The sequence below is a fragment of the Helianthus annuus genome, chromosome 7 (genome assembly GCF_002127325.2).
Source record: "Helianthus annuus cultivar XRQ/B chromosome 7, HanXRQr2.0-SUNRISE, whole genome shotgun sequence".
NCBI lineage: Eukaryota > Viridiplantae > Streptophyta > Magnoliopsida > Asterales > Asteraceae > Helianthus > Helianthus annuus.
In genome coordinates, this window is record NC_035439.2 from 104,756,680 (window position 1) to 104,828,768 (window position 72,089).

General features: G+C 37.9%; 1 pseudogene; it reads left to right on the forward strand.

Moving 5' to 3' along the window:
• The first annotated feature begins 14,132 nt into the window (after positions 1–14,132).
• LOC110869048 lies at positions 14,133–53,315 on the forward strand (annotated as a pseudogene).
• Positions 53,316–72,089: the final 18,774 nt, after the last annotated feature.

Here is a 72,089-nt window from a genome sequence, read left to right on the forward strand (position 1 = left end):
GCCTACACGACAAACATATAAGTTACAACGGTAATTACTATTACCACTAAATCGCCAAAACGTAACTTACGCTTTATACGGAAATATTCATAAATGCGTATTTTGTCAACGTATTATTTTGGAAAGTATTATGCGAAGAGAAAATATAATATTTTTGAGAAAAATAATTATATTTTGGAATGAGAAGTAAAATATATTAAGTGAGACTTAATATTATAAACGCGCATGTATTAATTCCCCCATCCTTGGGAAGGAGATTAACTACCAAATATATACAAGGAACAGTTGTCTAACTGTTTCCCGAAAATTAAACTATAAAGCTAAAGCACGGCCATCCGTCTAATAGAATTAGCACATGTAGGTCGTTGCACAGCTTTCGGACATTTGGAGTGCTTGATTTAGCGACGCACTGACTGTGAGTTCATGTCCCCCTTTTCTCTTAACTCTTTTCAGTTTTATAAACTGCGGGGGTGAAATACATGTTACTATGATTATGAAATACTTGATACATGGTATGGTTAGCGTAAGGAGGGTTATTACTTAGATCATGTGAGTGGGTAGGCGGGAACTAGAGGCCATTAATCCTCATTGTAGGACCGAGGGACGTAAGCGGTAGATCTATCTGGGTGTAGCGACCCCAACTCCAGGTCCAGCATAACGGGCCTCGGGGTGACTTTGTGCCCGACGCAAAATCCGCTAGGTTTGAGTCTTCCTACTTGCACTTCACACATATCAATGGACTTGCAACCCATTGGTGATCTCTTTTTCCTTATTTGCTACATACCAGGGTTTTGATAAATACAAAGGTTTATTTACTCACTTTCGCATGAACTCGCTCAACATTATTATTGATTTTTCAACTTACATGTATTTCAGGAAATTAACGATCTGGCGCGGTATGGCTTGTGTTCCGCTGCATTAGGCACCAAGGTCATCCAGGGTTCGGAGAATGTGACTCTTACCTGGACAAGTCACAATCCTTGAATTCGTGTTTATGTTTGAATTTGTAATGTTTAGACAAGTTTATGGTTGTTGGGTGTTAACCCGTTAAGACAATGTTTTGATTTTTATTTTAATGGATGATCTTGCATATTTTTAATTCATATAGCTTGTTATGATTAAGCTATGGTATTAAGAAGTCACACCAAATCAACCACGCTTCCGCAAAGCCAGGGTGTGACAGCTTGGTATCAGAGCTCTGATCATAGCGAACTAGGATTCCTTCTTGAGTCTAGACTATGATCACTAGGGCTCTCACGAAAACATTTTTACTGCATACCACTTAAGTCCAGATCCAAAACGTTTTTATAAACAAATGTTGAGCATATTTTATTTATTATTTTTAGGCTCAGTCTGGGAGGCTGAGGCTCGGTCTGGGAGACTGAGGCTCGGTCTGGGAGGCCGAGGCTCGATCTAATGGATCGAGGTAGTTGTCTAGTGGGACTAGGGAGTCAGGCTGGGAGGCTGGGAGAATTTGCTAGTGGGACTAGGGAGTCAGTCTGGGAGGCTGGGAAAGTTGGCTAGTGGGACTAGGAAGGACAGTCTGGGAGGCTGGGAGGCTAGTGGGACTAGGAGGATTATGTGATTATTACTTGGTAACTTGTGTGATTACCTGATTTACTGATTTTTGTGCATGTTTGTGTTTATGTTACAGACCCATGGACTCACCAGCCACGGGTGATTCAGATACCACCGGACCTTTACCCATAGTATCGGACGACATTATGTCTTCAGAGCACGAGGTGCATACCTCCGACTTCACCAGCACCGATGATGATGACTTCCAGCCCTTCGCTCTGCCCGATGGCGCTGATGAGCATATCGATGACCCACCTGCTGAGTATCTTCCCTTGGTAGCGATTCCAGCTCCCATACCCCTTGCTTCATATCCAGCATACGACTTGCTACCCGACGCCGAGGCTGACGGCGATGTTGATCTCTTTGAGGACGAGCCTTTCGAGGATGAGATTCCTGATGCAGCCCCTCTTCCCGCTGGCGATCTTTTGATGATCGCTGGTGCTCCTGTTGAGGACTCGCCCGCCCATTCACCCGTCCCAGACTCCTTTGAGTCTGTGGCATCTGCACCGTCTCACGAGGTGAGCACTCAGCATTTTGTACACGACTCGGACCCCGATCAGGCATCTTCTGCCGCACCCATTCCGAGCTTTGTGTTCGAGCACGACGACATTGAGGATTCTGATCCCGTTTTTCCTCCAGGATTTGATCCTGACCACGATATTGAGTATATTCCTATGGACCAGCATATGGAGGACCCTGTTGATCCCGTTGATCCTGTTGATCCCTTTGATCCAGAGTTTGATTTTGATATGGCTTTTGATGACCCAGAGCCTGCCTTGGCCCCAGAGCAGGCAGTTGCTCTAGATCCTGTGCATGAGCATGACTTGGTACATGCTGACGTTCCTGTTGAGCCCATTTTGGCTGACCCACCTATTGGTGATGTTCCTTTGATTGCTGATGATCATGCTATTGCCGATGATCCTGTTGTTGATCCACCTTTTGTTGATCCCCCTTTGATTGCTGATATCCCTGTTGACCACCCAGTTGAGCATGTTGCACCAGTTGACCCTGTCATTGCTCCATTTGATCCTGTTCCCCTCGAGCCTGAGCACGCTCTGTTTGCTGATCACCTGGATCCACCCGATGAGGACACTCAGCACGGTTGGATACCTGCTGACGAGGATGTTCCACCGTTTCCCCCACATCACACTGATGCACATCATGCCGATTTCTCGTTTCAGATCCCTGTGACACGATCCGATGATTTCACCTTTCCGATCCCTCAGATTATACCTCCAGCGAGGCCTGGAGAGGGCTCTTCAGCCCACCCTTTTGGGCACATACCGATGTCTATTCCTTTCGTGCCCCAGATGACATCTGTTCTATCTTCTGTTTCACCTGTTCATGCAGCATCATTCGATTCCACCAGCACGCCACTGCTTTGGTCATCTTCCTCTCCGATGCCACCCACTGATCCATATCATCCATTCCATATGGGACACACCATAGAGGACGTCTTGATGTCCTTTGTCCATCAGCATGAGTCCCATACGCAGCGACTCCAGGAGCTCGAGAGAGCTCAGCTATCACTAGGTCCATGTCATGGTCAGACATCCTCACCTTTTCAGTCGTTTCGATCATTACCCCCGGACTTCGCTGCCTGACTTCTGACTTTGGAGCAGCAGATCGCTTCTATTATTCACACTCAGCAGGCGATGGAGGAGGACTGGCTTCATCTACGCCGTTTACTCTACACTCACTTTCCCCCTCCTCCACCCCCATCCGCATAGAGCTCATCGGTGCTATAGAGGTAGACGTTGGTGAGACGACAGCGATAGTGCCTGCACAGCCTTTTGGAGACCACCTGATGTTACTGACTTTTGTTGATACTTATTTGATGTACCTGATGTATGTGATACTGATATGATATAGTTTTGTACAGGGGTGATGTACTTGATTTCTTATTTATATTTTTGTGACATGGGATGTTGGGACATGGGATGTTGTGAATATTTATATTTTTATAAATGAATTCCCGAGTTGTTGATGTTTAAAATAAATATACATAATTATATTCATTTTATAAAAAAATTCCCGAGTTTTTGATGTTTGACATAAATATAAATAATTATATTTATTTTGTGAAAGAATTCCGCGTTATCGACGTTCGAAGCGATTATAATAACTATATTTATTTTATATAAGTATTCGAGTTATCGACGTTTGAAACAATTATAAACGATTATGTTTAGTTTATAAAAGGATTTGTGTTATCGACGCTTGAAACAAATATAAACAATTATATAAAAGCATTCGAGTTATCGACTCGTTTTTTAAGAGTTATAATGTTTGTCAAAATAAATATACATTTGTATTTGTTTTTATAAAAATTACTTGAATCCAATTGTTTTCGTTTTATAATAAAATACGTTTTGTTTTACGGATTTTTACGAAAAAACAGGCTGAGTTTCCTCTGTTCTTGGACGATCCCGACAACACAAGTTGTCGATTATAATTTGCAAAACGCATCAATCAATGAAGCAGCACATATATATATATATATATATATATATATATATATATATATATATATATATATATATATATATATATATATATATATATATATATATATATATATATATATATATAAGTTATATAAACATGATTAATGAGTTGACGCTAACCCGTGTGTTGTGGCGGGATATTGTTTATGAATGTTTTATAACCAATAAAAAAAAACGCTAAGACACGCATGCACCTTGCGGTACGTTTCCAGAACTTAACAAAAAGATAAATCAATAGTCATAAAATAATAAAATAGACTGTAATGTTGATAATACAATTTAATAAATCAAATGGTCAAAAGTTATTTGGTGGTAAATGTCATTTCTGTAGACTGTCTAATACTTTTGCAGACTTTTCATAATTTACAATGCTTTTTCTCATAGTTTTCAATGCACCCACTTTAAAATTCAATAGCCTAAATTAAAAAATCATCTTCTCCCAAAAAATTTTAATAGATACGCTCAAAAAAATTTTCAATGTTTAGTGTAAAAAGTTAAAAAAAATAGGTGAGTGAGTCCCAATGGTCCATCAAATACCACCACACATAATAATGTAATATTATAATATGCACAATCTAGATGCAACCATTATTATTCAACATATACATAGACCATGGTAGAGAATAGTGTTCCCTGCCATTAGTCGAAATGGACGGCCGATACTTGTCCATTGGATCAAACAGTTTATTATTTTATATTCTCTTTAAAATTATGGTTTTGCCCCCAGTTTAAAATTACGCTTTTCTCCCAACTTAAAAATATAATAACCCTTTTGCCAGCAGCTCAAAATTACTATTTTGCCATCAGTAAAAAATTACGATTTTACCCTTAGCTTTTTATTTTACACCCGCTTTAAAATTAGGTTTTGCCCCCAATTTAAAATTACGTCTTCGCCCCAGTTCAAAATAAAATTATGCTTTTGCCCCCAGCTCAAAATTACGATTTTTCCCTCGGTTCAAAATTACGATTTCACCCTCAGCATAAAATTACTTTTTTGCCCCCAGCTAAAAATAAAATTATGGTTTTCCCCTACCTCAAAATTATAATTTTACCCTTGGTTTAAAAATATGATTTTCCCCCAGTTAAAAATAAAAATATTACTTTACACCCAGTTAAACCGAAAATACGATTTCGCCCTCGGTAAAGAAATTACTCTTTTACCCTCAGCCAAAATTATGTTTTCGCCCCGGTTCAAAATAAAATTTTGTTTTCCCCCCGGCTCAAAATTACGATTTTACACAAGTTTATTATTTTATACCCACTTTAAAATTACGGTTTTGCCCCCAGTTTAAAATTACGTCTTTGCCCCCAGTTCAAAATAAAATTATGCTTTTGCCCCCAGCTAAAATTTACGATTTTCGCCTCGTTTCAAAATTACGATGTCACCCTTAATTCAAAATCACGTTTTTTTGCCCCTAGTGCAAAATAAAAATATGGTTTTCCCCTAGCTAAAAATTAGAATTTTACCCTAGGGAAAAAAATTTGATTTTTCCCCCAAGTAAAAATATAAATATGACTTTGCCCTAGCTAAAAATCGTGTCAATAAGCTGCCTAACACTCTTTTTACTTTTTCTTTCTAGCAAAACTATGATACTGTTCTTTTAATTGGTTAAGAATTATTTGGCCATCGCCCCGCAACGCGGGCGGGGCAACACCTAGTTACAAAACAAAGTTCACATCACTGTTCAAAATCCTCTTGACAGTTTTTTTTCTACACACCTAACACACACAACAAATGGATCCAAGAGTCGGTGAAGAAGCCAACAGTGCACCACGTCGTCACTATCACAACGCCGTAGCCGCAGCAGCACATTACCACCACCAAACCTCCGTCTCAACAACACCACTTCCAAACCACCGTCACCACAGCACCGCCAGAGATTCACCGCTACCACCACTGTTCAATTTTGTAAATCCTAAACTCTTCAAAATCCATCTCCACCAAAACCGTTGGCCCCGACGATCTCTCTTTGATTTCTCCATAACCGCCATGGCCAGAAATTTTTGGTGATGGCGAGGGTTATATAGGAAGTGAAAGAGTAGCTAACAACAGGGAACAGTGGTTGTAGGGAATATGTGAACGGTGCGTCGTTTGGTTATCAACTTTAGTCATGACGGCTTTTGAATGTTGTTGACTTGGTGTCGGTTTCATAAACACCGGTAGGGTTTGAGAACAAAAGCATATATATTTCACATTGTTGTTGGTTTGTTCTGATACGTCAGGTTGTGTTTAGGAAGTTTGTATCGACGGTTTAATTTTAATGGTCGCGTCTGATTGTGGACGGATGTGTCCGATATTGATAAGTGCAGTTATATATAAGATATGAATGAAACAGTGTGTATTTTGAATGATTCGGTGCCTTTTGAACGAAGTGATGCAACGGTGGGGTTGAGGCATCTAAGAGTATAATGTACAAGTCCGAGTAATTTATGTATAACGATTTCATTAATCAATTCAGTTTGAGCTCGGTTTCGCGTAGATATTAATTATTCAAAATATTATAAACGTAGTAGCGTCGTTAAACTTTTACCCATCCTCGTGTCGTTTCGTTGACTGAGTTGACCGGTTGACCGGGTTGGACCGAGTTGACTCTGTTTAACCTTGTTGACCGAGATTGACCGTGTTGACCTGAACACAAAATCTGACCCGGCTGACACGTAGTTGACCCGAACCGTACCGAACAAAATCTGACCCGGGTTGACTGGATTTGATCCGAACCCGAACCGAAATGCCAAAACTTAACAGAAACATGACCCGAGTTCACCTGATCCGTCTGCCTACATCACTACCGCCACCGGCCGGCCTAGAGCCGCCGGCAGCGGCGTCGCTCCACCACCACCAATGTATGTCATCTTCATTGGCTACACTCCTTCACCAACAACAATCCCACCTCGCGGGAATCTGACGTCTTCAACCGTCGATTTCAAGTGTTTCAGGCCATTGATTTGACGGCTCCACTGTCCATCCTCACCATCTTTCTCTCTCGTCATGTCTCTCTCTCTCTTCATTGCCTCGCTCTCTCTCTTGTTCTCTCTCTCTAGATAGGATATATATGTGTTTATAACATGGTAAAATGGAGAGGAGGTTGTGTGTGTGAGTGTTGCTGGAAAAATGGCCGGAAAAGCGGCTCCGGCAGCCGTATAAGTGTGAGAGGGAGGAGGGGAAAAGTGATAAGGTGTTACAAGGAAGCGTGTAGGGTATGCGCGTGTGGCTGGCTGGGAAAACCGGCGCCGGAATGCCGTCTACAACCGATCTCCGGCGATCGAAGATACGACAGAGACAGAGTGGGTGCGGCTGTGTTGGGAGAGAAATAGTTAGGGTTTTCAAAAAAATGAAGATGAAAGGGTTAAGTGGTTTATATATAGTTAGGGTTTTCAAGTGGGCTTGGGCCTACGGCCCACACGCCCACTTCTAGTGTTTCAAGGGGCCTAACTGTACCTACGAGGCCCGTTTCCGCACCCGCACATCATAAAATGTCGTAGGATTTAATTTTAGGATCAAAAATATGTAAATGGTGTCGGTAGTAGTTGTTTGACACGTTCGTTCGTCGGTTGTGTTAAAATCACGTAAAATGCTTCGTTTGTCGTTTTTAATCCGTTTTTCGATCCGGTTTCGACTGCGGTTATTAATACACGTGTCTGATGCTTTTGTTTCGTTGCTTTTGTTTCGTTGCCAGTGCGTTCCTACAGTCGCGTTTTTCGTTCACGTTTGCATTTTGTGACGTTCGAAAGCATGATAAATTCGCAAAACAAAATTCATGTGTTAATATTTTATACGTATAAAATTCGTGTTTGTCAGCGTTGTCAGTATTTCATCCGATGTCAGCTCGTTATCGTTTAACGTTCACCAGTTTTCCCACAAATCACCATTCGCGCACTATAAATCCGGACAGACGTTCCTAGACACTCCAAAGGCCTAATTAAGCTAGTTTTTATCTTAAAACACCACTTATAATCGTCTTAACGTTTGTTATTCATGTAATTAAGAGCCGGAAATTACCGGTTTTCATATTCTCCACCTGTTAAGAAAATTTCATCTTCAAAATTTAGACTATGTTATCTCCTTAAAGTTGTGTTGTACATAGGTAGGTACGAATAAGACCAAGGTGAATGACCACATAATTGAATCAAACCTTGTTCAAGTTATAAGAATTCAAGGACATATTACAACAAGAAAAACCCAACGGTTTAAAATGAATGTATTTCAGAAATGGACGTCAAGTGAATGAGACGTACTAAGGCGGTCCCAAAACAAGAGAATTCACTACCAACAGGAACTTACGTTGGTGGTTGTATTAATGGAACTTATAATCAACAGGCTCAAATGAAATAGATACACGAAAATGATTTGTCAAATTGTTGGACCACAACGTGAGGGAGAATCAATTAACACTATTGAATGATAAGGATACACCGAAATACAACAGAATTTAGTGTATCATTGTCATAACACATAGTTGCATTAAGACTATTTAAATGATGAGTCAAACGAAAAGCATACATAGTTTTACATGAAAAGCTTGCTCATAATTAGCCCAAGCTACAAGTTTATACCGACACCACAAGGTGTCGTTGTGATTGAAATAATACAACAACAGCGGTGACTGAACAAATTCACCGTGTTTGCAATCTGATGAAAGGATCAATGAAGTGAATCTGAATATTTGTTCTAAATGAATCTCATAGGATTTTCAATTGAAGACAAAAGAACATATAAATAATATTTTTCGTTCGAAGATGAAGGAGCAATGAATATCGCAAAATGTTTGATCGATGATGAAAGAATCGTTAAAAGTACACTGGAATATAACATGAATTTGCGTACCATTATCTTAACACAGGATTTTATTAAGACTGTTTTGATATAATAACCCAATGTAACACCTTGAAAATTTGCGTCCTATAATGTATTGACACGTGTCATAAGCTTGAACGTGTTAATAAATACGATAGAGGAACTAAAGTTGACAAACATAGAAAGTATGAGAATTCAAGGGTTCAAAATGTCAACAATGGATAAATATGCCCTATAATATCCCTACATGATGTTTATACCCTTAAACGAATGATTCATGGATCATACGAAGCTCATTGTGAAAGAAAGTGAGAAATTACAAACTACAGGGGTTAAATGTGTCAACATGTTAAGTTATACCTCTGAGTGACCTTTTAGAAAACCCGAAGCTTTGTAAAGGTAAATTATGCTCACTAGAATAAGTGATTAAAATTTCACAAGGTTTCGATAAAGAATGAGGAAGTTATGACAATATTCGTATTCTAGGGGTTAAAAGCGTCAACGTCAAAAGTTAAGACTTTTTCGGGTAATAACAAGGTAATCAAGGACTTAGCATGATAGGTAAAAGTCTAGGGGCCCTTGTAGGTAATTTGGAAGGGGTCAAAGTGCAAGAGATAAGTTAAGTTGACCTTTCGAAGAACGAGAAGCCAACATGCAATTAATGAAAAGATTTGGAATCAAATCTGAAGGCTCATGCGGCCCGCATAAACATTGTGAAGGCCTTTGCGGGCCGCCTGACATGACCAGATGCAGAAAATCATTTTTGTTGCCTGTTCAGCCCATGTAAACAACTTATGTTGCCTTTAAACACTTCCAAGAGCTGCCTAAACATCCCCTAGACATTTAGGGACACTTGTTAGTGATCAAACATCAATGGTAGACCTTGTTGTCAACAATCTATGAAGTTATGAACACTATATAAAGCCCATTGTTGCACACTTTGATCATTCATTCATTCCTCCTTCTACTGATCATTGCTGGAGCTCAAGACCTCCTTCTAAGCTTCCCTAGTCGTGCATAGGACCTTTGTAAGTATGCTTGACCTTTCCTTATTGAGTTTTCGCTTAGTTTTAGCTTAGAAGTCAAACCGTCGTAAGTAACGGTTGACTTAATGATTTATCACTATTAGTCCAGCGATTGATCGAATCGAAGGTGGTTATAAGTTGGTAATCATGTGGGCTTTAAACCCTTAAAAGGGCACCCTCTGGTTCCCATTCTAACTAGGTCAAATGTTGGGTCAAAGTTGTTTATAAAAAGTCAACAGAAGCTTAATTTTCGATTTAGCACATAAGTAGCAATGTAGAAGGCGTATAACCTGTTTTAACACTCATATAACATGATAATAAGTATATTAACTAGTCTAAGCTTGTTGATCCGACCATTTACTATTTTGACCCGGTTTGGAACCGAAAGTCGCAAAGCTTTGACTTTTGCTTTGACTTAGTTCTGACCCGTTGTGGTATGATTTAGATATGCCTTAGGACTCTCTTAGGACCAGGTTACATGATGGTGCAACCCTCTGTGACCGGTTCGTTGTTTGTCCGAGTCTTTTACACATTTCCGTTAAACGCCTAAAAGTTGACCATAACGCCCTTTTTACTTTAAAACAAGAATTTTGGACATGTGAAAGGACAATAACCTTAGTTACTGAATTCTAAGCATGTCCCTAAAATTTCATGTCAATCCGAGGTCTAGAATAGGAGTTATGCTAGATAGCGCAATTACTGAAACTTTAGTAATTAATCGGCGCAATTAGCATAAAGCCTATCTAAACCCAAATTTCGACACCAAACCTTTTACACACTGATGTAAAATAATATTTTGAGATTTTCAAAGATTTTTAATTATTTTTAACCTGCACATAACCTGCGGTTATGGCATCGATTTGGTAAATACCGAATATACCCTTTTCGGACATAACTTGAGTTCTACATGGTATTTTGACCCGATTCCAGTTGCTACTGATTTTAAATAATAAATAAAGTATTTTGGACTTTATAAACTGTTCGGAAAACTAAGATTTCCTGTAGAACTCGGAAATCTCTTTTATAATCTTTAAAAAGACCGAAATACCCCTTCGGGGCATATTTTGGATTTAAACTCATTACGGGCATTATGGAAGGTATCCTACTGATACCACAACCTCTTTAGAGTATATTAACTTAGGAAACTTGTGTAGGACTCTTACGGTTACCCGTTACGCCTTTTGCGCGCACGGTTCGGTTTATGTAACTAGCTTACATAAACTAGCCGAAACGGGTCAAACCTTATCATTTTTACTTCAAAATCCAGAGTGTGGTTATTATACCCATATAAAACAATTCTTCAAACTTTTTGGGTCCAAACCACATTCCATTCCCGGTTTTCGCCTTTCACGCGATTAAACCGTATTTATCCTTTGAAATTGACCGGTCTAAGCTAAGGCTACATTAAAGTCCCGTTAGGAATCTAATAGGTTCATAAAACCTTCGTTCCAGATTGAGAGCCCCAGTAGAGGTACTTGCGCTTGCTGATTAAGAATATACGTCTGAGTTTAAATTGCTTTTGCTAGCTCAGGTAAATACTTTTAACTTATTTTCCCTATACGGGCTTGGGATACGATATTATAATAATGCCGCTTGGTCGGGTATTGAATGTTTAGTCGGATTGTGATTAAATTATTGAGGTAACCCGCTTTAATCTGTATTGTTTGAAATAAAAGCCTTTAGGGGTTAATGACCATGTCCCGGATATCCCTGACATCATTGTATTATAAAATGGCCACGCCTTATGCACGAGGTGTAGGCATACCCCTGACAGTGCATAAGGGAAACGGTATCTCACTCTCTTGTGGGCCTATACTTGTGGCGTGTCTGTTAATCTTGACTCGATTTCTACATCGGGCCCTGAACGTACAACGAACATATAAATCTGTATGCAAGATTATAAAGATAATTGTCCCAAGTTATAAAAGATATGTTGTGCCTCGTGCATTCAAATCAATTTTATTAAACCTTTTCAAATGAGTCGGTTAATTGTATTTACCAGTGTAAACTGACATATTTTCCAAAAAGGGTTAAGTGACAGGTACTGAACGTAATTGGCTGGAAGCTCAGGGCGTTATTAAGGAATCTTGCAAGTTCTAGATGCCTAAAGTCTGTTGAACAGTTTTCTTTTATTTGATCCGCCTGTGGATCCTTTACTTTCCGTTGTAATACTTTGACATTACCTTATATTCGAATGTAATATATTTATCTTTTGCTTCCGCTGTGCATTTATATATTGTGTTGTTTGACTATGATGACATCAATTACGTCACGATACTCCCCACCGGGCCCACCGGTGATACGTGGAAATTCGGGGTGTGACAGGTTGGTATCAGAGCCAACATTGAGTGAATTAAACACTAGCCTTTTGTGTTTAATCTCAATAACACAGTAGCACATTCCTTAAAAACTTCTGAGTCTAGACTTAACATAGGAATACTCTCGATTCTAATCTGGAATTTATTACTTCCAATTATTTTTATATATTTAATACGTCGCCAAGCGAAGAAGCTGTATTAGGATTTCTCCTCATCCGGAGCCTGGAAATGCTGAACTTCGTACCACGACTAGGATAAAATGTGCATCCAGGGAGAAAACATTCAGAGATAAGGTGAAAACTCCTTTTTGCCGAAGATCGTATCTTTAATAAATCCTTGTGAAGACATGTTTATCTTTTAGTCCCTTCATGGACAACATCATTCCTTTCAAGTCCCGTTAGGGAAATTATGTACTCCTTTTATCATTTCGTATGAATATAGTATAACAAATAAATCAAATTATTATCCCTTTTCATAATTGATCTACCAGAATATATATTGAAAGAATCTTAAAGAGGTAAAGCCTAGCTTGAATGTCATTAAAGACCTAGCTATGATGGAAAAACCTGTTTAAAAGAGATTCAGATTCTTGCTAACATCCGAAAACATGTTAACACTCCTGACAACAGTAATATGATGAAATTACACTTGTCATCTTTACATTGGGAAATTCCAAACCCTTATCTAGCCTAGTAATTTAGAATCATGGCTTAAATCATCAAATGAAGATGATCATATTATAAACATCCATTAGTGATGAAGTGCCTACGGGCCAAACTTGTTGTCCGATAAGACAACGACCGTGGTGGTCTTTGACCCCCGTCTAAAGATGATGGACTACGTCCAAGCATAATAGTTTGTATGATCAATACGATCCTGACTGATATCATCAAATAAAGATGGTCATATTATAAACATCCATAAGTGATGAAATGCCTACGGGCCATACATATCGTCCTAAGGGACAAGTTACAGTTGATGTCCTTGACTCTCTGTCAACAAAAGGTAATGAAATATGTTCAAACCTTAATGCCTAGATTCTCTGAAATCATGGCTTATAAATTAAAACAGTCCTTGTGACTAGGCCTTTTTGCGCCACTTTAATACCCTTAATGTTTTATAACTAGGATAAATTACAATGAAAATATAACTAACAAATTAACCAATGTGGTACCATGGTTGATGAATCGTCAAAAATGATGATTCCAAAATAAGCTCTGAACAAATGATTGTCATTATGTATGTAGCAATCAAGCTACATGGCTGGATCGGATGAGGTCAACAGCCATCCGAGGGAGGATAATGATGCTCCCAGAGTTTATTTAACTGGTGCAGAACTGCGGGCATTAATAGACAATGCCGTTACACAAGCTCTCGACAGACAATATGATGAATCAAGTGATACACACTCTAAGACTCTATCTTTGGCTCGTAGTAAGCCCCTTTCTAAATCACACGAGTCGAAGGAAGACGATAATCGTAACTCGTCAAATCAAAAGAGTGTCCCGTCTAGACAGGTGGTGCTTTATCAAGAGGCACCAGTTAAGACTGCTCATATAAATATTTTGTCTCCTGCAAGCCCAGAGACTTTACAGGAGAAAAAGGAGCCATCGATTGCATGACGTGGCTCGATGAGATGGACACCGTTGTAGATGTTAGTGGATGTGCAGACCAAGACATTATGAAGTTTGTTTCACAATCTTTCAAAGGAGAAGCCCTAGCTTGGTGGAGGTCACTTATCCAAGTTACGGGGAAGATCCCTTTGTACAACATGACTTGGGATCAGCTCGTTGCTCTTATCAAAGAGAATTACTGCCCTCAACACGAAGTTGAGAAAATTGAGACTGAATTCTTGGCATTAGTCATGGAGAACTTAGATTGTCAAGCATAACTTACAAGTTTCAATACTATGTCTCGGTTGGTTCCTTACTTAATCACGCCGGAACCAAAGCGTATAGCTCGCCTTATTGGGGGTCTAGCCCCAGAAATAAAGGCAAGTGTGAAAGCATCAAGACCTGCTACGTTCAGGTCAGCGGCCGACCTGTCGCTATCTCTTACACTTGATATAGTCAGAAACAAGGCAGCCAAAGCCTCTGACGATGGAAAGCGTAAAAGGGAGGATGAGGATTCTCATCGCTCCGATAAGAAGACAGAGAGGAACTCTGAGGACAAGAAGAGTTCCGGGTTTAAAAGAGACAGCCAGCAGTCGGGTGAGAAGACCAGGTGCGAAACCTGTAGGAAATACCACCTGGGGAAATGCAGATTTGAGTTTCAGCCTCTACCTTGTGGGATTTGCAAGTCTAAAGAACATAAAACCTTGGAATGCAAGAAGTTGAAGGATGCAACCTGCTACGGTTGCAACGAAAAGGGGCATATCAAGACTAACTGCCCTAGAAATCAGAAGAAGCCCGAAGAAGCCAAGAGAACAAACGCATGAGTCTTCAGGATGAACGCCCAGGAGATGGTGCAGAATGATAAATATATACCAGGTACCTTTCCTTATCAAGTAGTTATGCAGAAATTAGTTACTACTGGCACATATAATTCGATAATGAATAATAATTGTTGAGAACTGTTGTCTCCGCCTGTTTAGGACTCCGGTCATTTAATGTGAGATGGAAATTTGCCGATGATACTTAAGAAAACGCTCCAACAAATCTTAGATTGATATTTGTATCTATTAGGAACTTCTCTTTTCTAATACCCTGATGACAAGCTTTCAAGCTATCCAAAATTCATCAATATAATAAAGACAGATGTGACATTGTGATCCCCTGTCAAAAAGATGATGGATTAGGTCCAAACCTTAAATGCCATTGATGGTCTTTCGTGACCTAGGCTAAACATAATGAATATATATATTAACTAACATTCATTAAGAATGCTAGTACTATATTAGCCTGTATGGTCTATAAATACCATGGTTAGTATATGTTGATGCCATCAGGATGAAGAATAGCATTTGTCGGATTGCAACTAAGGAATTGCTTTATTGATGTTAGGAATCAATATCGATTATGGCAAACTCAGATAAGACAGCGGTTGATCGTTTTACGAATGATGTGACACATGCCAATGATACAACGATTGTGAGCCTTAGAATTTCCGAAGATGTTCTTCAAACTATAATGAATGCAGCTGTTGGGAAGGCTGTGAAGGAGGCTATGAAAAAGTTCAAGGAACCCCAGGCTACTCGCTCCAAATTTTATCTAGGACCACATTTCCTTACTCATAAGGAGGATCTTGTTCGTGCCTCAATTGCAAAAGATGAGCTAAAAAGGAAAAGGGAGGAAAATAACTCCCAGAACTCTATAAAGAAGAACAAACAAAAGTCCAACCAGAAACCAGTATGCAAGACCTGCAAGAAACACCATTATGGAAAGTGCAGGTTCGAGCCAAAATCCCAATCACAACCAAGGGTTTGTGGGATCTGCAAATCAGGGGAACATAAAACATTGGACTGTGAGGACATGGAGAATTGCAGTCTGATTCGGCTGTAATGAGAAAGGCCACATCAAGACCACGTGCCCTAAATATGTCGAGGAAATGCGGCTAAAGAAGGAAAGCCTAAGAATGAAAGCGCCTAAATACCTGAGCTAGTTCATAAATAATGGCCTCAGGTACTTTCCCTAACTTTTTATCAGAAATTTAAATGCTAAGAGTTTTTATTTTGGTTCGGATACCAATAAATCCTTCATACACGATAGGTATAGCAAGCTTTTAAAAACGTTTCATAAAACCCTATATATATTAAGCGTAAGGTAAAACCTACGGGTAGAAAATTCACAGGAACCATTCCTTCTATTCCTGTCGGAAATCTTCAATCATAAAGTCCTAATGTACTCTCTCTCCAAATAAAGTACAACATCCTATAAAATTCATATCCCTTTGATCTCCATTGATTTCGAATACCAAATGGTATGACGAAAGCGCCATATGAGGATTTGTGCGTCCTAATAAGTTCCACAGATTGCTTCCATGCCTGATCAGTATGGGGGTTTAATGCATGGAACCACAAGGATATTCAAATAAGCATATGGTACCAAAGTCAACCAGTAGTATTCAAAGAGGATATCTAGAAAATGGAAATTTTTTTCAAGTAAGTGTCTTTGATTAAATTTGTGGACTCGTACATGAGTCACTCATTTGACACAAGCAAGGATGGATGAACTGGAGCCTGAGATTCGGAAAATCTCTGTAATCTCCTTGTATCTTGATTATCTTTTCCTAAGACTACCCCGTTTATCTCCCGAGAGGCGAGAAGAGTTAAGATTTATATCCCATTTAGGGCTGCATCATTATTATGAAATCTCCAAGACAGCTAGTACCATTATTGGAAAGGGTCGAAAACCCTGATTAAGTAAGTTTTGAAATAGAGGATTCATATAGCCTAACTCAATATTCCGAGAGTTCGGTATAATTAATTAAGTAAGATGGTTCATTCTGCTTATGCATTATTACCGCAACCCTAAAATAGGCATCGATCAGGAAATTCCATCAACCGCCCAGGATCGTCGATTTGTTCGACTAATGACAAGGATTAGCTATTCCCTGAAATTAATTAAGCAGTGGTTGGAATAACCATCTTACCTTAAGATAAGCTTTCTATAATGATTGATATATAAGCATCAAGGCTGCTCCTTTAGAGACCTTGTATAGGTAGAATGTTAAACATCTATTGTTGGGACAATAGATTGGTAAGCCCAATATTCAGGATCTGAAATGTGACACTCTAGGTTTTTCCGAACGAACACCTTGTAATATTTTTGTGTATATATATGTTATTAAATGAAAACGTGATCTTTTTGCATGATATGTGTTGTGTATGTATTATATATATAAGTATACGCGTATATACTAGTGACTCGAGACCATGACTCGCAACCACTCGGTTTCGAGTGGGCCACTCGGTCTCGAGTGGGCCGTAACCGGTTTGGGCCGAAACCCCCTAAGCCTACCTTGAAGCCTTATATAAAATCTCCAACATTTCCCCACTTCCCTCATTTGTTACACAAACATATCCACACACTCCTTCTATTCTCTCTCACTAGAAAACCCTCAACAACATCCCATTCTCTTCCAACTTTCGGTCCAAGCTCGGATTTCACAAGGAATCTCGGTCAAGATCATCATCACTCGGACACTTCATTTTCTCGGTTCCTTTTCCTTTGTTTCGGCTCCTTCTTCACAACCGGTTAGTGATTATTTTATGTGTGTTTTATGTGTATTAAGTGAGCTAGAAAGTGTTTAGTTAAAATTGTTATGCATGATTTTTAGGTTGATTTATGAGTTTCACTATATGTATAAACCATTATGTGTAAATACTTGGTAACATGTTTAAAGATGGCTAGAAAATGGTAGTTTAAGAGTATTCATGGCCAACCAAACTATGCTTCATTGTTTCTTGCAAAATGATGTTGTTAAACATAAGATTTCGGCTACAAAATGTATGTTTTCTTGTTCTTGCATGATGATCTTGTTAAAATAGGTGATTTTGGTTCATAAAAATGTATGATTATGATAAGATGAAAACCCTAGAAATTTATGAATATAGGATGAACTTGTTGAATATGGTTGGAAGATTTTAAAAAGGGCAATGTTTGATCCATGTTTACTAATGGTCAGATTAGGAAAAGTGTTAGTTGAAACCTTATTGGTTGTTTCCTGATTTGGGCCTGAATACATAGTACAATTTAGCCTGATGTATCTGAATCAACACGTGAACATGAAAAGGACAGCATTGCGACTCGAGACCACACGGTTGCGACTCGCAACCATAGCGTGACAACTCGAAACCACAGCGGTTGCGACTCGTAACCATAGCGTGACAACTCGAAACCACAGCGGTTGCGACTCGCAACCACAGCGTGACAAGCCGAGACCTCCTGGTTGCGACTCGAGATCACCTGGTTGCGACTGGGCTGTTCACTTAGGTTATTGGGCCATAATATGTTTAATATGGGCTACCTATTGACTGGACTACGTGTTACTGTTTGCTTGTGTAAATGTTAGGGCCGGCCCAATAACCCACTGTCTAATTTTATGCATGCTACGTGTTAGTTAAGTGTAGATTTTACGTGATTGCTTGTATACCAAACCTGACTTACCGGTAACCATGTTAGGACGTGGTGACCAACGTGTTTGACAAGTAACCTAATCTGCCGAGCAACCCAAGGTGAGTTCACACACTAAAAGCATGCGTCCCGCGGAGGGACACGAACAAACTACCAACTTTGGGAAAAACACTTTTGACCCATTACTCCGGGGGAAAACAGAATGGGTAATTACTATCTCCGGGGGAGATACGTTTGGATATTATTTATAAATCACAACTAGCCATGCTAAACGAAACTCTATCACTTTAAGTCCCTGCTTACAGTACCGATTAATCGCCGGGGGCGAACGGGTTATTAGTTGATAGCGCTATTAGGTTTGACAACCTCACACCGTGACCGGGGGAGATCGGGCGTGAACTAGTAGACCTTGCAACATGGTCAATGACGATAGACATTGCTTCGGGGCACAACAACTTTCCGTCAACAGTTTCGGTATCTACAGTTTAGTGAGCTTACAGGTGGGGTAGCTCCCCACAACGTGATTATAAATGCTTTATCTAAACAACTTAAGTTTTTGGTAAACTAAAACTGGACAATTAGTGAACTCACTCAGCCTTATTGTTGACCCCTTACTGCATGCTTTGCAGGTAACCAGTGACTGAGGAGCTGCTGCTTGGGGATGTGTAGTGTTCGTCAAAACCCGCGTGTCGGGATTAATTATCTTGAACTAATAACTATCTTTAAACTATTTGGTTTATGCTTCTGCTGTTTTGTTAAACTAATCAACGAACTTAAACTGCGATGTTGATAACTACTTTGGATAGTAATTATTTCTACTATCAAGTCAATGCTCAGTATGATTAGTGGCTGGATCCTGGTCAGTCACGCCTCCAAGCGGTGGTGTTCCGCATGTGGATTTTGGGGGTGTGACAGATTGGTATCAGAGCCATTGGTTATAGTGAACTTGGTTTTAAAAAGGGGAAAATCTTTTTGGGAAAAACCAGACTATAACCTGTGACTCGCGACGACACTACACTCCAAGTGCAAGGCTCAACACTTTTGGCCTCATAGCGCGGACTAGTGTTTACTTGTTTGCTTACCTTATGTTTCCTGTTTTACTATACGTACTAGTGTGCCTAATTAGATAGATACACCTCTCTCTTCTATCTCATTCTCGCTACATTACGACCTCACACTCATACTATGTTTTCTGATTATGAAGACAATGAGTGGACGTGGAAGAGGAAACATCAACATGACTCAGGCTCAATTCACTAACCTGCTTAACACGGTGGCTGCAGCTTTCGCAGCTCACCCTGGAGGTAAACTCGTTACCCTAGGATGTTTAGATCCTACCGACACATCGCCTTTTATCCCTAAATCTATACGCTTCGCTTCTCACGAACAGGTCAGCATGCACCTGCGCAACCACCCGTGTGTACATTCAAAACTTTCATGGATTGCAAGCCTCTCCCTTTCAACGGCACTAAGGGTGCCATAGGTCTTCTACATTGGATTGAGAAAGTTGAAGCTGTCTTTGCTGTCTGTAAGTGTCCCCCTGCGAATTGGGTGAAGTTTGCTACTGCTACGCTTGAAGGAAACGCGCTTTCTTGGTGGAAGGCGCAAATTCAGATGTTTGGATTGGAAACTGCTAATGCTACTGCTTGGGAGGATTTCAAGGACATGATTAAGGAGGAATACTGTCACCGGGATGACATCCACAAACTTGAGAACGAGTACTATGCGCTTAAGATGGTTGGGTCAGAGATTGAAACCTACACCAAGCTGTCCAATGACTATGCTGCTCTTTGCCCAAACATGTCTCGACCTATGTATCGAAGAATCGAGTTGTACGTCAAGGGTTTGGCCCCAGAAATTCGAAGCCATGTGACTTCAGCCAACCTCACTACCATTCAGCCGATTGTTCGACTTGCTCACAAACTCACTGATCAGGCCGTAGAAGAGGGCCGGTTGCCCAAAAGGATCAGTGCTACTGTCGGAACTTCTAGTGACAACAAGCGTAAGTGGGAAGGAAATCAAAGCAAGGATGCTAACCCCACTCAGGCCCCAGCACAGCAAAGGAAAACTGAAAACAACAAGGGCACTCAACAACAGAGTGGCTATCGCGGTAACCACCCCAAGTGCAACAAGTGCAATCGACATCACAGTGGGCCTTGTGGGAAAAGTCAGTGTCAACGATGTAACAAGATGGGGCATGAGGCTAAGGACTGTAGGAGTCCACGCCCCGTGGGGCAGAACCAGCAGCAACAACATCACGGGAACGCCAAGGGTTGTTTCCAGTGCGGAGCTGAGGGGCACTTTAAGAAGAATTGCCCTGAACTGAACCAGAACCGCAACAACAATCAGGGAGCTGGAAACAACGATCAGAACAACAACGCTGGGAATGGTGCTAGAGGAAGGGCTTTTGTGATTGGAGCTGGAGAAGCGAGGAATGACCCTAATGTCGTGGCGGGTAAGTTCCTACTCGATGATCGTTATGTTTCTGTATTATTTGATTCTGGAGCCGATGCTAGTTATGTGTCCCTACGTATTAGTAAGAAGCTTAAGCGTCCGCTTTCGTTACTAAGTTCTCATCATATCGTCGAGTTAGCTAATGGTAGAAACATCGAGGCCTCACATGTTATCAAAGGCTGCAAACTAGAATTGTCGGGTCAGACGTTTAGCATCGATCTTTTCCCTGTTACTCTTGGAAGCTTCGACGTCGTCATCGGTATGGATTGGTTATCCAAACATCGCGCTGAGATCCTCTGTCAAGAGAAAGCAGTTCGTATTCCCCGCCGTTCTGGCAAACCCCTCATTGTACAAGGTGGCAAAGGCGGAGAAATCTCCGGCGTTATCTCGTTCTTGAAGGCCCAGAAGTGTTTACGAAAAGGGCACACCGCTATCTTAGCACTTGTCACCAACACGCAGGAAAAGGAAAAGAGGATTGAAGATTTTCCAGTGGTGCGTGACTACCCCGAGGTATTTCCTGAAGAATTACCTGGACTCCCTCCCCACCGTCAGGTCGAATTCCAAATCGAGCTAGCTCCCGGAGCAGCGCCTATAGCTCGTGCGCCTTATCGACTAGCCCCTGCAGAATTGAAGGAGCTCTCTACCCAGCTACAGGAACTATTGGATAAAGGGGTTTATCCGCCCTAGTTCATCACCCTGGGGAGCACCGGTACTCTTTGTTAAGAAGAAGGATGGCACGTTCCGAATGTGCATTGACTATCGTGAGCTGAACAAGGTTACCATCAAGAATCGCTACCCTCTCCCGCGAATCGACGACCTATTCGATCAGTTGCAAGGATCGAGCTACTATTCTAAGATTGACCTGCGATCAGGTTATCATCAGCTAAGGGTCCGTAATGAAGACATCTCCAAAACTGCATTCAGAACTCGTTATGGTCATTATGAATTCCTTGTTATGCCCTTTGGAATGACCAACGCGCCCGCGGTATTCATGGATCTCATGAACCGAGTGTGCAAACCTTACCTCGACAAATTCGTGATTGTGTTTATCGACGACATCCTGATCTACTCGAAAAGTCAAGAAGAGCATGAACAGCACCTACGCCTTATCCTCGAACTCCTTCGCAATGAGCAACTGTATGCCAAGTTCTCGAAATGCGACTTCTGGCTTCGAGAAGTCCATTTCCTTGGGCACGTGGTTAACAGGGATGGAATTCACGTCGACTCTGCAAAGATCGACTCTATAAGGAATTGGCCTACCCCTAAGACTCCGACCGAAGTCCGCCAATTCTTGGGACTAGCGGGATACTATCGAAGATTCATCATGGGATTCTCAAAGACCGCTCAGCCTCTCACGGCACTTACTCAGAAGGGTATGGTTTATAAATGGGGTGAAGCTCAGGAAACCGCATTTCAGAAACTAAAGGATAACCTCTGTAGTGCTCCTATTCTCTCGTTGCCTGAAGGCACTGACGACTTTGTGGTTTACTACAATGCATCCATCCATGGGCTCGGTTGTGTGTTAATGCAACGCGACAAAGTTATTGCTTACGCCTCTCGACAACTTAAGACGCACGAAAGGAACTACACAACGCACGACTTGGAACTAGGAGCAGTGATCTTTGCGCTTAAGATATGGAGACATTACCTGTACGGTACCAAGTGCACCATTTACACCGATCACAGGAGTCTCGAGCATATCTTCAAGCAAAAGGAATTAAACATGCGACAACGTAGATGGGTCGAACTCCTGAATGATTATGAATGCGCCATCAAGTACCATCCGGGCAAGGCCAATGTTGTGGCAGACGCCCTCAGCCGAAAAGACACTACGCCCAAGCGCGTGCGAGCGTTACAACTCACCATCCAGTCTAACCTCCCCACTCAGATTCGAAATGCTCAGACTGAAGCTCTGAAAACGGAAAACATCAGGGCTGAATCCCTGCGAGGATCGAGACAACGATTAGAGCAAAAAGAAGACGGCGCTTACTATGTGGCAGGGCGCATTTGGGTCCCACTCTACGGAGATCTGCGTGAGCTTGTGATGGACGAAGCCCATAAGTCCCGTTATTCAGTACATCCTGGTTCAGATAAGATGTACCACGACTTAAGGACCACTTACCGGTGGCCTGGCATGAAAGCCCACATAGCAGCTTACGTTAGCAAATGTTTAACCTGCGCAAGAGTCAAGACTGAGTATCAGAAACCAGCAGGCCTACTCCAGCAACCCGAAATCCCGAAGTGGAAATGGGAACAAATTTCCATGGATTTTGTTACGGGGCTACCTAGATCCCAACGCGGGAATGACACTATTTGGGTGATAGTAAATCGATTGACTAAGTCTGCACACTTTCTGGCCATTAAGGAAACGGACAAGTTTTCTACCTTGGCAGAAATCTATTTAAAGGAAGTAGTCTCGAGACACGGGGTGCCAACTTCTATTATTTCCGACCGAGACGCTCGTTTTACTTCCGAGTTGTGGCAAGCTATGCACAAATCCTTTGGCTCACGTTTGGACATGAGCACCGCTTACCACCCACAAACGGATGGGCAGTCTGAACGCACTATCCAAACCCTGGAAGACATGCTTAGAGCATGTGTGATCGATTTTGGCAAGAACTGGGAGAAGCATCTACCGCTGGTGGAATTCTCCTACAATAACAGCTACCACACTAGCATTCAGGCGGCACCTTTTGAGGCATTGTACGGTCGTAAATGCCGATCACCTCTTTGCTGGGTGGAAGTCGGTGACAGTCAAATCACAGGCCCAGAACTAGTGGTAGATACGACGGAAAAGATTACCAGATCAGACAACGCATGGCGGCAGCTCGTGACCGTCAGAAAAGCTACGCTGATAAGCGTAGGAAACCGCTAGAATTCCGGGTCGGGGACCGGGTTCTACTTAAAGTCTCACCCTGGAAGGGTGTGGTTCGTTTCGGTAAACGAGGCAAGCTGAATCCGCGATATGTTGGACCATTCGAAATTACCGAGAAAATCGGCAAGGTTGCTTATAGATTGAACCTGCCTGCAGAGCTGAGTGCAGTGCACAATGTCTTCCACGTGTCTAATCTGAAGAAGTGTCTGTCAGATGAAACACTCATAATTCCTTTCAAGGAACTCAATATTGATGAACAGCTACACTTTACCGAGGAACCGATTGAAATCACGGATCGAGAGATCAAAACCCTCAAACGTAGCCAAACACCTCTCGTGCGAGTTTGTTGGAACTCACGGCGTGGCCCAGAGTTTACCTGGGAGCGGGAAGACCAGATGAAGTCCAAGTATCCCCAGTTGTTCCCAAACGAAAACCCCAGCACTGAAGCTACAACCGAATTTCGGGACGAAATTCCAAACTAACGGGGGGATGATGTGACACCCCGCTGAAACACTCTAGCTTGACAGTGGCTGCTTTAACTTTCGGGACGAAAGTTCTTAATACTTGGGGATAATGTGACACTCTAGGTTTTTCCGAACGAACACCTTGTAATATTTTTGTGTATATATATGTTATTAAATGAAAACGTGATCTTTTTGCATGATATGTGTTGTGTATGTATTATATATATAAGTATACGCGTATATACTAGTGACTCGAGACCATGACTCGCAACCACTCGGTTTCGAGTGGGCCACTCGGTCTCGAGTGGGCCGTAACCGGTTTGGGCCGAAACCCCCTAAGCCTACCTTGAAGCCTTATATAAAATCTCCAACATTTCCCCACTTCCCTCATTTGTTACACAAACATATCCACACACTCCTTCTATTCTCTCTCACTAGAAAACCCTCAACAACATCCCATTCTCTTCCAACTTTCGGTCCAAGCTCGGATTTCACAAGGAATCTCGGTCAAGATCATCATCACTCGAACACTTCATTTTCTCGGTTCCTTTTCCTTTGTTTCGGCTCCTTCTTCACAACCGGTTAGTGATTATTTTATGTGTGTTTTATGTGTATTAAGTGAGCTAGAAAGTGTTTAGTTAAAATTGTTATGCATGATTTTTAGGTTGATTTGTGAGTTTCACTATATGTGTAAACCATTATGTGTAAATACTTGGTAACATGTTTAAAGATGGCTAGAAAATGGTAGTTTAAGAGTATTCATGGCCAACCAAACTATGCTTCATTGTTTCTTGCAAAATGATGTTGTTAAACATAAGATTTCGGCTACAAAATGTATGTTTTCTTGTTCTTGCATGATGATCTTGTTAAAATAGGTGATTTTGGTTCATAAAAATGTATGATTATGATAAGATGAAAACCCTAGAAATTTATGAATATAGGATGAACTTGTTGAATATGGTTGGAAGATTTTAAAAAGGGCAATGTTTGATCCATGTTTACTAATGGTCAGATTAGGAAAAGTGTTAGTTGAAACCTTATTGGTTGTTTCCTGATTTGGGCCTGAATACATAGTACAATTTAGCCTGATGTATCTGAATCAACACGTGAACATGAAAAGGACAGCATTGCGACTCGAGACCACACGGTTGCGACTCGCAACCATAGCGTGACAACTCGAAACCACAGCGGTTGCGACTCGTAACCATAGCGTGACAACTCGAAACCACAGCGGTTGCGACTCGCAACCACAGCGTGACAAGCCGAGACCTCCTGGTTGCGACTCGAGATCACCTGGTTGCGACTGGGCTGTTCACTTAGGTTATTGGGCCATAATATGTTTAATATGGGCTACCTGTTGACTGGACTACGTGTTACTGTTTGCTTGTGTAAATGTTAGGGCCGGCCCAATAACCCACTGTCTAATTTTATGCATGCTACGTGTTAGTTAAGTGTAGATTTTACGTGATTGCTTGTATACCAAACCTGACTTACCGGTAACCATGTTAGGACGTGGTGACCAACGTGTTTGACAAGTAACCTAATCTGCCGAGCAACCCAAGGTGAGTTCACACACTAAAAGCATGCGTCCCGCGGAGGGACACGAACAAACTACCAACTTTGGGGAAAACACTTTTGACCTATTACCCCGGGGGAAAACAGAATGGGTAATTACTATCTCCGGGGGAGATACGTTTGGATATTATATATAAATCACAACTAGCCATGCTAAACGAAACTCTATCACTTTAAGTCCCTGCTTACAGTACCGATTAATCGCCGGGGGCGAACGGGTTATTAGTTGATAGCGCTATTAGGTTTGACAACCTCACACCGTGACCGGGGGAGATCGGGCGTGAACTAGTAGACCTTGCAACATGGTCAATGACGATAGACATTGACTCGGGGCACAACAACTTTCCGTCAACAGTTTCGGTATCTACAGTTTAGTGAGCTTACAGGTGGGGTAGCTCCCCACAATGTGATTATAAATGCTTTATCTAAACAACTTAAGTTTTTGGTAAACTAAAACTGGACAATTAGTGAACTCACTCAGCATTATTGTTGACCCCTTACTGCATGCTTTGCAGGTAACCAGTGACTGAGGAGCTGCTGCTTGGGGATGTGTAGTGTTCGTCAAAACCCGCATGTCGGGATTAATTATCTTGAACTAATAACTATCTTTAAACTATGTGGTTTATGCTTCCGCTGTTTTGTTAAACTAATCAACGAACTTAAACTGCGATGTTGATAACTACTTTGGATAGTAATTATTTCTACTATCAAGTCAATGCTCAGTATGATTAGTGGCTGGATCCTGGTCAGTCACGCCTCCAAGCGGTGGTGTTCCGCATGTGGATTTTGGGGGTGTGACATGAAAGTTGCATTGGAAACAACAAATAAGATCATACAAATCCCTAATCATCTGAAAGAAGCCAATATTCGGCAGAGAATCAAGGATTACGGAAAATAGCGAACCTCCTAGATTCTTGATAAGGAATAAGGTTCAACAAGAGATATCACCCAAGAAGGGTGTGCCAAATTGTTAAATTTTCAAGCTAGTTAAGCCCGGAATATATAAAGAATCATTCGAAGGAAATCGAATGTATCAAGATCAAGTAGCTTATAAGCTAAAACCTATTTAAAAAGCTTGACGGAGCTCACAATATACTGCACACTAGTGACTGAAGGATGTATTTCACCAATAAGTCAGGAAACACTATCACACAATGATATGCAGATTTATGATGTGATAAGCATCCTGTGTCGATTAAGGATAGACAGGATTAGAAGCCCCAAAAAGATACATGTACCTATTATAAAGGTCAATTGGAGTACCTTAGAGGCTCAAAGGTACTGGGGAAGATTAAGCCCAATATAAGACAGAAAATACTTCCTTTACATTAACAAATCTCGAGGTCGAGATTTCTTTTAAGGGGGTGACGATGTAACACCTCGAAAATTTGCGTCCTATAATGTATTGACACGTGTCATAAGCTTGAACGTGTTAATAAATACGATAGAGGGACTAAAGTTGACAAACATAGAAAGTATGAGAATTCAAGGGTTCAAAATGTTAACAATGGATAAATATGCCCTACAATATCCCTTCATGATGTTTATACCCTTAAACGAATGATTCATGGATCATACAAAGCTCATTGTGAAAGAAAGTGAGAAATTACAAACTACAGGGGTTAAATGTGTCAACATGTTTAAGTTATACCTCTGAGTGACCTTTTAGCAAACCCGAAGCATTGTAAAGGTAAATTATGCTCACTAGAATAAGTGATTAAAATTTCACAAGGTTTCGATAAAGAATGAGTAAGTTATGACAATATTCGTATTCTAGGGGTTAAAAGCGTCAACGTCAAAAGTTAAGACTTTTTCGGGTAATAACAAGGTAATCAAGGACTTAGCATGATAGGTAAAAGTCTAGGGGCCCTTGTAGGTAATTTGGAAGGGGTCAAAGTGCAAGAGATAAGTTAAGTTAACCTTTCGAAGAACCAGGAGCCAACATGCAATTAATGAAAAGATTTGGAATCAGATCTGAAGGCTCACGCGGCCCGCATAAACATTGTGAAGGCCTTACGCGGGCCGCCTGACACGCCCAGATGCAGAAAATCGTTTTTGTTGCCTGTTCAGCACATGTAAACGACTTATGTTGCCTTTAAACACTTCCAAGAGCTGCCTAAACATCCCCTAGACATTTAAGGACACTTGTTAGTGATCAAACATCAATGGTAGACCTTGTTGTCAACAATCTATGAAGTTATGAACACTATATAAAGCCCATTGTTGCACACTTTGATCATTCATTCATTCCTCCTTCTACTGATCATTGCTGGAGCTCAAGACCTCCTTCTAAGCTTCCCTAGTCGTGCATAGGACCTTTGTAAGTATGCTTGACCTTTCCTTATTGAGTTTTCGCTTAGTTTTAGCTTAGAAGTCAAACCGTCGTAAGTAACGGTTGACTTAATGATTTATCACTATTGGTCCAGCGATTGATCGAATCGAAGGTGGTTATAAGTTGGTAATCATGTGGGCTTTAAACCCTTAAAAGGGCACCCTCTGGTTCCCATTCTAACTAGGTCAAATGTTGGGTCAAAGTTGTTTATAAAAAGTCAACAGAAGCTTAATTTTCGATTTAGCGCATAAGTAGCAATGTAGAAGGCGTATAACCTGTTTTAACACTCATATAACATGATAATAAGTATATTAACTAGTCTAAGCTTGTTGATCCGACCATTTACTATTTTGACCCGGTTTGGAACCGAAAGTCGCAAAGCTTTGACTTTTGCTTTGACTTAGTTCTGACCCGTTGTGGTATGATTTAGATATGCCTTAGGACTCTCTTAGGACCAGGTTACATGATGGTGCAACCCTCTGTGACCGGTTCGTTGTTTGTCCGAGTCTTTTACACATTTCCGTTAAACGCCTAAAAGTTGACCATAACGCCCTTTTTACTTTAAAACAAGAATTTTGGACATGTGAAAGGACAATAACCTTAGTTACTGAATTCTAAGAATGTCCCTAAAATTTCATGTCAATCCGAGGTCCAGAATAGGAGTTATGCTAGATACCGCAATTACGGAAACTTTAGTAATTAATCGGCGCAATTAGCATAAAGCCTATCTAAACCCAAATTTCGACACCAAACCTTTTACACACTGATGTAAAATAATATTTTGAGATTTTCAAAGATTTTTAATTATTTTTAACCTGCACATAACCTGCGGTTATGGCATCGATTCGGTAAATACCGAATATACCCTTTTCGGACATAACTTGAGTTCTACATGGTATTTTGACCCGATTCCAGTCGCTACTGATTTTAAATAATAAATAAAGTATTTTGGACTTTATAAACTGTTCGGAAAACTAAGATTTCTTGTAGAACTCGGAAATCTCTTTTATAATCTTTAAAAAGACCGAAATACCCCTTCGGGGCATATTTTGGATTTAAACTCATTACGGGCATTATGGAAGGTATCCTACTGATACCACAACCTCTTTAGAGTATATTAACTTAGGAAACTTGTGTAGGACTCTTACGGTTACCCGTTACGCCTTTTGCGCGCACGGTTCGGTTTATGTAACTAGCTTACATAAACTAGCCGAAACGGGTCAAACCTTATCATTTTTACTTCAAAATCCAGAGTGTGGTTATTATACCCATATAAAACAAGTCTTCAAACTTTTTGGGTCCAAACCACATTCCATTCCCGGTTTTCGCCTTTCACGCGATTAAACCGTATTTATCCTTTGAAATTGACCGGTCTAAGCTAAGGCTACATTAAAGTCCCGTTAGGAATCTAATAGGTTCATAAAACCTTCGTTCCAGATTGAGAGCCCCAGTAGAGGTACTTGCGCTTGCTGATTAAGAATATACGTCTGAGTTTAAATTGCTTTTGCTAGCTCAGGTAAATACTTTTAACTTATTTTCCCTATACGGGCTTGGGATACGATATTATAATAATGCCGCTTGGTCGGGTATTGAATGTTTAGTCGGATTGTGATTAAATTATTGAGGTAACCCGCTTTAATCTGTATTGTTTGAAATAAAAGCCTTTAGGGGTTAATGACCATGTCCCGGATATCCCTGACATCATTGTATTATAAAATGGCCACGCCTTATGCACGAGGTGTAGGCATACCCTTGACAGTGCATAAGGGAAACGGTATCTCACTCTCTTGTTGGCCTATACTTGTGGCGTGTCTGTTAATCTTGACTCGATTTCTACATCGGGACCTGAACGTACAACGAACATGTAAATCTGTATACAAGATTATAAAGATAATTGTCCCAAGTTATAAAAGATATGTTGTGCCTCGTGCATTCAAATCAATTTTATTAAACCTTTTCAAATGAGTCGGTTAATTGTATTTACCAGTGTAAACTGACATATTTTCCAAAAAGGGTTAAGTGACAGGTACTGAACATAATTGGCTGGAAGCTCAGGGCGTTATTAAGGAATCTTGCAAATTCTAGATGCCTAAAGTCTGTTGAACAGTTTTCTTTTATTTGATCCGCCTGTGGATCCTTTACTTTCCGTTGTAATACTTTGACATTACTTTATATTCGGAATGTAATATATTTATCTTTTGCTTCCGCTGTGCATTTATATGTTGTGTTGTTTGACTATGATGACATCAATTACGTCACGATACTCCCCACCGGGCCCACCGGTGATACGTGGAAATTCGGGGTGTGACACCCAACAAGGTGGATTTAAAAATAAATAAATAATTTATTTATTAAATCCGTATATGAGGTGTGCAAAAGAGTTTAGCGCAAGCTTCAAATTAGTGAAAATGCCACCACAAGGTGGCTGTGACCAAAGAAACGATTCAATGAAGGTGAAGACTAAACAAGTCTACTAGGGTTCAAAACAAAAGTCATGCTTGTTAAAAATTGATTTGAATATGATGTTCTCAATACATCATATGGTGCCTTGAATTGAATTTATATAGCGAACAAGTTCAAACTATTGAACTTGGTTTAGACGCAATCCGCCGTCAACAAAGAAATTTCAACATGGTTACAACGAAAAACCATGTACGTAACTTGAAAAGAAAGAAGAGTTTCAAGAATTTTGTTGACTCGATATCAAGGAGTCAACACTTACAATAATGCAGATCATTCATATCACAAAGCAATAATTAGATATAGCAAAATAATATTTGAACTTTTGATTAAAACAATCGTTTGAAGTGAAGCCACATGCGTAACAAACAATGCATGTGTACCATATGAATTTATCGAGAAATGAAGTAAATGAGTGTTTGCTACCATGAAAGAAATCCACGTGATACAATGACCATTAGGAGGAGTAGAGGTGTGAAAATCTACTCACGATATGCAAAAGTTGGAATTTCAATAAAAGAAATTTAAGGACTTTACTTGGGGTTTCATGTGATGACCGGTTATTAAGTGACATTGCCAAGGAATGTCGAATATACCGTAATCGTCTTTAATAAGGTATGGGGAACGCGAAGACATGTGACTTCTCCTCGGCGTGATTCGTGTCGTTGCAGGGCTGCGTGACAAATTGTCGCATCCTGATTGACAGTTCTCCTGCTGGTAGGATTAACATCTTTGTTGAAATGCTCAATCGTGTCTTCTTAAAGAACTTGCCTCAAAAGTCGTATGTGACGTACTTCAACCTCCGTTGATGTATAGATTGAGTTTCGTGTAATTTTGCACGCCTGTGCTTCATTTTGCGTAGGTTACCTGCTCCGTTAAATAAAATAGCATGGACGATATAATAACATCGTTTTCCCGAGTTAATAGTCATGTTTCCTATGTGATAACCTTTAACAGATTTCGACATAAGTCTTCCAAAGGTCCTAAATGCATGTTTCCTAAACTCTCAAAGTTTTGTTTACTGTATGTAACTCTTTTGTGTACCGTGTATAAAACATAACATTAGCATATGTTTAAAAACAAAATTTAGACTCATTGTTTTTGGTAACGGTTGGAATCCGTATTCGAGTCTTAGGCGTTCTGTATGTATTCAAAGTCTTAATGATCTAAGTCCCCAGAGGAAAGTGAGGTTAGAGCCTAGGTATCTCTATAGAAACCCTATTTGCTGAAACTTGTAGCTCTGATACCAATTCGTCACACCCGCTAAAATCCGAGTTGGTGTGATCTGACTGATATCTTCATTGCACAGCGGAAGCACATAATGCTAAGACTTCTACGAATGAACGCCCACTAAGTACTCGAATCCCCATGGTTCCCCTATTCCAACCATGCCATATTTTGAAAATGTAACCTGAGAAAGAAACACGCAAAACATCAACATGAAGTTGGCGAGTTCATAGTTTATTTGAAAAAGATTTGGTATAAATCTTTTTGGACAACCGGTTTTTGAGATATCGTTGAGAAAACGAAGTAAAAATCATTTTCTTCGGCATGTTATATGAAAACTTTGTATTTGTAAAAACTTGATTCTTGTAAAACTTTGTATTTGTGAAACCATGTGTTTGTGAAACTTGTTTAACCGTCAATGTCCACGCATGACAATGACAACATGCCCGCATGAGCCTGCGAGTTGTATGTAGGACAATCCAATCCTTAAGATGAAGGCCTTAAAGTTGCATTGTTGGTGCACTACATCTGCTGATTCCGTCTTGTATCGAGTCATAGACTTAAGATGTTAGATCTGGGCACGAAATACGAGAAATTGTGAAATTGTATAGGTTTGGGATGATAGGTTCGCTCATATGGCCCATTAGGTCTTAGGCTCGCTCGAACGGACATGTGTGGATCGCTCGAACAACAACATTCTGGATCGCTCATTTGGTTTGTTGTTGGTCCGCTCGAGTGGTTCGCTTATTGGGTCTGTCCAATAAGCGAACCCAATACACTATATATAGCCTTGGAGCGATTTCATTTGTAAGTGTGTTGAATCTCGTACCGAAGTGCTGCCGGATCGAGAACTGATTGTAATTGCTGTCAAATCAATATAGAAAGAGTTTAAAGTGAATCGCAAGCTATTCCTACGTTGATTACTTGTTTTCCGCACCTGTAATTGACGAAAACGCCTCTGAACGACTCATTTAGGTCGCGAAACGATCCTTCAATTGGTATCAGAGCTTCAGGAGGAGGAGTTCTGTAGAGAATAGCTGAAAATCATCAAAATTTCTGTCTTCTACACCTTCTTTTTCTGTTTAGACACTTCCAACGGTCGAAATCGTCTCAAAATCTCAGGGATTGTGCGCAACTACACAGAGACAAACCCTTGAAAGTTTGCAGCCAAAATTCAAAGAAAAATGAGGTCCGATTGAAGGTTCGCTCTTTCGGTCGAATCACCGTTCGATCCGCTCATTTGATCATCCGGGTCCGCTTATTTGGTCTATTTTGGTTCGCTCGATTAGCCATCCGGGTTCGCTCCTTTGAACATTTTTGGTCCGCTCGATCGATCAGGTTCTGGTCCGCTCGAACGGACAGTGATTGAGCTCGCTTATTCGGTCATTCTACCTGGTTCACTCCAAATTACATTATCAGTTCGCTCGAAGGGTTAAATTGTTTGGACCGCTTATCTGATCCATCTGGTCCGCTCATCTGATTCCATTGGTCCGCTTTTGTGTTCAATTGATATTCTGGTCCACTTATTGATCTGATTAGTTCGCTTTTGTGTACATTTGGCATTCCGATTCGCTTTTAAGGCTGATTATTGAATTTTTCAAAAATTTTGAAAATGAACGAGGAATTTTTCAACGCATTCGCTACGCCGGTGACTCCGATTACCTTCGCACAAAATACGATGCTCGAAAATGAAACGAGCACGATGCAAAAACCTCCCAAACTAATGAATATTGAGGAATTTAAAAATTGGGAAGGTCGGTTTGAGAATTGGGTGCAAGCTAATTATCTTGATGCTTGGGAATGCGTCGAGACAAAGTATATTCGACCTTTGAATGATGATGAAGAACCCGTTCCAATCAAAGATCTTACTGCTGATGCTAAGAAAAAGTACAAAGACGAGAAAATGATGCTTAGTCTTCTTCAACGGGCAGTGAAAGAAGATATCATGGTTCTTCTACAGCATAATGGAACTTCGTACTCGATTTGGAAAACGTTACGGTCGAAGTTTAGAGGAAGTGAGGAGATGGTCAAGAGTAAAAAGTCACTTCTGAAGAAAGAGTTTGATTTATTCCGAGGGTTGAAAAATGAGAGTACGGGAGAAATTATTGAACGTTATTGTAATCTGCTTGCAAATATGAAAAGGTTAAGTATAGAGAAGAGTACTGATGAGCTGATTGAGAAGCTTGCTGATGCATTGCCTTATGAGACGTGGGGTACATATTTGATGATGCTCAGAAATAAGAAAGGTTTTAGCAATCTGACGCTCAGTAAGTTCATCGAAAAGATCGAAGCTCAAGAGATGGAACAACGGAAAGTGATTAGAATGAAAGATTTTGATGGTGAACAAGACATTGGATTATATTATAAAGCTGGGGTAAATGAGAAATCATCAAATTTATCTCCAAAGATTGTGACTGGTATGAGTGCCAAAAGTTCATCTGAAAGTCCATCATCTGGATCAAGCAGCAAAACCAGTTTTACTTTATTTCCATCATTTGATCCAAACATCTCTACAACTAAAAACGGGAGAATATTACAATGCAACATTGTGTTAAATCTTGAAAATGATCAAGATTATTCTAAGGAAGTTGCCAAAAGCCAAATGTCTTTATTAGGAATGGCTTTGGAATCTTACACTTGTTTTGTTGCAGGTCGTATCGGCAATCCAATGTTAACCAAAGAAGACTACGACCAGATAGATGCTGAAGAGATGGAACTGATGGACATAAAGTGGTGTCTGGCTAGTGTTTTACGGAGAGCTGAGAAGTTCAAACAAATCACGGGGAGAGATGATTTTCGTGATGCAAATATTTCTACTTTAGGTTTTGACAAATCTAAAGTCACTTGTTTTCGGTGCAGGGAAAAAGGACATTTCAAGAGGGAGTGCACAAACCGAGAAGCAAGTGGAGCTCAAAATCCGTTCAACAACAACAACGATTACTATCGCAAAGCCATCTATCACCAAGTTGGTCAATCATCACAACAACCAAAACATCAAGCTCAAACTGCACATGGAAGGGATGTGATTGAAGATTCGGGAAAGAGGGCTTGTGTGAGTAGTTATGATTGTGGCAAAAGAATAGATGGTAGTGTTTTGATTATTTATCAGGAGGATGAAAAGCTAGCAGAGGGTTTTAGCTGGGCGAACTTCACTTGGGATGATTACATTCCTGATCAAACCACAGCTTACACTGCATTTACAACAAAGATTGTAGATGATAGTGATGATGATACAGAGTATTGGGCGAGAAAATACAGAGAAGATATGAAGTTGCTTGCTGAGAGTGATAGCGAAGACGAAAAAGTCAAGAAGGAGAAGAAAAAGAAAAAGATCAAGACGCCGGTGAGTAGTGATGATGAAGAAGTGCCGGTGGTGAAAAGGCAAACTATGAAAGAAGTGCCTAAGTTCAAGGTTGATGAAGGTGTTGATGCGAAAGAGGTTCCGGTGAAGTGTGAAAACTGTGAGATTGTGAAAAGCAGAACAGCACGTTGATTTACAACTTAAACAGTCTGAAGGAGTCATATGATGTGCTGAACAAGACAATGAATCAGTACAATCAAACGAGTGAAGAACAAGCAGTTGCTATGAAGACTCTTCAGGGAGCGTTTATGACTAAGCAGAAAGTTGTAAACAACTATATTGAGAAGTGTGCTGCTTTAGAACAGAAGCTTGAGCCGCAACGAATCGAAACGGAGAGAGTTAATCGTTTATTAAAAAGTTACTCATGTACTTCCTATGTTATTGACAGGATTTATCCGACGGTTGAAAGCATGAAGGTATGGGAAGATGATGAGGTAACTGAAGAGAAAGCAGCTGAAGTTAGTGTTGAAGAAAAGATTGCTGACAAGAAGAAGAGTGACAAGAAAAAGGATACTGAAAAGACATCATCTGGTAAGAAAAAAGGTGCCAGTTATAACCAGTGTCCACCCCCGCTGGAAAATGGATATTTGCCTAGATATCCAAATGATGAAAGAGTCAAAAAGGCCACAAATTTACAGTGGGAGTCAGAGTCGTCGGTCAATCTTCCAGAAAGCATTGATATTGTGTTTACACCGTCTGACACTGATCAACAGTCTCAATTGATGAAGAAAGTCGTGGATCATGTGTTAGATAGTGATGACAGTGAAGAGTCAAAGTCGGAGTCCGTGTCAGAGTCAAAATCTGAGTCAAAAAATCCGGGGCAAACAGAAAAACAGGGAAAATTAGTTTATGATAGAAAATTTCTGTTATCAAAATCTAATTTGGATGATGGGTTGTTTAAAGTTGCTTACACTTTAAATGATTCTGACAAATTATATTCTGATGAAGAATTTCCAATAAGAGGTGTCAAAACTAAATTGATAAACAAGGTTTTCAAACTCACAGAAATCAATATTTCTGAAATAAAAGACTTATGTCTTAATGAAAAACCTAAAAAATACACCTCAAGAGTACAACAAAGATTAAACAAGAAAAAGAATTACAGTTCTGGTTCAGGTTTCCAAAAGAAATCAAACCATAACGGTAATTTCAAAAAGAAAGGATTAGGTTTTACTCCTACAGAAAAATAGAAAAATGAAAAATATGTTCGTGATTTTAAATCCAAAATGTCATTTGTTTCAGGCACATCAATTGATGAAGAATAAAAGACAAATTTCTGGAGGGAATCAAATAGTGAGTTTCTTGCGAAGAAGCAAGACGAACAGAAGCGAGATACAAGAACCTGTTACTGATGTAACACTGTTGGACACATTGCAAAAGATTGTTCGAATGCGATACAATCAAAACAGGGAGTATTTCGTAAAATCAAAGAGAAAGTGTTTGCATTCGAATCACCACTTGATAGAACAAAACTGTTTAAAGATTCTATTTTTGAAATTGGTGAGAGTTCGAACAAGTTTTACAAGAAAAGAGCAAAATCTGACAACCAGAAATGGGTTGTTAAGAGTATTGGTGAAAGCTCTAGCGATGATTCTGATAGGTTGAAATCAGAGGAGCTATCTTCGGGCGATGAAACTGATTCCACAAAGTCAGTTGAGCCACGAATTGTTTCAAAATGTGAAGCTGATGTAAAAGATGAGAACTCAGTTCCGATTGTGAATGATGAGGAGTTTCCATTACTTCGGGCTGAGAATTATAAAAAGAAAATTGGTAAAGTTGAAATTTCTAACCAATTTTATCATGATGAACAGGAATTTGATGCTGAGAAGGTCTTTAACCCCAAGGTAAAACACATCTTTGGCAAGATGATTGATCGAAAAGTCAAAGGGGTTAAGGAATTTTATGAGAAGAAAACAACGAAAGAAAAAAAATTGAACCATCCCTGGTTTGTGACTGGGATGGTACATATTATGAACAGTAAGTCTCAGGACTTGCCGGAGCTCCCAGGTTGGTAAGCGTGGAGCATGAATCGGCATCTTTCTTGAATTTTATTCGGTAACGTCAATCATACAAACGGTAAAGAGGTTTGTTTATGTTTGTTGGTTATAATTACAAGTGGTTAGATGATTTGATTGCATATGGTAAATCAAGGACATTAAGTTGTACTTGTATTTTCCTACTTTTGGTTGGAAGTCAAGATGATGAACCACATCCCCGAACATTTGTTTGATAAACCTACAAGTGGTAAAATCAATCAAACTTATTTTCCGGAAAAACCATTTTGTTTATGCCTAGTGAATGGCGATTTGAGGTGATTTGATATCGGTTGTCATGTTTCTGTACAGTTTGTTTTCATATTTTCGTTAATGTGTTTGCATTTTAGGGGGAGTAAGAAAATTTCAGAAAATCCAAAAACATTAGAAAATTTGAAAAAGCCAAAAACATGATAAAATCAAAAATGAGTTTTGTTGCGAAAAAGAGGAAATGATAGTACATCAGTGGACTATCACAACATGCTAAAGAATTGGAAAGTTTAAATGTGATAAACGATCTTACTGCGGATGTGTCAGTAGATTTTCTCACATTTAGTAAATTGAAACGAGATATAAACCTAAATCAAACTTGCTTGATTCGTGGGTAACTATTCTTGAATATATGGGTAACCCCCGAAATCTTGTTTGAAAGGTCCCGTATTCTGAGATACTAGGTCTTTATACTCAGTGATATCTAGGGTATTATCCCGGGACTTCTGCTGTATGGAAGTACTGACCTAGTCCCCGGATAATACTTTTCGCAAAATGCTTGAAATATAGCATCGCCCTCAGCAAGCTGATGAAACAATAAAATTGATAGTCATTGCTGTTGTAAAAAAGATCCTCTAAAGGGGACCCACCAAAAGTCGAGTCGTCATCTCTCTGCTGAACGGAAGTTCTGACCTGAGCTCTCACGGTTTCGCATCTACCCCTTTACAGATATCATCTGTGGTATACTCACCTGTAAGACTGAATATTTGGGATCTGGATACAGGAGTATATTCAAGTGGAGTGATACACAATTAAGTTTAAGTCTCTAAAACATTAATATCGTATCTCGAATCAATTTGAAGTCTGTGTGAAAATTTAAGTGGACAAACATACTGACAATCTAGGTAAATTGTTTATAACTGAGTATGTTTAAAGCTTAATGGTGTTGGTGATTTATCTCAAAAACTGATATGATCCTCTTGCACGAGCTCACAAAAATATTGTCTGTAAATAGTTTATTTCTGCATTTTATTTTCTTTCAGAAAAATCCAAAAAGATTTTTGGTGTGTTTTAGCATAAATTTTTGAAAAAGTCAAAAAGATTTTCGACAACTGATGTTGAATAGCTGATTTTCAAAATTCCGAGTGCTAAACATGATGAGCAATATTTGAGGGGGAGTGTTTGTGTGAAATTAAATGTTTTCATAATCTAACCTTTCAAGTGGTTCATCAAAATCTGTGTTTGTTTTGAAGGAGAGTCTGAATTGGTGCAGGGTTATATGTATGAAATATATATGTGAAAGAAATTTACTTTGAGGTAGAGCTTATGCAGGATAAGATGAGAAGCTGTTAGACGGAAAGCCAGACAACGATCCTGAAGATGTTACTAAAGAACAAAGGAATACCAGTAAATCGAGAGGGGGAGTCTGAAGATAGAGAGAGAGAAGCCCAAAGTTTGATCAAGACTGAAGATGTGAAGACATAGCATTGTTGTGACTCGATAGTCGACTCCATCAACATCTGAGGGGGAGTCTGTTGGTGCACTACATCTGCTGATTCCGTCTTGTATCGAGTCAAGACTTAAGATGTTAGATCTGGGCACGAAATACGAGAAATTGTGAAATTATATAGGTTTGGGATGATAGGTTCGCTCATATGGCCCATTAGATCTTAGGCTCGCTCGAACGGACATGTGTGGATCGCTCGAACAACAACATTCTGGATCGCTCATTTGGTTTGTTGTTGGTCCGCTCGAGTGGTTCGCTTATTGGGTCTGTCCAATAAGCGAACTCAATACATTATATATAGCCTTGGAGCGATTTCATTTGTAAGTGTGTTGAATCTCGTACCGAAGTGCTGCTGGATCGAGAACTGATTGTAATTGCTGTCAAATCAATATAGAAAGAGTTTAAAGTGAATCGCAAGCTATTCCTATGTTGATTACTTGTTTTCCGCACCTGTAATTGACGAAAACGCCTCTGAACGACTCATTTAGGTCGCGAAACGATCCTTCATGCATACAGGATCCGTGGGTTGTATGTAGGACACACTGTCCTGTTGTTCGTAAGCAGGACCAACAAGTCCCCTTATTTGTATGTAGGACACCTAGTCCCTTTGTAACTAGGACCAACCCCGTCACTAGTCTATAGCTCATGCATGTTTTGTAAACCGCTTATGTTTTTTTGTAAAAACCGGTATGTTTTGTATAAATCTTTCATAAACCATTTGACTTTAATGAAATTCACAAACCATTTGTGTTACTTAAAACTTGTTTGTAGCATGGTTTAGAAATATGTGATTTTTGTTCATCGAAAACCTTGTATGCTTTTGCAATACTTGCATGTCTTTCCACCCTGAAAACATTTATAAAAATGTAAAACTGTAAAAAAGTAGGGGTTATTAACTCACCTCGATGTCCTTGTGCAAAGCTAGCTTAATGTGATTCCATAATGTCGTTTCCAAAACGTGACTCGCTAGCATGCAATCTAAGACATTCCTAAAACGGAATAACCTATAAGTTTCTACTAAAATGATGTAGCTAAACTACGTGTCACCGAGCTCTACCGAATCGCTAATCGAACGATCCGATTGTATGTTGTTAACTTGAATGAAACGAATAAGATATACTCATAAAGTTCCATTTAATGTCAGTGATAGATACTAAGTTTTGGAAACACTTAGATTTCAAGAGGTTTAGATTTTATATATATATATATATATATATATATATATATATATATATATATATATATATATATATATATTGATAGGATCGCGTTAGTCGTCTCGAATGGTCGTACGTGTATGTAACGAATATTTATATGAAGGTAATATGTTGTAACTCGTATAATGTAGATGTAAACTCATATAGGTATATATATATATATATATATATATATATATATATGTAAAGGTTGATGTGTGTAAAATGCAACATGTAAATTACATCAAATGAGGCATAAAACTAACCATTTTTTAGTACTAACATTGGAAAAAGTGTGTTTTTATCTTCCTTTTGTATTTTCAGGATTAAATGAGCGTAAATGAACAAAAGAAACAAAAATGCAGTTAAATCTAACATAAATACAAGAAAAGGAATAAACGTGGCATGCTCGACCCCTCGAAAGCATCTTCCCAAGCAAAAACAAGATATCAGAAGGCTGAACACGCCCCGTGCCCAGCGGACATGGGGGCATGCTCAAGTGTTTGCAGAAAAGACAAAGTTGTAGAAGCTTCTATTTCCCAACACGGGGGCGTGCCCAGCTCCACACGGTCGTGCCCAGCGGACACGGGGGGCGTGGTCAAGTAATGCAGACAAACTGCAATTAATGAAGAAAGAGAAAGTGGATGGACATGGGGCCGTGTCCGGGTTTCTGTGCAGGCTATAAATAGAGGTGCTTGGTTCACTCTAAAGGCATCCCTTGACAAATTACCTCTCTCCCACTTCAGCCACACTCCACCACCATCACAACTCCCACATCCACCACCATCATCCATCATAGAGTGTATGTAGTAGTCTCGGGATCCAAGATTGATAGTAAGAGTTCTTGACAATCAAAGGCCATGTCTGCCTAAGTCTCTTACATCACTTGGTGAAGACAAGCATTTAGTGTAATACTTTTGTTTTTTTTTATCTTTTCGCACTTTTTATTTGGTTTTGTATTAATGACTTTAATAACTAGTTTCTTACGTTGAAGGTGAAACTTCCTTATCATTTGTCCATGGTGTCTTGACATTATTTTACTGTCTATATAAAATAAAAGATTTACACCATTCATATCTCTACGGTCTATATAGAGATATGTTGGATACCTGGTCGGGGTTAAGGGAATGGTTTGGTAAGGTTCTTGCCTTGTTCAGTGTATAGATCCTGCAAGGACCTGGGTCAAGCTTACTAGGACCTCCTTCAATACCCACTGGTATTGGATGGCGGGGGTACGAATGGCTTGATCCCCTCATATGTAAACTACTATTAATACATTAACCCGGCTACTTGGGATTGTATCCTTGCTGACTCAAACCACTTAGCCGAGGGTAACGTTACCTTCAAAAGAGGGGCCTACCACATTACGCATTAATAACTTAATTAATTATCTTTCAATATTTCGACCCTTTAGGATTGTATCCTTGCTGACTCAAACTACTGGTTTGAGGGTAACGTCACCTTCAAAAGAGGGGCCTACTACTATAACTAAGATAATCTCTTAAAAAGTGCAAAAGTGCGGAAATCATCAAAGGTTACACTAAAGGCGAGTCGGATCCAAGTGATTCATCTTGTCTATATGTTTTTATTTTTATTTTTATCTTCAGCATTTTTTATTTTCATGCTTTAAAACCTTTTTCTAAACTTTTGATTTGATTAGACGTTGAGGATAAACCGGTACTAAAAGCTTTTGTGTCCTTGGACGACCTCGGTATCTTACCAATGCTATACTACGCTCACGATGGGTGCACTTGCCCATATGTGTGTTTAGTGTTAGTAGAATATCGTGTTTTATAAATTTAAAACTTGACTAAAGTGTTAAAAAGGGCTTAAAATATAACTAAAATTATATAACGCTACACATGCATCATGTTTTTGGCGCTGTTTCCGAGGACACAAGGATTTTAAGAAAGCTTAAAATCGACGGCCTAATCAGTTTTTCAAAACCTTTTTAAAACGCGCGCACATTTTCTGCATTTTAGTTAGTTTTTGCATTTACAGTAGACTGAACACGGGGCCGTGCTGCACATTTTTTTCAAAACTCCCAGATACAGAGTCTGAACACGGGGTCGTGCTCACTGAACACGCCCCCGTGCTGCACAAAACCAGTCACTTTTATTAAAACGCCCAGATACAGAACCTGAACACGAGCCGTGCTCACTGAACACAGGGTCGTGTCCAGCCTCTGTTTCCGTTTTTATTTTTGTTTTCTGGTCACGAGACTCTGTTGTGGTCTGCTGAGTGATTCTTATGGATCAATACTCAGGAGATTACAACTACACCTATGAGGAGGATGATTATAGGGAAGACTATTGCACCATTTATGGTAGCCCTCACTCGGTACAATATTGTGATCTCTTTGAACCATCCACTTCATACACCTTCTATGAGGAGCCCAGGTACGAGCCGTCCATTTCATATACATCCTATGAAGACCCAAGGTATGAACCTTCTCCCTCATACTCATATTTTGATGAACCGAGGTATGAGCCTTCATACTCATACTTTGAGGAACCAAGATATGAGCCTCCACCTTCATATGCTTATTATGAGGAACCATGGCATGAACAACCCACCTCATATGAGTATTACGAAGAACAAAGTTACGACCCTTATCTATCATATACTTACAATGAGGAACAATGGTGTGAACCATCTACTTCATATGAGTATTATGAGGAACCAAGGATCAAACATCCGGATTCAAGCTTTGAGGATCCAGATCTTTTCTATCACCCACATAGCCGATAAGATAATAGAACACATTAAAACAATCAAGCGTTGCATAAAAGAATCCCACGCAAGGGTAGAGGAGTCCCGCGCAAGGGAAGAATTAACTTGTAAAAAAGAAGAGATAGTTGAAAATGTAAAAATGGAAGAATAAGTAAGTGAAAAGCCGACACATGAGTTAAACAACGAAAAAGGTGAGTCCGACAACGTTAAAATTCAAGAAGAGTCTAATTTTAAAGAAATTAACCTCTTGTCACCTTCTTTCGAAAATCATTGTTTAGTACCCACTCATGGTAACTTTTTAAAAGAGTTAAACACTAACACTAAAATTGACGAAACGGTAAGCATTAAGTTAACAAATGATCAAACTTCGCTAATAAGAGAAGTTCCATTTGAAATTAACATTACACCGGTTCCATGTTTTTTCAAAATTCCTTTATTAGTAATATCACAATTGATAAAGATCTTTGTGTTAATATAATGCCAAACTACATTTTCAAAAAATTAAGTATTGGTGATTTTTCTCCACTTCAAATACCCATTTTTCTATCTAATCGGAAAATAATAAAATCAATAGGGGTAGTTGAGGATGTCTTGGTCTAAACCAATCAAATGGTAATCCCAACCGACTTTTGTCATCCTTGATAACGCTCCTCTAGTATTGGGACGACCTTTTGTAAAGACCCACGAAGCCTTGAAAAATTGGAAGTACAACAATCTATCTATTCAATTAGGGGCATTTAAAAAGAGTGTCGATCTTGAGCGTTCAATGAAATATCCATTCGGCAATAATGACCCCCTAATTGAAGATGAAGATGAACCACCTGATACAAGAGAAGAAATTGACCACTTTGTTGAAGAAGAGGTCGCCATAGAACAAACCTTTGTGGTTCTTGATCAAAATGAGCAACCAAATAAGGAGTCTCCTAAAGACCCGCCTCTTGAGCTCAAAGAACTTCCAAAAGGTTTGGAATATGCTTTTCTAGACAAAGATGGTAAATCACCTGTAATTATTTCGTCAAAATTAACTAGTTTAGAAAAAGAAAAATTAATTACGCTTTTGAAAAAACACAAAAATGCGGTCACTTGGAAGCTTGTAGATATTAAAGGAATAAGTCCTTCCATGTGCACGCACAAAATTTTAATGAATGATGACTACAAATCGGTAATACAACCACAACGTAGAGTAAATCCAAATGTCCAAGAAGTGGTTAAAAACGAAGTCATCAAATTACTTGACGCCGGACTCATTTACCGAATTTCCGATAGTCCTTGGGTAAGTCCCGTCCAAGTAGTTCCAAAGAAATGAGGTATGACGGTAATAACTAATGAGAAAATGAATTAATACCAACAAGAACCGTCACAGGATGGAGAGTATGTATAGATTATCATCGATTAAATGAGGCAACAAGGAAAGATCACTTTCCTTTGCCTTTATTAATCAAATGTTAGAAAGATTAACAAATTTTATTGTTTCTTAGATGGTTTTTTAGGTTACTTTCAAATACTGATAGGACACGAAGACCAAGAAAAGACAACATTCAGATGTCCCTATGGAACTTTTGCTTATCGACGCATGCCTTTTGGTCTACGTAATGCCCCCGCAACCTTTCAACGTTGCATGGTGGCCATCTTCCATGACATGATAGAAAAGACAATGGAAGTCTTCATGGATGACTTTTCTATCTTTGGAGATTCAGACGACCAATGCCTCGATAACCTTGAACGAATGCTATCCCGATGTGAGGAAACTAACCTCGCCCTTAACTGGGAAAAATGCCATTTCATGGTAACGGAGGGAATGGTACTCGGTCACAAAATCTCAAGCGAAGGAATGGAGGTTGATCGAGCAAAAATAGACACTATTTCTCGATTACCACCCCCATCCTCCATTAGAGCTATCAGAAGTTTCCTAGGGCATGCCGGATTTTATAGACGATTTATCAAAGACTTTTCTAAGATCTCAAGGCCTCTAACAAAATTACTTGAAAAAGATGTCCCTTTCATCTTTGACAAGGATTGCAATTAAGCATTTCTAACACTAAAGGAAATGCTAGTCAATGCACCTATCATGATAGAGCCTGATTGGAAACTACCTTTCGAAATCATGTGCGATGCAAGTGACTTTGCTGTTGGAGCCGTCTTGGGACAAAGAAAAGATAAGCATTTTCACCCATTTTATTACGCTAGTAAAACACTTAACGATGCACAAGAAAATTACACAACAACCGAAAAGGAATTACTAGCCGTGGTATTTGCTTTTGATAAATTTCGTTCTTATCTTGTTCTTTCTAAAACGATAGTTTATACAGATCATGCAGCCATTCGATATCTCTTTAAGAAACAGGATGCTAAACCACGTTTGATTCGGTGGATTCTACTCCTCCAAGAGTTTGATATTGAAATAAAAGACAAAAGGGGAGCAGAAAACACCGCAGCAGATTATCTTTCGCGCTTGGAAGACCCAGCTTTGGAGGCAAACAGGGACGAGCAAATCAATGAAAAATTCCCAACGGAGTCTCTGGAAATGGTGGAATACCGAGAAAAGCCATGGTACGTCGACTATGCTAACTACCTAGCTAGCGGTATAGTCGCAAAAGGATGGCCACATCATCAAAGAAAGAAATTCTTTGCCGATGTAAAGCATTATTTTTGGGAAGATCCTTATCTTTTCAAAATGTGTGCTGATCAACTCATCCGTCGATGCGTACATGGTAGTGAAGCAAGGATAATTCTCCGCCATTGTCATGAAGGTCCATACGGAGGACATCATGGTGCCGCTAGTACCGCACGAAAGGTATTTGATTCAGGATTTTATTGGCCAACCATTTGCAAAGACGCCCAAAGTCTTGTCAAGACATGTGACGCTTGCCAAAGATCAGGTAATATTTCTTCCAAAAACGAAATGCCACAAAATGGCATACTTGTTTGTGAAATTTTTGATGTGTGGGGACTCGACTTTATGAGACATTTCCCACCGTCAAAAGGAAACAAATATATACTTGTGGCGGTAGATTACTTATCTAAATGGGCCGAGGCCGAGGCACTTCCAACAAAGGATGGAAGAGTCGTGGTAAGATTTCTGAAACGATTATTCTCTCATTTTGGAACACCAAAAGCATTAATAAGTGATAGAGGTACCCATTTTTGTAATCATCAACTTGAAAAAATCTTAACAAGGTATGGGGTCTATCAACGGGTCTCAACAGCATATCACCCTCAAACAAACGGACAAGCCGAAGTGACTAATAGAGGTTTAAAAAGAATACTTGAAAAAACCGTAGGGTTAAATAAAAAGGAATGGGCCGATAAATTAGACGATGCTTTATGGGCTTTTCGAACAGTGTATAAAAGAACAATAGGTACAACCCCATATAAGCTTGTCTATGGAAAAAGTTATCATTTGCCAGTAGAAATAGCACACAAGGCCTACTGGGCAATTAAAAACGTAAACTTAGACTTAGAAATTGCTGGTAAAAATCGATTTTGCCAATTAAATGAATTAGACGAATTAAGGAATTATGCATACTATAACTCTGAAATTTATAAGGAAAGAATAAAAAATTTGCATAATAAACACATTAAACCTAATGAATTTCGGGTAAGAGATCAAGTTCTATTGTTTAATTCACGACTTCGATTATTTCCTGGTAAATTAAAGTCTAGGTGGTCAGGACCTTTTTTCCATCACCCATATTTTCCCACACGGTGCAGTCGGAATTAAATCTCGAAATGGAATTCCATTCAAAGTCAATGGCTAACGGCTGAAGCTCTATCAAGGATTTATTGAGGATGAGGAGTAAGAAATCTCGCTACAAACGGTCGAATAATGAAACAAAGGTTCAGGCATCAACATCGTACCTTGTAAGTTATGAACATCGGGACGAGATCACACTACTGTAGAGGGTGTTGGTTACTCTACATCTAAATTTGGACTTCATGGTTGATATCTATGTCCATCAGCTAAAATCACATTGACATTTTTCACGCAATCCGTTACTAATTATTATCTTTTTTGTTTTTCTTTTTCTATAGAGTGATCTGATGTTGATGATGATCCATCAGGCTTGGACCTTGATGAAGTAACACAGTTACTTAGAAACACAGCTTGTGAGTTGTACATGTTAAAATTTCATCTTCATCTTCTCTGGTGCATTGTTCGCCATCTATAAAAGTTTTAGATATTAAACATGTGTTTAGAAAAATTAAGTGCCTGGTCACCGTTGGGGAGGGGTTTCCCTAACATGGTGTTGGTGCTGAGATATGGTATTACCTACTTTCCCCTTTAAATTATTTAAATACTTAGTTAGTGTGTTAAGTATGATTATAATTTAAATTACTTTGTTAGTAAATTACACGAATGGTCCAATATTAAGGCCATGTTAAGGGTTTCAGGTTATATGTTGTTTTTAATGTTGTTCTTATTGATGTTGCTTTCCTATTTACTATGTGATAGGGCATAAGAACCACATTGAAGAAGGAAATAAAATGCTAATCAAGAGCTTCGAGACACTATTAGCTCAACATCTTGAAGTTGATCAAGTAGACATAGTGAGAATGCAATTATCTCCAACACCATGTAAGATTAAGATGATGTGAACAGTGTACCAACCAAAGAGGTATATTATATTTTGTTGATATTGTTATTTAAAAACCATTTTTAAGGAGCCTGGGCAGTGGCGGACCCAGGATTTTTTCCCAGTGGGGTCCGCTTTTTTGTGTTAAGAATTTTCACAACCAATTTCGGGTTGGTCGCCGTTTAGTTTGGGCGGGGCGGGATGAGAAACATAATAAACTACGATATCAAAGAAAACTATGTGATCATTATTACTCATTAATAAAATACGGTATCAAATAACTATATGATCATTACTCATTAGAATACATACAATAAAAATACACGATGTCATTGGAAACAGAAAAAAACATTACAAATATTTAAAGTTGTTCACTACGAAAATCAAACGGATACAACTCTGTCAACCTTAAGACCTTTTGAACATTAGATGCCCTAAAATTATCATCTAGGCTCAAACTACTATACTTAAGTAATTCGATGGTTACCTCACTAAAATGTTTGGCCAAACTTTTGTACTTGCATATCTAAAATTGACGCTTGATAATGTTAGTCTTTTTTTCGTCTATCTTTCTTTTCAAAAATTTCAAACTTTTTTTTTACAGAAAAAGATACATCATCTTCAAACTAGAATTACCACCTTGATGTGTGTAGTGTTGCCTTACTTTTCCAACAAAGGTGTAAAGTAGAAAAAGATTTTTTTTTTACAATAAAGGTGTGTAAACTTTTCCAACAAATAATATGGGTTCCCAATAAGTAAAAACAATAATAGCAGAATTAAATCTCCTAGGATTATTCAAAAATACGAAACCTTCAATGTCATGAGGGGTTGCTTAGAAAAATTAAAAATCGGAAGAATTAAAGATTGAACCTGGAACCTTTTAGTTGGAAAACAAGGGATTTGCCACTATATTAGTCTTGCTTTTTTTATTATAGGGTCCAACTAATTATTTTTATGGGGTCCTTAAGAAAATTAACATACCGATTCTACTAAATTTTTAGAAAACATTGGGGTCCGGGGACCCCGACCCACCATATGTGGGTCCGCCCCTGAGCGTGGGGTAGCCCATTTTCAAACTGGGAGAAGGAGACTCCTAAATATATTCGTGATTTCTGTTTCAAGGTTTGTTTAAGCTCAAAAATTATCGCTTTGTTAATTGATGTTTCTATTTTTAGCGTTTGTCATTAATTTTCATTCTAAGGGGTTGTTTGGTAGCCTCTTAATGGTCATTAAGAGGCTACCTCTTAGTGGAACCATTAATAATTTTACCAATGAGAAGGTACAAGAATGTGACATGTGATGATTTACCATTCAGAGGTTACCTCTTAACCATTCAGACTTGAGATTACCTCTTATTTATTCAGAGGTTTTAAACCATTAAGAGGTAGCATCTGAATGGTCATTAAGAGGCTACCAAACAGCCCCTAAGTGTTCTCTTTCAGTCTTTTGTTTATGGTTTTGAAGTTTTTTCTTGGTTCACAAAATGCAAGTGTGATCGTTACATGTCCGTTGCTGATGATGAGAAGAAAAATGGGAGGATTTTGGAGCCGGTCTTGATCTGGATCCAGACTTTTATTTCAGTTAAATGTCATATTATAGATTAGTATTATTTAATTTTTTACGAAATTTGATAATAATATGTTTGTTTTCATAAACATTATTTATACGAGGTTTAGTGTTATTGGTATGCAAGGTTATTGGTTACGAATCTCCAAAAGACAGAAGTATAAGATTAATAGGTTTTATTATTGTTATTTTGTACAAGAAAAACTTAATTTCTTCATTTATATATGTTTTCATTTTAATGATATCCATAGTACGTGGATTGTTTTATTTACATTATGAACCTAATTTTGTATTCGATAACAATTTCTTTTAAAGATAAAAGAATTTCGATATGTTCATTATAAAGGTATATACCTCTCTATCAAGGGTTGGATTACATCTCAAATATCCCGTTTTTTCACATGATCAACTATATTTCGCATTTTTATGAGTTTTTAAAAAATACAACATATATGTTTTTTAATTTCATCTTATTTTTTTAAATAATATATCCCTTAATCCATTTGTTTTATTTAGTTTGATTTTTTACTGATAGTATTTGTCAACTTTATTAAAACATGAAAACAATTTGATACACAGCATACCTTTCAAAGTGTCCACAGTTGCCACTTTTTAATATAAAATAAGGGTTAGGATGTAATAGAAGGTTTATTTGGGTAGAAATACTAGAAAGTAATCTTCAACATCTATTTATTTAATGAAGAGCTAAGATTAAATGAGTGAATGAGTGAAATTGAAGGGAAAAAAAAACGCGTGGGTTTGTCTAGTGGCATTCTAGTCAATCTAAGACAATAGTTTTTATTTCCTTCAATTCCCCCCCCCCCCCCCACATTTTTGAAACGTTAATAACTCTTTCATACGAAATTATTTTTTTATAAAAATTGCACAAAAAAACGAGATTTTCTTTATCTTTAAAATGAGTATACTATTGCTATATTTTCGGAAAAAAATTCGAAAACCCAGTTGCATAAAACGCAATAGACAAAAAGCGTTAAAATGACTTTTTTTTTCTAAAACGCAACGGACAAAAATCAAAAAGAGATATCTTATTCCTAAAACGCAATGGCCGGAAAAACAAAGAAATGTCTTTTTTTCTAAACGCATTGACCTAAAAACAAAAAAAAAAATAAAGTGTTATTTCTAAAACGCAATGTACTAAAAACACATAAAACACCTAAAACGCAATGGAATAAAAACACTTCAAAATGTGTTTTTCTAAAACGCAATAGACCAAAAACACATAAAAATGTTTTTTTTTCTAAAACGCAATGGCCTAAATACACAAAAGAAAGTGTTCTTTCTAAAACGTAATGGACTAAAAACACATAAGAATGTGTTTTACCTAAAACACAATGGATTAAAAACACTTCAAAATGTGTTTTTTTTTTCTAAAACGCAATAGACCAAAAAACACATAAAAATGTCTTTTTTCTAAAACGTAATAGCCTAAAAACACAAAAGAAAGTGTTTTTTTTTTAAAACGCAATGGACTAAAAACAAATAAAAATGTGTTTTACCAAAAACCGCAATGAACTAAAAACACTTCAAAATGTGTTTTTCTAAAACTCATTGGATAAAAAAAAAACACATAAAAATGTGTTTTCCTAAAACGCAATAAATAAAAACACAAAAGAAAGTGTTTTTTTCTAAAACGCAATGGACAAAAATACATAAAATGTGTTTTACCTAAAACGTAATGAATAAAACACAATAAAACATGTTATTTCTAAAACACAATGGACTGAAAATACAAAAAAGAAAACTGTTTTTTCATTACTTTGTAAAACGCAATGACTCAATTCAAAAACTTAGATCGTAAAAATGCAATTCAAAATTTTCTTACATAGATCGAAGCCGATTTCTTCAGATTTTTTCAACGATCGACGAAATTTGAATGTTAGAAACACTTATCGGCGATCGAATGAAACGAATCAAGTGATTCGCTTCAAAATCACGGGAAAAAAGTGAGATATTGTATTAAATTTAACTGGGTTTCTTCAAAAAAGTTGAAAACACGTTTATTGGGTGTTTGAATCATTGATTGTTGACGAAAATCGCACTATAATGCAGTGATTATTGAGATAGAAAGTGAAGAAAAGGTTGAAGATGGTGGGTTTTGAAAATGGTGGGTTTTGAAGTTACGGAGAGAAGAAAAGAGAAGATTAGATAAAATTAACTAAAGTATCCTTCCTCTTTATTTTAAATTTTACCACATGTTATAATTTTATTGCTACCTATTCTTTTATAGCGAAAATAAACTTTCTATTTAATTATCTCCCTATAAAATAGAGTGCATTATTGTAGGTAAAATACAGTTGCTGAAAATTTATTTATTTTATATTTACAAAAATAACCCGAGATGTTTACAAAAGTGCCAAGATATTTGGAAATGAGACAAATGTGTGGTGTGGGATGGACGAGGATGTGTCTATATAAACCGAGCATACTACATGTTTTTTACACATGAATGCTCATTTCATCAACATTAACATTGTTGCTTGCTTCCCACAATATATATTCGCCTAGAAATGACTTCAATAACTCAAGATGCTGCAACAATCCAAGGCCAAGCAAGGTTCTTTCACCATCTATACGGTGGTATAAGCATTGTTGCAGAAATCGGCCTAGGCGGCCGATTAATCGGCGCCTAGGCGCTAGGCGGTCACTTACTGCCTAATTTTGAGCTAGGCGGTCAATTAATCGGTCATGGTCAAAAATCGGTCCTAGGCGGTCAAAATCGGTCCTAGGCGGTCAAAAATCGGATTAATCGGACAATATTAGTCGGTCAAAATCGGTCAAAATCGGTCCTAGGCGGTCCTAGGCGGTCCTAGACGGTCCTAGGCGGTCAAAATTGGTCAAAATCGGTCAAAATCGAACCATACTATCTGAAACTTGAAGTATTTATGTGAATTTTGAAGTATTATTTTTATATTATTGGGTATATATATATAATTTTGAAAAAATACATACAAAAATCCCATTCCGATTAATCCCGATTAATCCTGATTAATCCCGATTAATCCCTAGGCTGTACCTCACCGCCCGACTAGCGCCTAGCGCCTTCTACAACATTGGGTATAAGTGCTGCAGCTTTAAGATGTGCCTTGGAACTCGACATTGCTGGCATAATTAACCGCCACCAAGGACCAATTACCTTGTCCCAAATCGCACATGGGATCGGCTCTTCATCGCTAGATGTCGACAGCCTCTCACGCCTCATGAGGTTCTTGGTCCACCAACAAATCTTCGATCAACAAGAGAGCGAAGAAAAACCGCTCTATTCCCTCAACGAGTGTTCAAAGTTTCTCTTAAAAGATGCGAGGAATACCCTCTCATCACTTGCAATGATGATCACAGATCCACTTATTTTTTCACCTTTTTATAAGCTAAGTCAATCCATTGAAGAGGGGGGCATAGCAGCATTCAAAACATATGGAGTCTCGATATGGGACATGTTTGCTAGCAACCCACAGGCCCATAAGTGCTTCAATGATGCTATGGCATGTTCAACTATGCTCAATATTGATGTCATCATGTCAAATTACGATTTTACTAGTCTAAAAGGAACTTTGGTTGATGTTGGTGGTGGCGTTGGGGTGACACTAAATGAGATCGTAACCAAATATCCACATCTTAAAGGTATTAATTTTGACATGCCTGATGTTGTTTCATCTGCAATAGCGTATGAAGGAGTTACGCATGTTGGAGGTGACATGTTTACAGCCATTCCTCAAGGAGATTCATTTTTTATCAAGGTACGCACTACTCATAGTGAGCAAGATACTAATATGTTTATGAAAAACACCATTCTAACCCAAATCAGTTTATAACATGAAAAATATTACTACATCAAATTAAATAATAGTGAGCAAGTATATATAAACCTTGAAATTGTTGTAAGAAAGGAAGTATTCACAAATAGATAAATTGCTCTTGATATCGGAATTTCATGTATCTCAGACAATACTGCATAACTGGGGTGATGATAAGTGTGTGTACAAGTTCTTAAAAATTGTCGAGAATCCATGACCGAAAGAACCGGTAAAGTTATTATAGCGGATATGGTCTTGAGTCCAGCTGGAACAGGAGTTGATGTCTTTGACGAGGCACGTATTGGTATGGATATGATAATGCTAACATACTTTGATGGTGGGAAAGAAAGGACTGAAGTTGAGTGGAAGAGGATTTTGGAAGAAGCCGGGTTTCGTCGTTACAATGTCATCAAGATTCCAACCACCGTGTCTATTATCGAAGCTTATATAGAGTGATGCCAATGGCTGGGTTCATTCAGATATAATTTTAAAAACTTTTCTATGAAGTGTTTGAAAATGTTTTGGTACTTAATCGTTCTAGTAGTATTTTCATACTATTAAATAAACACATTGTCTCTAGATCATGTGTAGTCGAGTCCCGAGAGTATTGTATCTTTCTTGGTGTTCAAATAAATCAGAGTTCCGTCGTATTTACAAATTATATTGGAAGATGATACTCAATTGTGTATTGAAATTGTAATTTGTATACGCCAAAGTAAGAGCCCAAAAATATCTCAAAATGGCATAGAAAATTACCTATACAATTGCTCTACACTTAGTTATCTAATTGATCGTGACCCAAGAGTCCCTAAGTCAACCTAATCAAAGTTCAAATAACTAGATCAACTTTTCCTTACCATAACCGAGCACAAAGTAACTTTTGCTGCACTAAACACTTCCCTGTCAATAAACTTTTCTTTTAAAATTTTCGTTTACCAAGTTTTTCTTACAACAAACTTTTCATTGGTTCAAAGGGGTGAGAGAAATGTTACCTATTCTTGCACATAAAATCCTAAACCGAACAGCTATGGTGGCTGTGATGTTGCTAACTTGTAACTAAATCAAGATTCCAACTATATGTTTCGGGATTCTCAAAAATGGACGTCCATGAAGTTCCCATGCACAACCAGATGTAAAAAGCATAAGCTTTAATCAGAAACCTTACCATTTATTCGAAACCCAACACAGATCCATAAGAAACTGACTTTAATCGCTCCAAACTATCACTGAAATGTTAGAAATAACCCATTCATGTGGCCTAACGGATCATTTGAGTAACGTTGCCAATATGACACAATTACAAGTTCCTAACATTTACTTGATGGAAGTAATTGTTATAAGTTAAAGGGACTTTACGATTTCCCTTTAGATGCCATTAATAGAGAGAATACCAAAAGTTTATAACCAACCATGATTTATGATCATAATTATAGATCATTAGTGATAGTAGTCATGGTTTATAAATAGTTATATAAAGAACTCTTTTAAGAACACCAGAACTACACTTTCTCTCATCATCCTATCAAGACTAAGACATCATAACGGGAATCATGGCTTCATCATCATTGTCTGCGAAGATAATCATTCCCACAAGTAAGTGCCTATAATTTCATGTTCATAATTATGTAAGGCTTCAATAAACATGATTAGGGTTCTATGTTTTTAACCTATGTTTAAAGATATAATCAACATGTGGTATCAGAGCGATGTTGATTATATCAATTCAATCCTGAAAATCTATTTGTTTCCTTCATAATCCATCGTTTGCAGAAAGTTTCTTTTCAATAAATATATTATCATATGAAAACATTTGTGGAATATTGATTTTTAAGAAAGAAACCCACAAACTAATTCATTAGTCTATTGAATCATGTAGACTTTTCATATACATTGAAACTTGCACAATGACTCCCGAAAGTCTTTAAGTTTTATATTGGATATTTACTCTAAATCTATTAAATAGGTATATTTTATTCCATATGAACTTTATGAATAAAAGAGACATGATGTTGTGTATGATGGATAATGGAAATTATGATGATATGTGTTAACGATTTACTTCTGATGCCGGCACGTTTACATGTGCCAAATGAAGTGAATCAATTTTTTATTAAGATATTTTATTTTACAATCGATTTAATTTTTTTTGCATATCGTTTATATGCAAATCGGTTTTCATGAATCTTAAAAAGGCATAATTTGCAAATAACTAAATTAGCAGTATTTTTTTATAAATCTATTGATAATCGATTAAATCAATTTATTCTAAGTGCTCATGACTTATTTCAATCACACACCAACAAACCTATTAATGGTGATTTAATTTGGATAGATGAAAAGTATTGATATCGGGTAATTAGTTAATTATTTTGGCAAAATTATCTTGCAAATTATGAAATCGTTTTGCAAAGATGTCAAAATCGGTTTGCAAGCCTTAGTTATTTATTTACTTATTTTTACTCTAATATGGGACTAACTTGTGAATGGCCCAACTTAAGTATGCAAGTTAAATGGCGAACTTCAATGATCGACGATTGAACCAATGGGATATCATTTGATTAAACATTGAAGCTTTATGCAATTATCTGTATTAGCATAATTTACATAAATATTTCATTTCTGGCCCAAAGGTGTTATATTATATTTATGTGCTTTACCTTATTGTGTATGTATGTTCATCATGATACATGAATTTTGGTCAAAGCCAAAGCGAAGCCAGAGTTCATGTAGAACATTGAGACAGTCTATATTTATGTGTGTTCATAATATGTGAATTTTGGTCAAAGCCAAAGCGAAGCCAGAGTTCATGTAGAACATTGAGACAGTCTATATTTATGTGTGTTCATAATATGTGAATTATGGTCAAAGACAAAGTGAAGCGAGAGTTCATGTAGAACACTAAAGACGGTTTATTATTTATAACGTTCATAATGTTGGATCTAGCATTGTTCGAGGGTGCTAAATCACAGAGTTGTTCAATAAGATGTAGTCTATCTGTCTTCAGCACTTCGTCCATTGTCAAAGAATAATCCCCCCCCCCCGTGTTTAAAGCTCACCCTCACTGTTCTTGCTTGTTCATCCAGAATCCAACTAGTAACTTTTGGTAGATCAGTATCTTCAACATCATCATCATCATTTTTCGGAATTTTTTTTTAATCTTCTTATTACCGTTCGATTCCTCTCACAATCGTAGGCCACTGGGACCCCAAGGGCTAGAATATCCCTCTGAACTGATTCATCCATACTAAGTATGGCCTTGATTGTTTTGACTTTCATCCTTCTCCTGACAGAGAACTTTATGACGAAACGTCCCTCTGACCTCTCAAACCTCCATGCAATAACCTGCGCCATTTTTTTAAATTGTATGACGTTTTAGACAAAGTGTGGCGTTTTTAGTGAATGTGTGGAGTGTGAAGCTTTTGTTAATGTAGGATCGTTTGTATGACCCAAACGAGTCGTTCAGAAGAGATCTCGTCCAATACGAAAGGCGGAAACAGACGTATCGGAGTTATTTCAGCTGATTGCACTTAGATTCACTTTAATTGTCTCTTGAATGATATCAGATCGTTTTACAATGCTAGAGACACTTCGACAGAGCTTCGCTACCAGAAATCAAAACGTTACAAATGAAACGATCAAGACCACTATATATAGGAAGCCCAATTCGCATGGAATGGCTTCACACGAGTTGGCCAGTGTCAATTCGTACGAAATGGACATGTTCCATTTCGTGCGAAATGGCTACAACTTACATATTTCTCATTTTTCTCGAATAATGTGCCCTGATCTATCTAACCTATTACAAGACTCGATACAAGACGAAGTCGACATACATATATACCAACAGTTAAGCTGTTGTACTTATATAATGAGCTTTTTTTTGCGCCAGGTAGATATTTGTTTTTGGCAGTAAAAAACATCAATAATTTTTTGATGTGTATTTTTTGTATCAATTATTGTGCCATGTAGGACACAGGCCTATAATGTGACAGACAATTATGGCGTTTTGAAAAGATAAATAAATTCAATTTCCCATGTAGTGGCTTTAAATATAATAAATGTTAGCAATAATGTTTCTGTCTCTTCATTTTACTGTTTGTAGTTACTGTTTTGTTCAGTTTCATATGTTAAGGCTGTAACACCTCCCATCTTTTTTAGGGTTTGGCGTTTTGTTTTTTATCGCGTTTAGATAAAGATGGCACGTTGTTTTATACAATTTTTTAATGGAGTTTAGTCAATTATTGTTGTTTTTAATAATACATTATTTGGCATTTTTTGGCGTTTTATATAGTAACAACGTGCTTTGCTAGCATCCGTTCTCACAGTTTTCATACTATTAGGCATTTTGGTGTTTGTAGTTTTTGGCGTTTTATAATCAATTTTTTAAAAGATATGTATTTTATTAGTAGAGAATTAGATAACAAACAACAGAGAATTAGATAACAAACAATAGAGAATGAAAAAACAAATTAAAAATGCTAATCTAATTTCTCATCCAAATCTTTACTGTCTGTCATCAGCCTCTTCTTCTTGAATTTGTTTTGTCGTTTTGAACATGACGTTTATTTGTTTTGAATGTCGTGTTCTCATTTTAGTTGGCGTTTTGAATTTGAGTAGTAAAAGACCTTTTTACTCTTAATTAAGCGCGTCCACTTAGTAAAATTGGTGTTATTTACGAAAATGCTACCGCGCCAATCTAATCCATAGATTGTTTGATCGGACGATCCATAAGCATTCTCACTGTTCTCACACTTTTCAACGTTTTCCCTAAATCCTGATACATACATGTATATATATTAGTTTTTTTATTAAATTTTTTCAAAAGACTAAATTACCCTTATACGATAGAAGTTAACTTAAAATTTTAATCTAGTTAATGTTAAAGGGCGAAAGGTGTAGTGAGTTTTCCAAATAATGGATTGTAGTTGTAATTATTGAAGTTAAAGGTTATCCACCGAAACCCGCTACAAACATAAAGGACGAAAAGTGTAATTTACCCTTATTTATTTAAACTTTAATATTGGAACTAGAACTTTAGTTTTTGATCGGGAATCTACGCCCACGGGCTGCAACTTAGGATATTTTATTAGGTTATTGGATTATAATAATTCTAGTTTCATCTGTTGGCCGATAATAATCTCAACTTTAAAATTCTCTTCAACGATCCCAACTTGTAAGAATTTGGCCCCATTGATCATTTTTCCAATATATAAGAATTTGGCATCCTCAATAGATTCAAGTGCATCTGGATACTCCTAAGTTTCTATTAAGTTTTACAAACAACCAAACCAAAAAAATCTCAATTTTACTTTTAATGTGTAGCTTAATAACTTGTTAACTCATAACACTTTTTACTAACTTACTGTAGATTTGACACCCTACTTACCCTTACTAGTTAAAAGTAGCTATGAACACTCACTTAAATCTTATTTTTATTAGTGTTGTCAAATTTTTGTTTTATTTTTGGATGTATATGAATTTAGTTTAAAGATTTAGCAAGGCCAGAACACGTTAAGTCATCGAATTAAGTTTTTTAAAAAAATAGTGTTATTTTATTAGAAAAGATGAAAAAATGCATACATAGTTGTTCTCTATTCTCTGTTAATTTTCATCATTTTTTAAATGACTTTTTATGATTAATATGCCATTAATAGAAAAAAGCATACGTGTAGTGTTTAATTACACACATTTAACATGTTAACCATCAACCTGAAATTATTTAACCTGTAAGCACAAAACTGTTAACGCCATGAAATTAATAATTTACATTATCATTCTCAAACACCAAGTAAAAGTTTAGGTCCATCTAAATAATATTTTATTAAGAAAATCCAAATAAATCAAACTGCTTTTGATGGAAAGGGACATAATGGATAATAAGTAAATAAAAATACAATAATTTTATAAAAGTAACTATTCATCAGATTTAATTAAGATAACCAGTCTTCAACACCAACTAAAATGTAGGTCTATAATACTTTATTAAAAAAATCCAAATAAATCAAATTGCTATTGATGGAAAGGGACATAATTCATAACGCTTCCAACTTAGCCAAGTGGAGAGTTGAAAGTATTCGGAGAGTACTCACACATATTAATAACAAAGAAATTAATTATTGGGTGTTATATATATATATGTGTGTGTGTGTGTCAAATTAAGCGTAATTCACGTCAAAATTAACATCATTTATGCCAAAATTGATATAAATTTGAGTAATCGCCGAGCAGGCCAAAGTTGACCGAGTATTTCGAGTAGTCGTTGAGTATTCCAATGTTCCCACCGAGTAGTTAAACCAGTATTCCGAGTAGGTGCCCTGTATTCCAAGGTTCCCACAGAGTAGTTGATCAAGTGTTCCGAGTAGTCGTTGAGAAGGCCAAGTTTGACCGTTTCTGACTTATAAAGACCGATTTGTAGTAACTCTTTACGATAAGGTGTTGAGTACCAAGTAGTCGTCGAGTACTCGACCTTGAAAGCCGACTTTTACAATATTATATATTATAAATTTGCAACATAATGTTGCATTACAAGTTGTACGTTTTGCATAAATGTTGTTTCATGTCTAAGTTGGTTGTACTGTTGGTTGTTAGTTTTGTAAGAGCTCCTTTTTTTCATGTGTACAGCAATAAAAAAATGCCAATTAGTGGCACACACTTTTAATGGCATATAGCTTTTGTGCCACTAATTTAGGTTTTTAGTGGCACTTTGCGTATGCTATATTTGTTTGACACACACCTTTAGTGGCATATAACTTTTATGCCACCTCTTTCGGTTTTTAGTGGCACTTTGCGTATGTCATGTTTATTTGACACACGCCTTTAGTGGCATTTATCATTTTATCCCACTAATTTTGGGTTTTAATGGTACTTAACAGATATCATATTTGTTAGGGGTGATTGCGGTCCAGTTTTGACGTTTTTTAGTTTAAACCGCGAAACAAAATATTAGTAATGATTTTTTATCATTGAAACTCGAAACGTTGAAAGAGAAAACTAAACCATTTTTAATAGTTGGCTCTGGTTTGGTTTCACAGGTTTCCTTCTCGAGTTTCTCATGTCTATTGATTTAAAAATTTAGTATGTTGGTGCATATGTCTGTCGACTTCGTCTTGTATCGAGTCTTGTTTCTAGATTGGATAGAATGGAGCTCGGTAGGCTAGATAATAGGTTTTTAGAGGTATTAGACCAGTTCGCACGAATTGGGAAAGACAAATTCATACGAAATGGACATTGTCCATTTCGCACGAAATGGATCTTGGCCATTCCACACGAACTAACGTCTCCTATATATAGCTGAGATTTTTCATTCATTTGTAACGATTCTGATTCCGGTGCCGAGGTGCTGCCGAAGTGTCTCCAGCCTGTAAAACGTTGTGAAATCAATATAAGAGACAGTTAAAGTGATTCCTAGTGTATATCAAGCTGATTCAATATCAATACATCTGTTTCCGCCTCTCGTATTGATCGAAAACTCTTCTGAACGACTCGTTTGGTCGTGCAAACGATCCTACAAGTGGTATCAAAGCTCATGAGGAAGAGTTCTTACCGATTTCAGCTTGATTTCATCAATATTTCTGATTTCTACTCACTTTCTTCACCATTTTTCAAAATTAAACGAGATTTTACAGATAAAAATGCTTGATTTTCTCATATAATACACGAAACACTGTTTTAACAAACCCTTGAAAGAATTAGACATAAAATCAACCTAAATCTTGATCAATTTTGTCAAAAATCGTCCGAATAATGTGACATCAGCATCGATTCGCACGAGCTGCAATCCCAGATCATGTGAAAGTCTGTTCATTTCGCACGCATTGATATAATTTGACCCAGGTCGTACGGATTGGAATCCATTTCTCACCAGATCATCCAGTTCGCTTGAAAAGGTTCATTTCGTTTGAAAGTAATCTCAATTCGCACGGATTGGTCATAGCAGACTTCATTTCACACGGATTGAACTTTGGTAATCCCATTTCGCTTGAAAGGCTACCAGGTCGCACGAATTGAGTTAGGTCCAGTTCGCACGTATTGAACTTCTCCAGTTCGTTTGAACGTCTGAATTTGTGAAATTTTTTCCGAAAAATGGACAACGAATTCTATAATGCCTTTGCTATTGCCCCGGGTACTCCTGTTAGTGTTGCTCAGAGTGTAACCATGGAAATGAAACTGGAACGTTACAGAAACCTCCAAAGCTGATGGGCATTGAAGAATATCATAGTTAGAAAGAACGTTTCGAGAATTGGGTTCAAGCAAATCATCTAAGGTCTTGGGAATGTATTGAAACTAAGTATAATAGACCACTTTCTGGTTTGGGAGTTGCAAAGATTATCTCGGAATTTTCAGATCAAGAGAGAGATATGTACAAGGCAGAAAAAAAGATTGTCAGTTTGCTTCAACAAGCTGTGAAAGAAGATATTTTCATATAACTTCAACATGATGGTAGTGCACGTTCGATTTGGATGCACTTCGCACAAAATTCGAAGGAAGTGCAGCGATGATCAAGAGTAAAAAATCATTATTGAAGAAGGAATTTGAATTGTTTTCAAGTGTGCCGGGTGAAACTACAAAGACTCTCATTGAGAGATATTGTCATCTAGTGCGTTCAATGTCTCGATTGGAGATTACTAAAACTCCAGAGGAATGGGTTGAGAAATTAGCCGATGCTTTACCTCAAAAAGAATGGGGTACATACCTCATGATTTTGAAGAATACCGGTGAATATAGTAGATTGTCGATTGCACAATTCATTGAGAAACTTGAGGGACAAGATCTTGAACAATAAAAGATTGCTAGAACGAACAATTCAAGCGGTCAACAAGACATCAAGATGTATTACAAAGGTAATGTTCAAAATGTTGAAGCTACTCCGAAGATCCAAGCCGTTTTCAGCGCAGAAAACTCATCCGGATCACTCAATCAAAGCTCGAACAACAACAGTGGATTTTCTTCATATCCAAGTGTTAATCCGAATGTTTCAACTTCAAATCATCAGTTCCAAAGTTCAAACAACAGTAATGGTCATGTGTTACAATGCAACATCGTGTTGCATCTTCAGAACGGTCAAAATTTCTCTAAAGAAGTTGCTAAAGGTCATATGGCATTACTAGCTACAGTGTTAGAATCATATGAGGGTTTGGTTGCAGGAAGAATCGGAAATCCTATGCTAACAAAAGAGGATTACGATCAGATTGATGCTGAGGAATTGGAGCTTATGGATATTAAATGGTGTTTAGCGAGCGTGTTGAGGAGAGCTGAGAAATTTAAGCAGATTACAGGAAGAGATGACTTTCGTGATGCTAATGTTTCTACTTTAGGTTTAGATAAGTCTAAAGTTACTTGTTTTCGGTGCAGGGAAAAAGGACATTTCAAGAGGGAATGTACCAACTGAGAAGCAGGTGGAGCACAGAATCCTTTTCGGAACAATGATTATCATCGAAAAGCGATTTATCATCAGGTAGTTCAACAAACGTCATCATCCAGTGCTAATTCGATTGAAGATGGAAAGAAGAAAGCTTATCTAGTTAATCAAGATGATGAAAGATTGCAAGAGGGATTTAGCTGGGACAAATACACTCCGGCTGATTCAAAGTTTAGAGCGTTTATTGCACAAATTGTTCAAGAGCCAGAGTTGATGAAAGAATGGATGGATGTGTGTGCAGATGACGAGAAAAGACAAGATGAAGAGTCTGTTTCTTCAGATGACAGTTCAGAACAAACACTAGTGTTTGATCAATCATCAACTAATAGTAGCGATGATGAGGAAGAAATTAATCAAATTAACATTGGCAAAACTCATCTATCTCCTGAAAGTTTCAAATTTTATTTAACAGAAAAATTGGAGAAGCTAAAGGAGAGACGAGCAACAAAAGAAAAGAAAAAGGTGAAACGTGAGAATGTTGCTGAGAATGAGATGAATGAACAAAATCAAGAGGTCAAAGTAGTTGAAAAGATTGTAGAGGTCACTAAACCTTGTCTGAAATGTCTGGAACCATGCAAACATTGTGAAGAAAAAGACAAGAAGTATAATGAGGTCGATGAGATGAAAGAAAAACTAATGTTCGATGTTAAGTACGTGAAAGAGCCGAATGATGTGTTGAACAGAACGGTGAATAGTTTGGAAAAGACAAACTCTGAAAGGGAAGATGCTTTGACAATGATGAATGCAGTGATGATGTCTAAGCAGAAAGAAATTAATCACTATATTGAGGAGTGTGCAAAGTTGAAGCAGGAGTTGGAAACTGAAAAGACTGAAAATGAAAGAATCAGACGATTGCTACAAAGTTATTCAAGTTCTGATTATTTGATTGATAGAATTTATCCGCCTGTTGCAGGTTTTGAAGCATTTCAAGATGAGAAGACGAAAAAGAAGGATACTGGTAAGAAACATAGTGTCAGTTATAACAAGTGTCCGCCTCCGATTTGGGAAGGTTATTCTCCCAGAAAACCAAATGAGGAACAAGTCAAAAAGGCAGTCAATATAAAGTTAAAATCTGAAACAACTGATGAGTTACCAGAAAATATTGACATCACGTTCACATCATCTGAAACTGATCATGAGTCTGAGTTAATAAAGAAAGTGGTCGATCAGGTGTTAGATAAAGATGAGGAGTCAGAGTCAAAGTCCGAATTCGAGAGTTCGAGTTCGTCGGTCAACAATTCAAAATCATCGGTCAAAAGGGCTTACAATAAAGAATTTTTGTTATCAAAAAGTAATTTGAATGATGAAACATTCAAAGTTGCATATACTTTAAATGATACAGACAAATTATTTTCTGATGAGGAATTTCCAATAAGAAGTGTTCAAATTGAAAAAATTAAAAAGGTTTTCAAATTAACAGAAATTAATATTTCTGAAATAAAAGATGTAAATCTTACTGAAAAACCCAAAAAATACACTTCAAGAGTTCAACAAAGATTGAACAAGAAAAAGTCTTACAGTTCTGGTTCTGGTTTTCAAAAGAAACCAAACCATAATAGTAATTTTAAAAAGAAAGGTTTAGGTTTTATTCCACCCAAAAATTATAAAAATGAGAAAATTTCTAAAACAAAAACAATATTTGTTTCAGGGTCAAGTTCTGAAGAAGAAGAAGAAGAAAAGAGCTCATTCTGGAAACAATCAAAAAAAGAGTTCTTTACAGAAAAACAAAAGTTTGAAAAGAATGGAGCTAATCAGAAGAAGGAGACAAGAACTTGTTATTGATGTCAAGAAGTTGGTCACATTGCCTGGAACTGTCCAATGGCTACCAACACAAAACAGGAAGTTGTTTCTAAACTCAAAGAAAAAGTTGTTGATAAAACTGAACCACCGACTGAAAAATTCAAAGTGTTTAAAAATTCAACATATGATGTTGGTGAATGTTCGAAAAAGTTTTACAAAAGAAGAGTGAATCTTAACAACCAAACGTGGGTTGCTAAGAAATTAGATGTTAAATCTGGCGATGAATCTGACTCGTCAAAGTCAGAGGAGCCACAAGTTGAGGTTAAAAGTGATAATTCAGTTCCGCCAATGGATGATGTCAATTTTCCACCATTGCGGGCTGAAAATTTAAAATCAAAAGTTGGAAAAGTAGAAATTTCGAATCAATTTTATTCTGAAAAGAAAGAATTTGATGTCGAAAAGGTGTTTAATGACAAAGTGAAAAATCTTTTTGGAAGAATGGTCGATGGGAAGGAAAAAGGGGTAAAAGAATTTTATGAAGCAAAAAGGAATGTTCAAACCCCGAGTGAAACTGAAAAGGTCACACCCAAAGCTAGTCAGGCTTGGGTGTCTGTATTCCATACTTAAAAATCCTGACTTGCCGGAGCTCCCAAGTTGGTAATCGTGGAGCAGGAATTGGCATCTTTCTCAAAATTGAAAATTGTCATATTTCAATTTACAAGTGATATTGTTGATAAATGAACCTACAAGTGGTTAAAAAAGGGGTTTTCACCTACAGGTGGTTAATCAAGGTCATTAAGTTGAACTTGATTTTACTTTCATACAAATGGTTTAGAACACAAAGTGATGAATTTTATCCCCGATCTTACAAGTGGTTTCAACAAAACTTATTTTCTGGAAAAACCATTTTGATTAAAACAAACTTAAGTGTTTTGAAATCATAATGGGAAAATAATTTGTTGTCAGGGGGAGTTCTGATTGTTTATGCCAAGAGAATGGAGAATTGAAGCATTTTACATCGGTTTATCAAATTTTCTTTAAATAGTTTTCAATTTTAGGGGGAGTAAGAAATTTCAGAAAATCCAAAAACATTAGAAAATTTGAAAAAGCACAAAACTCATTTTTGATTGAAAAATATTGAAAAATGACAAAAACATAAAAAAATGAAAAAGAGTTTTGTTGTGAAAAAGAGGAATGATAGTACATCAGTGGACTATCACAACACGCTAAAGATTTAGAAAGTCAAATGTGATAACGGTCTCACTGACGATATGCCAGTAGGTTTTTATACATTCAGTAGATTGTTTTCAAGATATAAACCTAAATATCATTACTTACTTATTTCGTGGGGAACATCTCTCGGGTATATAGGTAACCCCTGAAATCTTGTTTGAAGGGCTTTCTATTTCTGACATACTAGGTCTTTGTGCGTGATGATATCTGGGGTATTATACCAGGACTTCTGATTTTGCGGGAGCAATAGCCTAGTCCTCGTATAATGCTCTGCACTGCTTTAATTATAAAGCTCACCCTCGGCATAAAAAATGATGAAACATTGAAAAATGCTAATCATGTGTTGTTGAAGAAAAGATCCCCAAACGGGACACACCGAAAGACGAGCCATCATCTCTTTGTCTGAACGGAAGTTCTAACCTGAGCTCTCATGGTCTCGCATTACCCGTTTACAGATATCATTAGTGTACATTCACCTGTAAGACAGAATATAAAAGTCTGGATACGGGAGTATATTCTGAGGTGGGACACGCGAATAAGTTTAAGTACATTAAAACACTAATCTCGTATCTCGAAACAGTTGAACTTTGTGTGAAAATTTAAGTGGATCAGTATACTGACAATCTAAGTGAATCGCTTAGAACTTAAAATGTTTAAAGCTTAACGGTGTTAGTGATTTGTCTCAAAAACTGGTATGATCCTCTTACACAAACTCACAAAAATATTGTCTGTAAATATTTCTTTACTGTATTTCATTACAAAAATCCAAAAAGATTTTATTTCATCTTATTTTCGACAACTGATGTTGAAAAGCTGATTTTCAAAATTCCGAGTGCTAAACATGATGAACAACAACAGGGTTGGGAGAAGTTTGTTTTGAAATAAAAATTGTTATAAATAAATCTACCCAAAAGAAGTTTGAACTTGATATAAAGTGTTGATGATTGAACGATATCTACAAGTGGTTTCTAAATTTGTCAAATTTTTAAGATTTGTAAAATTTATTTTGAGGTAGAGTTTATGCAAATAGTGAATTCCAGACTGCGATCCCAACTTATCGAAAGGGGGAGGCTGAGGACATAAGAGCCAGATTCAGATCTCGGAACAAAGCTCGAGATAGAAGCTGCTGATACTGAAGAATTTATGGAATCAACATCCAAGGGGGAATATAGCTGTTGATACTGATAAAGAGAAGAGAGAAGATTGAGGATGCTTACAATGTCAGATACTTTGGAGAGAGCAAAAAGATTGATCAAGACTGAAGACTTGTCATCCTGAAGACTCAACACCGAAGACTTCGTCAACATCCAAGGGGGAGTCTGTTGGTGCATATGTCTGTCGACTTCGTCTTGTATCGAGTCTTGTTTCTAGATTGGATAGAATGGAGCTCGGTAGGCTAGATAATAGGTTTTTAGAAGTATTAGACCAGTTCGCATGAATTGGGAAAGACCAATTCGTACGAAATGGACATTGTCCATTTCGCACGAAATGGATCTTGGCCATTCCACACGAACTGGCATCTCCTATATATAGCTGAGCTTTGTCATTCATTTGTAACGATTCTGATTCCGGTGCCGAGGTGCTGCCGAAGTGTCTCCAGCCTGTAAAACGTTGTGAAATCAATATAAGAGACAGTTAAAGTGATTCCTAGTGTATATCAAGCTGATTCAATATCAATACGTCTGTTTCCGCCTCTCGTATTGATCGAAAACTCTTCTGAACGACTCGTTTGGTCATGCAAACGATTACATAGTAGAAAACAAAGTCTCGGACTCGACGAAAGTATAGTATTTGCCTTCAACTGAAAGCAGGTAGGGATGAGCTTGGTACCGGTACCGAAAATATCAGTACCGAAATTCACCAAATATGGGTACCGGTACTGAAAATGTTCGGTACGACATCGGTACGAGACCGGTATTTGAAGGCAAAATTCTGTAAAATAACGGTATCGTACCGAACTGGGACCAAAAACACCAAAAAGTTGATACCCATTCTGTACGGGAAACTCGGTACTGATAGCCGATATCAAATACTCATCCCTAAAAGCAGGTCACCCCGATATTACGTGTTATTGAAACGTACCTGTTTCGATGGCTATAGATGATATTTTATAACAATTGTTAGAAAACAAAACTGCTAAATAATGATATTTAACTTATATTTTTTTAATTTACTCACACTATCTATTAATAAATATTTAATAATGACATTTAACTTATAATTTTTTAATTTACTCACATTATCTATTAGTAAATATTTATTTCTCTTTTCCAATTCCAATAGTCATTCAGTTTCATCCAAATTAATTAATAATATTCAAGTTTCCCACTCCTATCAAAATCATTCCGCCAAATTTTTTCAATCTTTCTCAAAAACCTAAATCCCCCTAATCCTCAAAACCTAGTAATCTACATTGAGCATCTGCCCTCAAAGAGTAAATTGCTAAAATCGTCCCTGACATTTGTTCACATTTGCTAGAGCCATCCAAAAAAAATTTCTCATAGGAACCACTGAGGTTTTAAAAAAGTTGCTAAATCCATCCAAAATGACTAATACCCTAAGAATACTAAGTTTAAAGAGGGGTAATTAAGTCATTCTCTTAATTTATTTAATTTACCTTTTTTTAACAGGTTATTAGATGCCCTTATAAACAAAATCCTAAAACCTGTTGCAGTCGACCTGCTGCAGCTTTCTTAGACGCTAAAGAATGGTTGCTAACTGTAGACAGATGGAGTGTTAAGGGGCTGCACACTGTGTTGTTCGTTCTGCACAGCTGATATGGGTCAGCGCCTAGAGTACAGCCCCATCGTTACGCTTCTACAGTGCCTAGTTACGCTGCACAACGGATATGAGTCAGCGCCTAGTTACGCTACATAGCCAAATCGACGGATCAAGCCACATAGAAATCTTTTTATGATGCTATGGTGAACGAGTCAGTTTCTGTTGGTGCATCCGTCTGTCGCCTACGTCTTGTATTGAGTCTTGTGTAGTTTAGGATAGTACAGGGCAAGGAATCCGCGATTATGTCTTTATAGGTGATTCCGCTCCAAATGACATTGTGTCATTTGGAGCGAAATCTCATTGTTCTGATTTCGCCCGAGTGTACATAAGTTCTGATTTCGCTCATAGTTGTAGTTAGTGATTTCGCTCGTAATGTTTGTGTTTCTTTGGAATGAAATCAAGAACACTGTAAATAGGGTTCATTTGGGGCGAAATCATATAGAAGTTCTAGGTGGTTGCCATTCCGGTTGCCACGAAGTGATGCCGAAGTGTTGTCAGAGCTTGTAATCGATTGATTGAGCAATAAAAACAACAATTAAAGGTGAATACGGCTGTAATTGCACCAAAACATTAGTTTCCGCCTCTTGTTTTGGACACGAACTCTTCTGATCGACTCATTCAGGCTCGAAAACGATCCTACAAGTGGTATCAGAGCTCAGGAGGAAGAGTTTTTACCATTTCAGCTGTGTTTCTTCTGATTTTCTACACCTTCTTCAAAATTGAAAAAATTTTTACGGTAAAATCGGCTTAAATTTTCACGGATTGTTCGCAAACATGTATTAATAAACCCTTAATAGTTTCATAGTTAAAATCGATCTAAAAACTGATTTTTACGTGATTTCGCTCGAAATTGATCGTGCACATGATGACGTCAGCAACACTTTGGACCTGATTTCGCTCGAAATCACAAGTTGGTCTTGATTCCGCTCCAAAAATTCAGGCTGATTCCGCTCCAAAATCACATTTCAGTATTTCGCTCGAGATTTCAATTTGATTTCGCTCCAAATTCAAAAGTTTAATTCCGCTCCAAAAGATAATTCTGCTCCAAGGTTACAAAGTGATTTCGCTCGAAACAGTACTTTGGGATTTCGCTTCAAATCCTGATTTCGCTTGAACTTGAATTGGTTGATTCCGCTCTAGAACCTGATTTTACCTAAACTTGGAAATTTGTGAATTTTTGGACAATTCGAACAATGGACAACGAATTCTATAATGCCTTTGCTGGACCAATGAACATTACTCAAAGTACTTTGCTTGAAAATGAAACCGGGACATCTCAGAAACCGCCTAAGCTCATGGATATTGATGATTATAATGCATGGTCCGAACGGTTTGGAAATTGGGTTGAAGCGTATCACTTGGATGCGTGGGAACATACAGAAGAACAATATGTTAGACCCACAAAGAATGGTGTTCAGCAAACAATTAGAGAAATGAGTACTGATGAGAAAAAGAAATATAGAGATGAGAAATTGATGGTGAGTCTGCTTCAGCAAGCAATCAAAGAGGACATTTTGATTTTGCTTCAACATGATGGAACTGCTTATTCGATCTGGACCGAATTGGAAGCAAAATTTGTAGGAAGCGATGATATGCTTAAAAACAAAATGTCGCTCATGAAGAAAGAATTTGATTTATTTCGTGGTTTGAAATCTGAAAACACCAAGCAAATTGTTGAAAGATATTGTAACTTGGTGAGAAATATGTCAAAACTTGGTATTAAAAAGGATACTGATGAATTGATTGAAAAACTTGCAGATGCGCTACCACATGAAATCTGGGGAACTTTTCTGATGATGCTAAGAAACAACAAAAAGGAATATAAAAAGCTAACACCGGGAGAGTTCATCAAACATCTGGAAGCCCAAGAGATGGAACAGCGAAAGATTGCCAGGATGAAGAACTACGATGGAGAACAAGACATCAGTCTGTACTTCAAGAGTGGTGTTAGTGAAAAGATAAATCTTTCTCCAAAAATTGAAACAACTTACAACGCAAAAGATTCTTCTAAAAAACCATCTCAGGGATCAAGCAGCACAACTGGATTCTCTTCATTTCCGACATATGATCCACAGTTCACTACAACAAAGAGTGGCAAAGTTCTTCAATGCAACATTGCCTTAAAGCTGGAAAATGATCAGAACTATACCGAGGAAGTTGCTAAAAGCCACATGTCTTTGTTAGTGACCGTGCTTGAATCCTACGGAGGCTAAGTTGCAGGGAGGATCGGTAATCCAATGCTCATGAAAGAGGATTACGATCAAATTGATGCCGAGGAGATGGAATTGATGGATATTAAATGGTGCATGGCTAGTGTGTTGAGACGTGCTGAGAAATTTAAACAAATTACAGGCAGAGATGATTTTCGCGAGGCTCATGTGTCAACTTTAGGTTTTGATAAGTCTAAAGTTACGTGTTTTTGTTGCAGGGAAAAGGGGCATTTCAAGAGGGAGTGCACAAATCGTGAAGCGAGTGGAGCTCAAAACCCTTTTGGAAACAACGACTACCACAAAAAAGCGATTTATCATCAAGTCACACCACAGTCGTATCAACAACAACAACAAGCACCACATCAGGCACAAACTGCTCATGGTAGAATGGAGATTAAAGATTCAAAAAGAGCTTGCTTGGGAAAGGATGGTGGTTTCAGTTGGGATAATTACATTCCAACAAATAGCAAAGTGTGTTTGGCAGATCAAGAAGATGAAAAGTTGGCTGAAGGTTTTAGTTGGGACAATTTTTGCCCAGATCAAGAGTTCATGGCCAAAGAAATGTCAAAAGAGATGTCAAATGTTAAAGCCTTTATTGCTAATGCTTACAATCTAAAATGGGCTGAGAAATGCAGAAAAGTCAGTGAAGCTGCAGAAGAAAAGCAGAGACAGATTGAAGAAGAGGAAGAAGAAGAAGAAGAAGAAGAAGAAAGGCTAAAAGCTGATGCAGAAGCTGAGAGAAAGAGAAGAAATGAATTTTTCCAATCAAACAGAACAGTCAAAGACATTCCAGAGTTTGAGATCAAAGTTGATACTGAAGCAATCAAAGTTCCTGAAAAGTGTCTGAATTGTGATTCTTTGATCAAGCAAAACAATGAACTGTTACACAACATTAACAGACTAAAAGAATCATATGATACAATGAACAAAGAGATCAAATTGTGAACAAGCTGTTGCAATGAATACACTCAAAGGAGCTTACATAAGACAGCTTGATAATGTCAACTTTTACACAAAGAAATGTGCTGATCTGGAGTTGAAACTGGCAACACAAATAACAGAAACTGAGAGAGTTAAAAATCTATTGGATAGTTACTCATGTTCTACTTTTGTTGTTGATAGGATCTATCCGATTGTTGAGAGCTTGAAGACATTTGAAGAAGTAAAGACTTCAGAAGAAAAGAAACCCGTGACAAAAGATGAAGATGAAGTGGAAATTTCTGGTAAGAAACCAAGTGTGGTTTACAATAGATGTCCGCCTCCGGTCGAAAATGGATATTCGCCTCGAAATCCAAATTCAGAAAGAGTCAAAAAGCCAATTAACTTGCAATGGGAGTCTGGGCCATCGGATAACTTGCCAGAAAATATAGATGTCACGTACACGTCGTCCGACACTGATCATGAGTCAAAGTTGATAAAAAGTGTGGTCGATCAGGTGTTGGATAAAGATGACATAGAGGAGTCAAAACCGGAGTCCAAACCAGAGTCAAACTCTGAGTCTGATGCGTCAAAGCCAATAATCAAAAAGGACAAACGGGTTTATGATAAAGAGTTTTTACTATCAAAATCTAATTTGAATGATGAACCATTCAAAGAGCATATACTTTGAAAGATTCTGACAAATTATATTTTGATGACAGTTTTCCAATAAGAAGTGTTAGAATTGAAATGATTAACAAGGTTTTCAAAATCACAGAAATTAATATTTCTGAAATAAAAGATTTAAATCTTTCTGGAAAACCTAAACAATACACTTCCAGAGACCAACAAAGAATTAACAAGAAAATGGGTTACAATTGTGGTTATAGTTTTCAAAAGAAACCAAACCATAATCGTAATTTCAAAAAGAAAGGTCTTGGATTTAATCAACCAAAAAATTATAAAAATGAAAAAGTTTATAAACCAAAAACTGTGTTTGCTTCAGGGAAAACGACAGAGGCTGAGAAAGAGCAAGCATTCAGAAGGCATACAAATCAAGAATTCCTTGTAAAGAAGCAAGAAGAGCTGAAGAAGAATGTTGTTCAGAAGAAG